At 36.3% G+C, this 71,553-nt stretch overlaps 7 protein-coding genes, 1 non-coding gene and 1 pseudogene across 9 annotated transcripts; 6 read left to right on the top strand and 3 right to left on the bottom strand.

Moving 5' to 3' along the window:
* Positions 1-12,649: 12,649 nt before the first annotated feature.
* On the bottom strand, positions 12,650-14,627 carry LOC143635715 (small ribosomal subunit protein eS4x-like). Its single transcript, XM_077103473.1, has 5 exons — positions 14,548-14,627; positions 14,079-14,156; positions 13,815-13,995; positions 13,589-13,686; positions 12,650-13,104 (listed from the first exon to the last, which is right to left on the bottom strand). Exons 1-5 carry the CDS (start codon positions 14,548-14,550, stop codon positions 12,673-12,675), a joined length of 792 nt encoding a protein of 263 aa, XP_076959588.1. The 5' UTR covers positions 14,551-14,627; the 3' UTR covers positions 12,650-12,672.
* Positions 14,628-18,129: 3,502 nt separating this feature from the next.
* On the top strand, positions 18,130-18,211 carry TRNAS-CGA (transfer RNA serine (anticodon CGA)). The gene has a single exon. It is a non-coding gene; the product is annotated as a tRNA-Ser (tRNA).
* Positions 18,212-19,494: 1,283 nt separating this feature from the next.
* LOC143635714 (uncharacterized) lies at positions 19,495-21,077 on the top strand. Its single transcript, XM_077103471.1, has 3 exons — positions 19,495-19,566; positions 20,023-20,538; positions 20,634-21,077. Exons 1-3 carry the CDS (start codon positions 19,495-19,497, stop codon positions 21,042-21,044), a joined length of 999 nt encoding a protein of 332 aa, XP_076959586.1. The 3' UTR covers positions 21,045-21,077.
* A 1,516-nt stretch (positions 21,078-22,593) lies between these two features.
* On the top strand, positions 22,594-24,033 carry LOC143635761 (protein NODULATION SIGNALING PATHWAY 2-like). The gene has a single exon (XM_077103513.1). It carries the CDS (start codon positions 22,663-22,665, stop codon positions 24,031-24,033), a length of 1,371 nt encoding a protein of 456 aa, XP_076959628.1. The 5' UTR covers positions 22,594-22,662.
* An 818-nt stretch (positions 24,034-24,851) lies between these two features.
* On the top strand, positions 24,852-27,465 carry LOC143635738 (septin and tuftelin-interacting protein 1 homolog 1-like). The gene has a single exon (XM_077103493.1). The coding sequence runs from the start codon at positions 24,904-24,906 to the stop codon at positions 27,442-27,444; it is 2,541 nt and encodes an 846-aa protein (XP_076959608.1). The 5' UTR covers positions 24,852-24,903; the 3' UTR covers positions 27,445-27,465.
* A 2,783-nt stretch (positions 27,466-30,248) lies between these two features.
* LOC143635737 (receptor-like protein 7) lies at positions 30,249-33,676 on the bottom strand. The gene has a single exon (XM_077103492.1). It carries the CDS (start codon positions 33,674-33,676, stop codon positions 30,254-30,256), a length of 3,423 nt encoding a protein of 1,140 aa, XP_076959607.1. The 3' UTR covers positions 30,249-30,253.
* Positions 33,677-41,651: 7,975 nt separating this feature from the next.
* Positions 41,652-44,829, top strand: LOC143635736 (receptor-like protein 7). The gene has a single exon (XM_077103491.1). The coding sequence runs from the start codon at positions 41,710-41,712 to the stop codon at positions 44,827-44,829; it is 3,120 nt and encodes a 1,039-aa protein (XP_076959606.1). The 5' UTR covers positions 41,652-41,709.
* A 6,993-nt stretch (positions 44,830-51,822) lies between these two features.
* On the top strand, positions 51,823-59,069 carry LOC143635713 (putative anion transporter 3, chloroplastic). The gene is made up of 8 exons (XM_077103470.1): positions 51,823-52,339; positions 55,716-55,942; positions 56,408-56,759; positions 57,139-57,183; positions 57,375-57,521; positions 57,838-57,975; positions 58,666-58,699; positions 58,813-59,069. The coding sequence occupies exons 1-8, from the start codon at positions 51,902-51,904 to the stop codon at positions 58,980-58,982; spliced, it is 1,551 nt and encodes a 516-aa protein (XP_076959585.1). The 5' UTR covers positions 51,823-51,901; the 3' UTR covers positions 58,983-59,069.
* A 632-nt stretch (positions 59,070-59,701) lies between these two features.
* Positions 59,702-65,128, bottom strand: LOC143635735 (acetyl-coenzyme A carboxylase carboxyl transferase subunit alpha, chloroplastic-like; annotated as a pseudogene). Its single transcript, XR_013154119.1, has 10 exons — positions 64,768-65,128; positions 64,607-64,681; positions 63,833-63,940; positions 63,590-63,750; positions 62,989-63,103; positions 62,389-62,543; positions 61,852-61,903; positions 61,695-61,763; positions 61,215-61,291; positions 59,702-60,889 (listed from the first exon to the last, which is right to left on the bottom strand). The product of XR_013154119.1 is annotated as an acetyl-coenzyme A carboxylase carboxyl transferase subunit alpha, chloroplastic-like (transcript).
* Between the last annotated feature and the right edge of the window lie 6,425 nt (positions 65,129-71,553).

The following is a 71,553-nucleotide window of genomic DNA, read 5'->3' as shown; positions in this document are numbered from 1 at the left end:
CTTCTTTACGCAGGCGTGGATGTTGGCGCATTCCAGGGTGAAGGGCCGAGTAGTACCTCTCCGCCAATGACGGTAGGCTTGTTCAGCCTACCTGAGGCGTCAACCCAGGCGCCTGCACCTGCTTCCGCTGGATCAGTTGCTCACTCCTTTGAGCCGACTGTTCCAGCCGAGATGACATCACCGCCGGCTGTGAGTGCGATTTTTACAGCATCATTCACCGAGCCGGCGGTTACCATTGCTGCGGATTCCGCGGCAGCAACCGCGGCGGCGACCACGGCGGCTGCTACCATGCCCCCGCCATCGGCCACGACGGCCGGTCCCTCAGGTACGCATGGGGCTTCCCGCCAATCTTTGCCACCTTCCCATCTGCCTGACCTCTTGGATGGATTTCCTTTGGGTTCAGGTGATGGGTTCGGCGGCTACCGGCCTGTTATTGACCCTACAGGTGCGTAGGGTTCTTCTGGCCCATTTTATACATATATATTTTATCATCTTTTCCTAACTGCTTTGTGTTTTTTGCAGTGTCGGATTCCAATGAAGTGTATGTTCCACGATGGAACATTCGCCGAGGAACAACCCTTCGCACCCCTGTGGAGTGCGTGGAATGGGTTCGTCACGCTGCTCCCAGTGGTGCGTTGGGGGAAGCCATGGTTAGCTACCAGGAGGGTAGACTAACCAATGAGCTTCGGGTTCTCCTGGCCCGGATGCAGCCGCGCGTCGAGCTGCTTTGTCGTGAAAACGACAAGTTAAAAGCAGCTCGCCTCAAGGAAGTAGCTCAGGCGCAGGCTGTCCGGGAGGAGAACCAAAAACTTGCCGCAGTGGCTGCGGAGAAGGAGAAGGCCTTCAAGGCCCTCGAGGTTGAGGTTCAGGCTCGACTCGAGGCCCGTTCCAAGGCCGCCCAAGCTGTTAATGAACAGCTTCGGTTGGCTAAGGAAACTGCGAGGAACGCAACCGAGAGGGCCACCAAGGCTGAAGCTGTTGCTGAGCCTCTGCGCGTGGAGAATGAAGAACTTAAAGCCAAATTAGAGGCTCTCCAGCAGGCTCATGATGCCTTGGCGATGGAAGACGCCAAAAAGCTCCAGGAGATCTTGGACCAGAGGGGGGTGCTTGACCATACTGAGCGGAAGCTAAAGGGCGTCGAAGAGGCTGCGGCTAAAGAAGTGTTGCTTGCCAACCTTAACAAGAGTGAAGCCGAACGCGCCCGTAACGAAGCTCAAGCTGCCCTCCAAGAAGCTCTGGCTGCCAAGGAATGGCTTCTTTGAGAAGCGTTGTCTCAGGTAAACTTTCATGTCTTTACGCTCTTCTTTGTAAATAGAAAGGGTGTTGACACTTGTATATTTTCTTATGTAGGTTGTGCATCGGGTCTTCTCAGAGACATCTTACGACGATGCTATGAGCGCAGCCCTCAACGCTTCTCACGAGGATGGGGAACGGGCCGGCTTCCTGCTTGGTCTAGGGTTCGTTGAGAAAGGCGTCCCGCCTTCCAACTTCCCTTTGTATAATGTGGATACTGAAGCTGCTTATGACCAAGCAGTGAACCAGTATGCTGCCTTCCCGCATCCGGTGGTGGAGAAGGTGAATGAAGTTGCTGCTGCTGATGATGGGCTAGCTATCCTTAAGGCTTTCCTTGAACAGCCACGCTCTACTGACGGCGCTGGTCCAAGTGGAAGTGGCCCTGAAGCCTGATCCTGAAGATCCCTTCCCGCTGCTAGGATAGATTTAGTTTGTATAGATTTACTTTCTTGTAGGCGGGTAGTTACCCGGCCATTCTTGTAACAAATATTTATGAAATACAAATCTTTGTGCGGCTAAGACCGCTTCTTTCATTGGATTCCTTGCTTTATAAACGTTGTGACTTGCATACTTTAGTTTAAATTAGCAATTTTCCAAGTGTTTAGAATAAGTTAACCTTTGAACGTGGTAGATAGGTGTGAAGTTTTGCTTCCTCTTCCGTGATTGTGCTGGTAGAACCGTCACTTGCACGTAGTAGGATGGCTAAACTTTACCATCTGACCTGCGTGTAGGTTTTCCTCATCTTTTGAGGATAAGTTAACCTTTGAACGTGGTAGATAATAGGTGTGAAGTTTTGCTTCCTCTTTCGTGATTGTGCGGGTATGACCGTCACTTGCACTTAGTAGGATGACTAAACTTTACCCATATCTGACCTGCGTGTAGGTTTTCCTTATCCTTTTTAGGATAACCTTTGAACGTGGTAGATGATAGGTTGAAGTTTTGCTTCCTTGTTCGTGATTGTGCGGGTAAGACCGTCACTTGCACTTACAAGGATGGCTAAACTTTACTTACATCTGACCTGCGTGTAGGTTTTCCTTATTTTTAGCGTTGTGTTTATGCGGGTTTTGCCGCCTTTCACACGTAACGACTTACTTCTTCCCCATTTATGCGGTGAATACCGGCACCAATGTGGGAAGTTCATAAGTATAAAGGTAAAGTTAACACATTATGAAAGGAGAATCATTTCCATTAGAAGTGGCTCTAGGCCTTTTCTTTACAAGTTTGGAATTGATCTACATATAACATTTGCGTAATTGAGCTCCATTCCATGTTCTTGGGATAGGAGTGCCATCGAGCCTTTCGAGCCGGTATGCGCCCTTTCCCAGGACTTCTTTGACAATGTATGGCCCTTCCCAGACCGGGGCCAGCTTTCCTGGGCGTTCTTGGTTCGAAGCCTCGTTGTTACGCAGTATGTAGTCTCCTTCATTGAAGTTGCAGATTTTTACCCGCGTGTTGTAGTACTTTTGCATTTGTTCGCTTGTAGTTCTCTTCACGCACTGCGGCTAAGTCTCTGCGTTCCTCGGTCAGCATAAGATCCAACCGTCTTTCCGCATCATTGTCTTCTGGCTGAATCAAGACCCTTTGTGAGGGTAAACCAATCTCGACTGGGACCATGGCTTCAGTGCCATAAGTGAGGCTGAACGGGGTTTCTCCCGTACTGGCTTTCTTCAGCGTTCTGTTTGCCCAAAGGACGTGCGGAAGCTCGTCCACCCAGCCGGATCTGTGTTCCAAGAGTCTTTTCTTGATGCCTTCGACGATGCTCTTGTTTGCTCTTTCCACCTCACCATTACCTTGCGGGTGTGCCACTGAGGTAAAGGTGTGGGTGATTTGAAGTTCTTTCAGCCATTGTTGTAGCTTCTTGTCAGCAAAGTTGGTGCCGTTATCGCTCACCAAATTCTGTGGAAGTCCAAAACGACAAATAATAAATTCCCAAATAAATTTTTTGATATGTTTTGCGGTTGTTTGGGCTAGAGGTTTTGCTTCTATCCACTTGGTGAAGTAGTCGATGGCTACCACAAGGAACTGAACATTTCCTGCTGCTGTAGGAAATGGGCCTGTCACATCGATGGCCCACTTCTGAAATGGCCATGAAGAAGTGACTGGAACAAGTTCATTCTTCGGGCGGTGCGTGTTGGGTGCGTAAAGCTGGCAAGACCTGCATTTTCTGATGTATGCCAGTGCATCCGTATGCATCCCCGGCCAAAAGTATCCCGCGTTGTTTAGCTTGGCTACAACAGCGCGGGGACCTGCGTGTACTCCACAGATGCCTTCGTGTACTTCCCTTAGGAGGTAGTCAGCATCTTGGTTGTCCACGCATCTTAAGAGTGGGCCAAGAAAGTTACGTCTGTAAAGGATGTCATCGATGAGTTGATAATTCAGTGCTTTACAGCGTAGTTTTCTTGCCTGTGTTTTGGACTCCGGTAGTGTACCTGCCGCAAGGTATTTTATTATTGGTGTCATCCACGTTTCCGTGCCTGTTTGGATGACACAAATTTCCTTGTGCGGGACCGATGGTGTCTCGAGGAGTTCAATACGGATATCCTTTCCTAAGTGGGTGAAGGCTAATGATGCAAGCTTGCTTAACGCATCCGCAGATTTGTTTTCACTTCGCTTGACGTGTATGACTTTGCAGTCATTGAAATCGCGCATAAGGGATTTTGCTTGTGCGAGGTACAGGGCCATTGTGTCGTTCACGGCCGTGTACGTCCCGTTGATTTGATTGGCTACCAACATGGAATCCACGTGGGCTTCCAAGTTTTTCACCCCCATCTTACGCGCAATTCTCAGCCCAGCCAAGAATGCTTCATACTCGGCTTCGTTATTCGTACTTGGAAAATCCAGTCGAATAGCGTAAGTGTATTCTTGGCCTGCTGGGTTGGTTAGCTTTAGCCCTGCGCCTGAACCCTCGTTACTGGCTGCTCCATCAGTGTAGAGTCGCCAGACATCATTGATGTCTTGTGCTGGAGAGGGTTGAGCCTCTTCCTGGCACTCTTTTTCCCGCGATGCAGGCACTTCTGCAATAAAGTCGGCCAGAACCTGGCCTTTTATGGCTGGTCTTGGCTTATACTTTATCGCGTATTCCCCCAACTCAATTGCCCATTTGGCTAGGCGTCCCGATAACTCGGGTTTGCCTAGAACGTTTGCAAGTTTGAAGTTTGAGAGAATGGTGATTGGGTGACCCTGGAAATATCGTCTTAGCTTGCGTGAAGCGTGTATTAGTGCTAAGCCTATAATATTTTTTTCACTTAATAGTCTCCATTACATATATCAAATTAAAAACTATTAAGCCATTATTACTAATTTATTTTTGACAGAATTACAAATTTTGTCCTTTAAAATAAGACGAATTACGGTTCGTGTCCTTTTCTAAGTTTCCTTGCAGGCGGTGTACTTTAAACTTTTTTTTCCTACAAGTTTTGTCCTTTACGCTAACTGGGTTAGAAAAAGTCAGTTAAATCCCATCACGTGAGGCGCATGTGAGGGTACTTTTGTCCTTTCATATATCTCTGCAACTAAGCCCTCTGTATCACTCTTCCCCCTCCCTCTCAATCGAATCAATTCCCGGCGATTAAAAACCTTAAACCCTCGTGTCCGACGCGACTCAATTAGGGCTTCAATCAATTGCACATCATTCTCAGAACTTAAACACGTAAGATGGATGATCCTCCTCATCCTCGATTCTACATTCGTGAAGCTGATGAACAATCAAATGCTGATGCGTTTTATGGTAAGTTAAAACTTTAGGGTTTATAATTGGGTTTATTTAACTAACAGCTGTTTAATCTTGTTTGTATAGTAAATAATCCACATTTGTTCACGATCAAGATGCACCATGGTGGCAGTTTCACTAAATTTCCTGGACGGGTTTATAACAGAGCCGTTGTCCATTTTGTTGACATGCTAGATATTGACAAGTTTTCAGTTCACGAGCTTGATCGAATCTTGCTTGAATTATCCTATCCTACAGATAAGGTTAGATTCTACCATTATGTAGTACCGGGTTCAGAATTGGATTGGGGGCTTAGAGCTTTGGGAAGTGATGATGATGTTAGGGGATTTGCTAAGTATATTGGAGCTTTTAATCAGTTAATGAATGTGTATGTTGAGCATGAGTTCACCTCTGTACACACATACTTCTGCTCAACCTCAAAGTTTACCATTGAAGAGATAACAAATGAGGAGTTTCTTGCAAGCGAGGTCGTACTAGATAAAGCAAACTCAGTTAAGAAAATGTTGTTGTTGGAATGGCAAGATAGCACAAATGAGGTAGCTGTGGAACAAGACAAACATGATGCAAATGTGAATGTTCAAGAAGAGAATAATGTTGGTGTTGTTGAACAACAAGACCAGATTGATATATGTCATGAGGATCCAGAATTTTACCCTATGTTTGGAGAGGATGCTTTTGGTGTGCAACCTACAAATGAGGTGGAGATTGATTACAATGGTGATGTAGATGGAGTTGGGGATGGAGGTGGATATGGTGTGCAGCCTACAAATGAGGTGGATATGGATTACAATGGAGGTGGGGATGGAGGTGGGGATGGAGGTGGGGATGAAGATAGTGAAGATTCTTCAATTTCAGATGAAGAAAGTGGAGATGAGTCTTCAAGTTCAGATGAAAGTGGAACTGATGATAGTAGGGATTCTAACTATGAAATGAGAGATGAGAGTTCTGATGATGATGAACATCTAGAGGGTTGTCCAGTTAAGAAACCAAAGAATGTGAAGAAATTTAAGAACAAAAAGAAATCTAAAAATGTTAAGAAAACTAGGGATGGTGATGAAGATTCAGAAAGTGATTCAGATAGTGACTTCAACTATGAAGATGGTGAAATACATGATGTAGATGTAGATATGAGGGATTTCAGACTGCATACTGATTTTGAAGTTGGACAGCAGGATGCAAATTGTAGTTTAGAGGTTTTGGACATAGAAATGGATGATGTGATGTTGGATAATGATAGGATGTATAATGAGAAACAAAGAAATGAGGGGGACATGGATTATCTTTTCCATGTGGGACAAGTTTTTGGTACAAAAGCAGAGGTGAAGGATATGATCAAGGCACATGCAGTTGAAACAAGAAGACAAATTAGGATAAGAAAAGATGATTTGGTAAGGGTCAGGGCTGTGTGTGAAGGAGATATGGAAGTGCAGGGGGTTGGATCTAGCAGTGCTAATAAAGATGAGGGACCAGTCCAGAAAAGTATTGGGGGTAGGGGAAAAAGGAAAGACCCACTTGCTATTAGATGCCCTTGGGTACTGTTGTTGTCATACCAAAAGAGAACAGCTTCATGGAAAATTACAAGGTTGATAAATGAACATAAATGCCTTCAATCTAGGGAAATTTATGCTTGCACAGCCGGGTTCCTCTCAAACCATTTGGTTACTGATCTTCAAGATGACCCAAAGCTGAAAGTTAAATCCATCAAAGAAAGGTTTCAAAGGAGGTTTGAAGTTGGTGTGTCTGAGATGAAAGCTTATAGGGCAAAGATGTTGGCCAGGGAACATATAATTGGAAATTTCAGAGGCCAATTTGGGTTATTGAGGGATTATATTGAAGAGTTTAAGAGGACTAATCCAGATACAACAGTGAAGCTTGAATTAGAAGAATGCTCAGATCCAACATCTGAGACAAGACAATTCAAGAGGATATACATCTGTTTGGGGTCTTTGAAAAAGGGGTTCAAAGCAATAGGTAGGGATCTGTTGGGACTGGATGGGGCTTTCCTTAAAAGTGCTTGGCCTGGTCAACTTTTAACAGCAGTTGCTCTAGATCCAAACAATGGATACTACCTTGTTGCATATGCTGTAGTTGAAGCTGAAACATTGAACTCTTGGGAATGGTTCTTGGAATGCCTTGGTGATGACTTGGATATAAACAACAGATCCAAGTTTACCTTTATGAGTGACAGGCAAAAGGGTCTTATACAGGCTGTAGATAAGTTGTTTCCTTCTGCAGAGCATAGGTTTTGTGTGAGGCACATTGAAGATAACCTAAGATCACTCTTCAAAGGAAAGCTTTTAAGGGATGCTCTTTGGAAGCTGGCTAGATGTACATCACCTACACAATATGAGAGAGAGATGAACAACCTAAAAAACTTGAACAAAAGGTGTCATCTTTGGGTATCTAAGATCCCACCAGAAACATGGTCAAGGTCACACTTCTCTGGTAAGTTTTTAATTTTGTATCCTTTATTCTCTCATAACTTTCAAGTTTTGTCCTTTATCTGTTGTGTTTTGTTATAATAGGTAGAGCAATGTCTGATGTGTTGACCAACAACATGTGTGAATGTTTCAATTCAAAGCTGGTAGATGGAAGGGACAAGCCTATTATCACATTGCTGGAATACATCAGAGAATATGTGATGAGGAAGATTGTTACTGTGTTGAAGGTAATTGATAGGTCATCAGGGTTACTAACACCATATGCTACACAAATTATGGAGTCAGTGAAGAAGGAAGCAAGCAGGTGAGTTGTATGTGAATATTTACTTGTCTTGTAAATGATGTGAATGGTTTACATATTTGGATGATAGGTACTCTGTGCATTGGAACGGTGAGGATCATTATCAGGTAACAGGTCCATATGGTGATCAGTGTGTAGTGAACATGAGCACAAGTACATGTGCATGTAGGAGATGGGAGATAACTGGGATACCTTGTAGACATGTTGTGGCATGTATTTGGGTGAAGGGTGCACATGACAGATCTGTTGGCAGGCTAGAAACATTTGTCAAACCAATTTACACAATGGTTAGGTAGAAGGCAGTGTATAGCTACAAGGTGTATCCCATCAATGGTATGAGTATGTGGCCCACATCACAAGTCCCAATCCAGATCACAGCTCCTAAATTAAAAAAGCAAACTGGAAGGCCAAAGAAATCAAGGAAAAAGTCAGCAGTGGAAAGGGAAGATGGTGGTTCAAGGAAAAAGTCAAAGGTTGATGCAAAGGGCAAGGGAAAGGCTGTGGAGGGTGAAGGCCAGAAAGTGAAGACAGTGAGAAAGACAAAGCCAAAAGGATCAAACACTTGTGGGACATGTGGTCAAAAGGGTCACAACAAGAGATCATGCATGAAAAATGTTGCAGATTAATGTGCCTACTGTTTGACTGTTTTTGTAGTTTTTATGACTTTATGGTATGGATATTTTTATGACTGTTTTTGCAGATTAAGTTGTTAGACTTTTTTTGAAGTTTTTCATGGTATGGATGTATTAAGTTGTTGTCTGGACTTATTTTAAGTTTTTCAAACACTTGTATGGATGTATTAAGTTGTTATGGATGTATTAAGTTTTTCATGTTTTTGAAGTTTTTCATGGTATGGTAATGGTTGTGCATAACTGCAGATGGATGGATCAGATGTTACTTATTTTAAGGGTTTGGACATATTTGCCCTTGGATCAGATTTTACTTAATTTAATGGTTTGGCAGTTTTTACTTATTTGCCCTTGGATCAGATTAGATTATATTATGCAGTATTCATCTCTTGGTTTATGGATGTTGTAGATGGATGTGTAGATAGTGCACAATGTGCAGATTGTGCATGATGTGCAGATTCTGCATAATGTGTAGATTGTGCATAATGTGTAGATAGTGCACAATGTGCAGATTGTGCATCATGTGTAGATAGTGCACAATGTGCAGATTGTGTATACAATCCATCCAAAAGTCCAAAATAAACTAACCAAAGATCCAAATTAAATCCAAAATAAACTGATGATACATTGCTTAAAAGGGATCCAAAATTACATCCAAAATAAAGTCAAAATACATAATACTTAAACTGCATAAAGTCCTAAATTAACTAATAAAGTCAAAATACAAATAGTCAACAACTTCAAATTCAGTCAACTAGTTACATTTTCATTGCAATTACAATTGCAATGAAAATGATCCAACTAATGACCAATCTGTTCTTCATCTTCCTTGCTTGTTCTTTATAACTCTCTAAACTTTGTTCAACCATGTTTTTCGATTTCAATAAGCCTGGGATAATCTCCAATGCCCGTTCACACATTGGTGGGTCACGCCATCCAAGAAAGGGGCAATCCGATGTCTGGAAAAGAGGAGAAACATGAAGTATAAACAATTGACTGGAACTTAAATCGAATTACACACTTACCATGTCCGGACAAGAGAAAAACCGACGACCTGGATTTCTATCAGTCCATGAAGTTCGAACAACTGCTACCTTGCCACAAACACAGTAAGCCATCATCAATTGAGCCCTGGTATTTGAATTTCGCATCGAGCCCTAATTGATTGAAGCCCTAATTGAGTCGCGTTGGACACGAGCCCTGATTGAAGCCCTAATTGAGTCGCGTCGCCGGGGAATTGAATCGATTGAAGGTGGGGTTGGGTTAAAAAGAGGGGGAAGAGTGATACAGAGGGCTTAGTTGCAGGTACATACGAAATGACAAAAATGCCCTCACATGCGTCTCACGTGAGGGTATTTAACTGACTTTTTCTAACTCAGTTAGCGTAAAGGACAAAACTTGTAGGAAAAAAAAGTTTAAAGTACACCGCCTGCAAGGAAACTTAGAAAAGGACACGAACCGTAATTCGTCTTATTTTAAAGGACAAAATTTGTAATTGGGCCTTTATTTTTTTAGTATTAATATTATAAATATCTATAATATCTTTTTTAAATTTGAATTATATATATATATATATATATATATATATATATTATTTTATAAATATAATAATACATCGATAATGATAATAATAAATATTATTATTATGATCAAGGACAATAACATAAAAAAGTAAGGAAAAAAACCATTTACAGTTTTTAATTTAATATTTTCTAAAGACTATAAAATACAAAACTACGTTGCATGAAAGTAATATGTAAAATGAAATTCTTAAAAGTAAACGTAAGTTTAGAGGAGATAAAAAAAATAAAATAACTTTATAGTTTTAAATTAATATTTCATGGATACCATAAAATGCAATAAATTGTTTAGGGTAGTAATATGTCAAATAAAATTCTTAAAAGAAATGAAAGTTCAGGGGAGGGTATATGACAAGTAGAGAAGGAGAGTACGTTTAGCCTAACCCCTTAAAGTAATGCTTGTCTTAACCTCATATATTATGTAAGGGTTAGGTTTAAATACAAAGTAAACAACAATGAAAATTGTGAGAAGTAATCTCGTTCATTAATCTTATATTTGAATGGTTGTTATTAATTTGAGAATAAAAAATAATGCAAAGAGCATATATGAAATAGTCTATACCGTTCACTTTCTTTTTTCACATAAAATTCACATGTCAATTCCCCATTTATTTTAAAATGTTCATAACTTTTTATACGATAATTTTTTTTTAAAAATCACTATAATAACAAGCGGGTTTTTATCTTTAATATGATTACCATGTTAATGTATAAAAATTTAAAAAAATTAATGGGTTTTTATACATTGTGTTATTGGTTTGTCATTGTGTTTTTTTAATTGAGTTTTCTACATAGTATTTGGACGAGTATAAACGTAGTATTTGGAAACCTTTTTTATTAAAACTCGACTTCGCCAAGGCTTACGATACAATTAATTGGGATTATTTGTATACTATATATCATGTTCAATTCTTTGGCTTTAGAAGCAAGTGGCTTACATGTGTTTGGGGTTGTTTGCTTTCAAAAGAGATTCAATTCTAATTAATGGTAGACCTACTGAAGAGTTTCGGCTTGAAAGAGGTCCTAGCCAGGGAGATTTTCTTTCTCCGATTTTGTTTATTTTAGTTGTAAGTATTAAATGTCGCAATTGAAGGTATTGAATATGCTGATTTTTTTAAAGGTGACACGGTTGGTAAAAGTAAGCTCGCTATTTGTCACCTTTTTTATGATGATGGTGTCATTATCTTTGGAGAGTGGTCTTTGAGGAACATTGAAAATGTGGGTATGATTCTCTATTGTTTTTATTTTGCCTCGGGTTGAAAGCTAAATACCCACAAATGTTTTTTGGTGTGAGTTTGGAGTAAAGGGAAGCGTTTGGCTTTAAGCTTTGGTTGTTGTCGTGCATTAGGGTTAGAAGGCCTTTGGCCTTTTGGAATTGGGCTTTAGCGTTTATGGTTCAGGGTTTAGGTTTAGGAGTTAAAGTTTCGGCTTTCGATGTTTGGACTTTTAAGATGTGAGCCATTAGCTTGTTGGTCTTAACATTAGGCGTTAAGCGTTATGTTATGAGATTTGGAGTTTGGACATTAGGCTTTGTGGGCTTTGTGGGCCTTGGGGTTTTAGCTTTTGTACCGTGGGCTTTGTGAGCTTTTAGCTTAATGGTTTAGGCTTTTGGATTGGCAGCTGGGCTTCGGGGTTTGAAGTTTCTACTTTGTGCTTTCTGATTTGGGGCTTGTGCTTTGCCAATTGCATGCGCGTTTTGAGATTTGGGCGCTATTGTAGCAACCTAAAATTCGAATCTAATTCAAACCTTTTCAAATTCCAACAACTTATTAAAAATTTTTCAAGAAAAAACAACATACAACATTTGAGGATACAACTTACAACAGATTGAGGCCCAATAGAATTGGCCCAACACCTTACTAAAGTCTTGGCCCAGTAAAGGTTCAACGGCATAAATAGACACAACCAAGGCCCAACACATAACGACAATCCAAAACTAACAACAAAAAATGGTGACGCAATCTAAAGGATTCGTCATGAAACCAAATAATACGGGCATACTGCAAAGTGCTAAGTGCAAACTATAATGTGCCAGCAATTGGCTCCCGACAGCTAGAATATGATCGCTTCAGGGGCCACCATGATGTGGCTGAATGTAGAGTAGCCCGCCCTTACTAACATTTTTAAACAATTAATTACTACCATAAGCCTGACATAACTTTTATTCGAGCCATAAAATATTAATACTTATTAATATTAGCCCCGAAAATGTATTTGGGAATTATATGAGACGATGGTTATATTATTTTGTGTTTTTATTTTGGAAATTTAGATTTTAAAAACCTTTAGTATGATTTATTATTTTTTATCCTATAATTAATCATACCTACAATTTGTTAACATTTCTATACTGACAATTTGATAACTGATACTTCTAGCAAGCACTCGATTTAGTCTCATTTTATGAATAGTAATTATTGAAGAAACCAATGAAATAAGTCTGTTATAGCTTGCTAACTGATGAATTATCAAAAAACTTATTTCAAGTAGACGATAACAAGTCATTATATAAGTTGCAAAAAATCAGACGTCAACTGGTTAAAAAACAAAGCTAGAAACTAAGATGAAAAAGTTTCACCATTTATAACAAAACTTAACCAACAAAATTCAACAGCATATCATAACCAATAATCATCAAAGCATAAAACAAAAACATCCCAGCAACTTAATTCAAATTAAAAACATCACAAAACACAATCTAAGCGGCAGCTTCTTGAGCAGCCTGCCTCTTTCGAGCCTCCTCAATAATAGTCAACTTAATACCCTTACCCTTTGGTAAGGAAACCCATGGTTTTGAACCCTTTCCAATTGTAAACACATTACCCAAGCGAGTGGCAAACTCATGACCAGTAGCATCTTGAATGTGAACGGTTTCAAAGCTGCCCTTATGTTTTTCCCTGTTTTTAAGGATTCCAACACGACCAGTGTTTCTTCCACCAGTTACCATGACAACATTACCTACGTCAAATTTGATGAAATCAACAATCTTGTTGGATTCTAGATCAAGCTTGATGGTGTCGTTAGCTTTGATGAGTGGGTCCGGGTAACGAATGGTTCGGCCATCATAGGTGTTGATATATGGAATGCCCTTTGAACCGAATTGAACAGAACGAACCTTGCATAACTTGAACTGTAACAAAGTTTCTAAGGTTAGCAAATTGACATCATGAAAGAAAAAAAACTGAGGTAAATGTGACAGTTTCAATACATTTATTTACAAAATGACTTTACATTTGTCAACAAGTTCATTTAAATTTGTTAGTTCATTAAAACTTATGAACTTAAGATAGTTTTAATCACCTTTTAGGCCCAACACATCTAACAAACATAACCGGTATCAGTTCATTTGTCAAAAACGTATACATCTGTTCACTTAAATTCATGCACCGTTTATTTACTACATAAGCAAGCACAAACATGTTCATTAACTTAACAAACAAACCCAAACAAAAAAAAACCATGTTCATGTTAGATTGTTTGCTTAGTTTAAGTTAAAAAACAAACAAGTCGTCAAAAAAAATGCTCCGTTTGTGTTTGTTCAATTTGTTTACAAGCCTAGCCGGTTGAGCTCAACCACTAAATCAATTAAAATAACTTTAGGCAGTTATACAAACCTTTGACTCCTCGCCTCTGATTGAGTGCAATCTGAATCTACCTTTTGTGTCATAAAGAAGACGGAAGCTTTCATTGGTTTTAGGAATAGAAACGACGTCTGTTAAAACAGAAACAAACACAACATAGCAAGCAAGTTAAGATACAAAAACAGCTTTTATGACAGTAATCTTTCTATATAAAAACAAAGACAAAACAATCATAAAGATGATCATCGAGAAGACTAACCCATGAAACCAGCAGGGTAAGTCTTGTCAGTCCTGACTTTGTTGTCAACGAGAACATGTCGTTGCATCAAGATCGATTGAACCTCACGGTACGTCAAGGCATACTTCAACCTGTTCCTAAGAATCAAAATCAATGGCAGGCATTCCCTTGATTTGTGTGGCCCAGATGATGGTTTTGGAGCCTAAAATAATAACCTAGAGAAACTAAAACTAAAAGAATATACACACATATAAAAAAAGTAGAAACAATAAAGATTTGACTTACGAAAGCACCGCCGAGTTTGTCAAGCATCCAATGCCTAGGGGCATTGAGCCTCTTCAAATGCTTCTTCAGACCTCTAGCCTATAATATAATAATAATGTACAACTTTTTGTCAACAAATGATATAAAATAAGCTTAACAAAAATATGTTAGCTACATAAATAATATATTTGCAGATTGAAGCTGTAAACTGACAAATAAAAATAATAATTGATAATTTGGCTTAATTAACAGTAAAACCTAGACTTGCTTAACACAATCATTACAATCAAATTCAAGTTTTGTAAGTAATCAACTAAAAGCCTAAGTAGAATCAATAGTATCACAATATCATTATAAGATTCAAATCAAAGGAAGAAACATGATCTGATGGCAAAACCCTAGAAACAAATCACAATCGAACAATAACATTATTATGAACCGAGCATTACAAATTAACGCTCAATTCGACTTAAAACTGACGAAATGGTACCATGTTTGCGGTCGCCGACGGGAGATCTGAATCTCCGGTGAAGTGCAAGGTGACTGCCGCAGCCCCAAAATGTTATAGTTACGACCAGTCTGATAAACCCTAGGTCAAGTGTTTATATACATACTTTGCAAACCTATTTGATCATCTCATGGGCAGATTAATTGGGCTGCCCATTCACTGAAGTTGGGCTTGCTTGGTCTAATGGTCTTTAGCTCTACTTTTTCTTTTTCTTCCTTTTTTTATATTTTTGTGTATGTGGGTCAAATTTATGGGGTTCAAAATAAAGTTAAACAGGTAGAATTAGAATTAGGGCATTGGGATATGGGTTTTTTAAATGATTATTAGAATTAGGGCATTGGTATATGATGGGGAAATAGTTGTTTAATCAATCTTAATGTTTTATAATGATTTAATTAAGACAGCGTGACATAAAATAGTTATAGTTCATCATTGACAATTACATGTCACACATGTCCTTGAAGACTTGATTAGTTATCATTAGGCACAATTAAGCAACATAAAACTTAATCATGACTACACACTTCCAAGATTATGATTATCAAGTATATGTCTATGAAGGTTAAGTCAAGATTTCTACACCAACATGAAGATGAAAAAACCACTAGACTAATTCATTGAAGATTAATTAACAATTTAATCAAGATAGATTGTTAGTTTTTATAAACTTAGGATAAGTTTATAAAATTATATATTCAAACACAATTGTTTAAATATGTCAAATATTTAAAAGACTTATTCCATCTCCTTCATGTTTGACAACCAAATCTACCAAAATGGCAAGTCAAACTCAAATGAGGAATGAGTTGAAGCGTTGGTTGAACATTATATAACATATTTAACCAAATGAGTGAAATACTTGGGTTGTGTTGTATGGAGAAGTGAGAAGTGATTGGGACATGTTCTCACATATGTTGGTTAACATTAGAAGCCAAAATACCAAGACAATGACCACACATAACGTTCATACTGGTAAAACCAATATGAACTGAATTGGGCGTCCACGATCGCTTGAAGCGAACTTCGGGCCATCAGTCCTTTAGACTTGTCTGTCACATACTTGGCTATAAATAAAAGACTTATTCAAACCAAGTCCTCACCCCTTTACTCTGCAACATTTACATACACACTTCAAGGTTAATCTTTTTCATTATTCAAATCTAATCAAGCTTCAATTATCTATATAATAGATTAAAAGTGTAGAGCAAAAAGAAGAGTTTTTTAAGCTATAATCCAACCATCTTACTTGCAATTTGAAGAGTTAACACTATAGATTGTTATAGTGTTTTGACAAGTGAGGAATCATCATTAGTTGATGATTTGAGAGGGGAACTCACTATCTTTACATTTTTGTATCAAGTTGGTAACTCTATCTTGATATAGAGTTAATTTAGTTGTTAGGAGAAGTCTCATTATCTTGATATAGTAAGATTAGAAGAAATTGTAAAGCTAACTACTTGGTGTGCTTGGTGAGTAAGGTGATCACTTCCTTTAAGAAGTGAAACGTTTGTATTGGTGATTCCTACCATTTAGGGAAATGACTAGTGAAGGAAATTCTCGATCGAGGATTGGGGAGAGGACGTAAAGGGAATTAGTTAGCATTCACTTGAATCTCTATAAATTCGGCTGTGTCATCTCTAACCCTTAACTCTTTACTTATTTATGTTTGTTATTTATACGTTGTGAAAAAAGTTTTGATAGTGACTAATTAACAAGTGTGACTTAAAATATTATCAAATATTATCAGTTCATCAATGATAATTATATGTCACATGCATGTACATAAAAATTTGATTAATCATATTATGCCATCTAACAAGTATGATTAAGGCATCAATGTGCTATTGAAAGAAATTGGTTGAATGGAGTGAATGACGCTACTAACCATCGTCAGTAGCCTCCAGTTAAGCGTGAAAGGTTTAGGGGTGGGGCGGTGTTCCAAGGAGACCCCTCGCGTGAGGGTTGCAAGCTGAGCTGTCACATCGGACTATTGGGGGTTGCCACTGATGTATACCGGCCAGGGAATGTTTTCCAATCTCAATGGTTAAGTCTATACATAAAAGGCATGCATAATGCTATTGATTTAATAAACCATAAAAGAAACAACCTTTTCTAGTGAAATACTTGAATTGTTACTGTAAGGTCAAAGCTTGTGGACCATGACATGTTAATACTTAAAAAGCAAATGCATACAAAGTGGATAAATGTAATAAAAAAATCTCACAACGTTTAAATCACAAAACACAATAATATGTGATCTAGTCGTCCACCGTTGATGGGATCAACTGCGTGAATCAACCGTTGGGCCACCAAATGCATAAACTTTGTGCATGTGTTTTGGGCTATAAATAGTTGTCACGTGTAACCTTTAACCTCACCCTTTTTGGTCTAACTAAACACTTATAAACTAAATATTTATTTTGATTCTAACATTATTTAAGCACCAAATTGAAGAAGAGTTCAAGATCAAAGAAGAGCAAAAAAAATGGTACCATCTTGGCATAGTTTGTTGAAGATGACCGCTATCTTTGCGTAGTAAGACGTTGTCATGGTGATGCCTACCGTTTAGAGAAACAATTAGTAAAGAAAACTCTCGATCGAATGATTGGAGAGCGAACCAATTGGATTAATCAATTGTACGTTTTTTATTCATTAACACTTTACTTTTGCATTTATTAAACCAACCCCCACCCCTACCCCACCCCCAACCCTTCCTGGTTTCTACACAACAATATATCTTTTTTCCCCTTTTGCGTGAGGCCATCAAGTAATCTTCATTATCTTTCAAAATTCCAAACCATAATTAAGTATCATCTAAGTAATTCACAAACTAACTTCACTTTTCAAGTGTAAACATATTTAATAAAAAAAAACAAACAACTTTGCCTCCACTAGCCATAAAGACAAGATCAAACTAGCGTATTGGAAACGTGAACTGATAGACAAATCAAAAGCAAGAATAAAAAAAGGTATTCATAATTAAAATCAAAATCAAAGTGCTAGTCCAATGAAGAAAGCACCACCATATTAAAACAAGTCAATGAAGAATTGAAGAATACGAAGACCAAACCAGAACCAAAATGAACGAAGGAAGTGAAGACCAATACAAATACCGATAAAGAATTTGATAAATAATCTAACGGTTCTAACGTCATGATGCTCCAAATTCGAGGTATCACACACTCATACAAAAGAGAGAGAACAAAATAAAGACTACATTGTAGTAGTGCCAAACTCGGGCTAAAGGAAAAGAGGATTAACAACTCAACTACTCAAGCCGCATTTCTAAATCTTATCACGTAATTATTTTATAGGGTCACCCTATAGCCTCACTCGGCTTTGCTCATACGTCTTTAAATGGTGGAAGTCCATGAACATAATCTGAACGACTTGAAAAGAGGTCTTCGTAGTTAGTACTCTCAAGAAACTACTCCAACTGCCAATTTGATTAATACATGTTTTGATCGTTCATACCATCCTATGTGTAGCATGGAATTATAATAGACGATGTTAAATATCATTCCTTCATATTAAAGGGAAATAGGATCAGAAACAAGCACAATTGTCGATATGTCCGAGTGGTTAAGGAGACAGACTCGAAATCTGTTGGGCTTCGCCTGCGCAGGTTCCAGTCCTGCTGTTGACGCATCGTTTTTACTTTTTCGCAAATCACATCTCATCATTTATACCAAACAGGCAAACATGAATTTTCTTTATCACATGCCACTTTAAAATTTCAATTTCAATTTTACAATAAAAAAGAAGAATTCTATTATCACAGTCACATTTTAGTAATTAAATTTTATGTTAATTTCTCTTTTTAGCATAAAAATTTTGAGTTAATATACCCAACTTAACCTAATAAAAAACAAATGATCACAAACGGTGGCATCCCAATCGTGGCGGGATAACTGTTATTATACGAAAACTCCACCAAGTCAACAAACGAACTTGTCAGGCTGACATGAACACACCGTGTTTAGCTAAACAAGGTCGACCTAAAACTGACCGACTCGTTTATACAAATCCAAGCTTGTGAATTTCGTGTTTGGTTCTTGTCTTATCAGAAAATCACACTCCTAAGTTATGACCCCTTTGTATTTCACTAAAACCCGTCATTGTCATATTTGGATGGCCAACCATGCAATTAAAGGCCATAAATTCGCCTCCTATTTTTCTTTGATCGATTTAGTTAATCTCTTGTATCTTCAAAGTTCAAATACATTTGACCAAAACTTCTTGCAAAGTTACAAAGATGATCAAAGATTTCTTCATTAGTGCTATGGCTTCCTTGACCAAGATCGAAGCCACTATGTTAACCGAATCCATACTTGTTTGAACTTGGAACCGCTTCAAGAAGGAAGCCTTTTATTTTCTTGATGATGAATTTAAGGCTAAATAAAGAGAATTCCCTGCCTTTGAATTTTGACGATTGTTGCTTCATATGTTTATGCGTCACTTTCGATGATACAAGTAAGCAGAAAAGTTAAAAAGTGTACATTACAAAATAGAATTTGGATGAATATAATATAACCACTTGCAGACCTCATTATTTGTTATATTATCTTTTTGTTGGAGTTTTCTTGAGTTTGGTAAGCTGTACCCATCAATCTTAATACTTTTTAACATCACAATCAATCATTTTTTCATAAAACTACAATTTACTCTTAGGGGGTGTTTGGTAGAGGGAATTGAGGGGTGAGAAATGGAATTGGAAAGAATTCTCTTGTTTGTTTATGAAAGAAAGATGTGAGAAATGGAAATAAACCATTTCCATTTCTCTGATTTTGTTTCTCTAAAAAAAGCGGAGAAATGGATTTCTAGGGTTTCATTTCTCCCATTTTCCTCCTTTTCTTTTCAAACTCTTTCTTTTCTCTCCGTGTATAGAACTCAGGAACACAGTGGTTGTTTTTTCATCTGCGTTTCGATATGGGAGAATCGACATGTCTTATGCATTCTGTATCCTTTCCTTCAGGCATGCCCAGTGAATCTAATAACCATGTAATAGCGTGTGGTGAGAATCGAAAGCAAATTTCAATAAGGCGAATACATGGAGACTACCATTTCGGGTCGACTCCGTCCTTCACCTAATCGGACTCTTCTTCATTCCAAATCATCAGGTAGTAGTATTATTATTATTATTAATTCATCGATCAAGTTTCCTCCGATCTAATTGTCATTAGGTTTTGTGATTAGAATAATTAGGCTTTTTTTGTTTAAAATGCTAATTTATTAATGAAATTGGCAAATTAGGGTTTGTAGGCTTGTAATTGGGGTTAATTAGTCAAAATAAACACAAGGTACTGATGCAAATTAAGCGTAGACAAATTATGGGTTTTTATTATTGCCCACTAACTGTTTGTTGAAATGCTCCAATGGGTTGTTTCTGTTTGAGTATTTGTGTGTTTCTGAGTTAATTGTTGCATTTTCTGGTGTTATTTGGGTCTAATTTTGCAGGGAAACCATGTGCATGATCTTGGGGATTCTGTGTCCTTTGGGAGGTTCGCATCTGAGTCATTAGCTTGGGATAAATGGTCAGCTTTTCCGCATAAGCGATACGTTGAAGAAGCCAAGAGCTATGCCCAACCTGGATCTGTTGCCCAGAAGAAGGCTTTCTTTGAAGCTCATTACAAGAAAGTTGCTGCTCAAAAGGCGGCTGCAGAAGCAGCGGCTGCTGCTGCTGCTGAACAAGAGAAAGCCAAATCCCAGATTGAAGAAAGAGTTTGTGATTCAAATCATGATGCCCATGATTCACAAGCAATTGAGGAACAGCAGATCATAACTCAACATGCTGCTGATTATAGTTCAACTGTCAATTTGGTTGAACCCCTAATCGAGAAGACTGTAGTTGCTGCTGATGTGAAGAACAAGGAATTGTTAAATAATACTCAGAATCTTGAAGATGATGTTTCTCCTTCGGTTTCTGTTTCAGAGGATAGTAGAACATCTCAAATGGGAAGACCATTGTTGAAGGTTATACTCATTTTCGTAACACATGTAATCATAACACACATAATTTGTTTCTTTATGAAACAATTAGTAAACTCATGTGTTTGATTCTGCTGCAGTCAAAATTAAACACAGACCAAGAAGTTTTGCAGCCGAAGATCAGAAGGAAACCCGCCGTGCCTTCATTTAGGTCAACATCAGTTGGCAAAAAACAGTCACCAGCAAAATATGCAGCTTCTATGCATTCCAGGAAGGAAAACATGGTCACTCCAAGAACCAAAAACTCAAACACAATCGAGTCTATTGATCAAAAGAAATCAGCCCCAAGATCTTTGTACACGTTGATGAAATCCGATTCAGTTAAAGAACCTTGCAAGTTAAACACCCCAGTGGTTCGAAAGACTGAAAGCACAAAACTTGGTCCAAATGCTCATTCCACGCCCAAACGCTCTGCAACGCCTATGAAAACGCCATCTAAGGTATTAGTATTAATCCTGAATAATATTGTTATGATTTCTTTATTTAGCTAAAAACTTATGTTAATTAATCTTGGGTTGCAGGTTACAAATGTTGTGAATAAGCAACAATTAGCAACACCTTCTGTAAACAAAGGTAAATGATTCAAATCATATTGTGAAATTCATTGTTTTTATAAAAGTTAACCTTTTTGGTTTTTATACGTTTTGAAGGATGGAAACACCTGTTCATCCATCAGCTGCTGGAAGCAAAACACCTGGTCAAAAATGGCCCTTTTTATCAGCTGTGTAAGTTGTTATATTATTCAATAATCATCCTTCAGTTCTTGCCTCATATGGGCTATCAAAGTATCTAATTTTTGTAATTTTTTTGCTTATTTGTGTACCTATAGTTCAAAGTCCTTGAGTGCGTATAGAAACAAGCTACAGTCGCCAACTGTGTCATCCCCGTTCACCTTGCGAACAGAGGAACGAGCCGCACGAAGAAAGAAGGTATGGAGGCTCGTGAAATCTATGAAAAGGTTAGTGATGAGTTGAAAGCTTTACCAGGTATCACTACGAAAAAACGGTTCAAAGCAGCTCATTTGATTGGTAAAAGATGTGGATTTAGGACGTTCTTTTCTTGCGTTGACAATAGAAGAGAAAATTGAGATGGTCGAGTTGTATACCGATGGTTCAATGGGATAGTTGTGTATGGTTGAAGTATGTTTTGTATGTGAATTGGTTTTAACTATGGTTGATGTTTTTTGCTTAAAAACTATGTTTTGTATGTGAATTGGTTTGATCAATGCCTATTTTGGTTGGAATTTATGCATCTTTTTATATGTTTTTTATTTTTTAATAAATATTTGTTATGAAAAAAATACTTGTGCTAATGATAAAGTTGATATAATTCTCTGTTTATTTTCTATGTACCAAACAAGAGAAATGATTCTCAGCTATATTTCTCTACTGAAATCTCTGTACTACCAAACAGAACAGTCAATTCTCATTCTCCAGACCAATTCCCTTTCTCTGCAATTCCATTTCTCTATTCCATTTCTCTACAATTCCATTCTCTGTACCAAACACCCCCTTAGTTTATATGGTTAGAAGTTGTGTTAGACTAAAAAATCAATTCTTATTGATATCCAACCATAAAAGTAACTGGTTATTAACTTGTTGGTTGAATGATATTGTGTCCGCTTGATGTTTATCGGGTCCCCATTAATCCCATTTGTTTTTTGTAATTTTCATTTTGCGTATAGAATGTTACATATATTGCTAACATTGATGAAAAAGGTAAGATAAAGGTTTAGAATAATTAAGCAAGTAAACCAAGACAACCCGAATAAAACACATCTTGATTGTGATTTTAATCATGCTATTTATTGTTATTGATCAACGTATCGAGCCGTGCGGCCCACCTTGAAGAAAACTCCAAATGTGACGGAAGCCCGAAAATGACTAACTTGCTTTAAATTCCAGTTTTGTAACGCCACTTTTAACTTTATGTTTTGACATTTTTCAATCAATAATCAAGATGTATAAACAAGTCAAGAAACACCCAAACTCATCATATATGCAACTCAACCCCACACAGCTCTCTCTGATCATAACTTTGAAATCATCATTGATCACAATGATATAATCATGGTGTTATAAGCTTCTACTTCACCAATACAATCCAAAAATGAAAGTTTATCAAACTTATGACCATGAAGTGTTTTCTACACTCACCACCACTCCTGAAAACTCACCGCTTTCATCAGTCACTCGCGATCATGTTGATATGGAGGGGCTTGATGATGTATGTAGATGGTTATGCGATGATGATGATGATCTAGGTGGTGGTTATGTACAAGAAGAGTCTACGGAACTTGATTCCCAAGCAGGAATCAAGAATCTACTCATGGCTTATGCAGAAGCCATTGAAATGGAACAACATGAACTTGCTAAAGTGATTGTGAAATGCATAAGTGAAAAGGCGAGCCCGAATGGATCACCACTCGAACGCATAGCCCTCAGCTTGTTCGGGTCTGAAAATCAAGAAAAAACATATCTTTTTCAAGAATCTTTAACAAACTTCAATCTAGCATTTAGAGCCTTCTATGACATCTTTCCTTACTCACGGTTCGCTCATTTCACCACGAGTTCAGCCATCATTGAAGCTGTCCCGGCCCATGTGGACTCGGTTCACATAATCGACTTTGACATATGTGAAGGGATTCAATGGCCTCCGGTTATAGAAGCCATGGCGAGAATCACGAAATCTTTGATCATCACAAGCATCAAACTTGATCAAGATCAAGATTCTAATTTTGATAAAATAAGGTGGCATCTTTGTAACTTTGCAAGCAGTGTAGGTCTAGATTTGAAGGTACAAGAGATGGGCATGTCACAAATGTTGAAAAAGATGGATGAAAGAAATATAGAGAGTGAATTTAATCAATTTGTGGTGTTTAATTGTATGATTGGCCTTCTACATATGAGAACAAGAAAGACAACTCAAGTTATAGACTTTATAAAACTAGCAAGAAACTTTTTAACAAAACACCAAGGGATCATAACGTTTGGAGGTGGTTTAGAAGTCGAAAGAACGAAATATCATTCAAACTTTTCGTCATTTTTTAACATGAATTTGGCATACAACAAAGCTTTATATGAATCAATGGAATGGGGCATTCCTAGTTATCTCAATGAAGCAAGAATAGCTATGGAGACCCTTTTTCTTGCACCTTGTGTGTCATCAAAATCTTGGTTTGGAAAGTGGGACGAACGACAACGAGAAAACTCGGTTTTTGAGATGAATTTTGAAAAGGGTTTTGGGTTAAAAGGTGAAAGAATGAGCATGGAAAGCTGGAATGAAGCAATGGAAATGGTGAAGGAAGGAGAAAGTCCGTACAGGATTAGAATTGAAGGAGGGAATGGGAATGAAATGGTGTTGGAATGGAAAGAGACTCCATTGCTGGCCGTTGGGTTAGAATTCTTTGCTCTAAGATCGTCTAGTTTGTCAACGAGGCCCTGCACACGACGCACCTGGTGCAAAAATTCAAAATCTTAAGAAACAAAACTAACAATATTGGGATAAGTATTTCATTACCTGATCTGAGGGTGTGCATAAAGCCAAAATAACCTACCCCTAACAAAACTAACTGAAACTATAGATTTAAGTGGGTGCCAACGCTCTCCCTGACTAAACACTGAATCCGCCCTTGGGTAAATGCAAGACATAAGGTAATCTTTATTATGTTTTAAAGTATGTTACGATCTCTCTTTAATCTCCTTAACTAATAATTTAGTGGTGGTAACAAAGTTACCCCTTTAGGTTTTTCACATTCGATAAAAAAAATCAAATAAAATAAAAACGATAAAAATAAAAGTCGGTCAATATAATCAGATTATAATACAACTTTGGTTTATTAACCAAACCCAACCTAGGGCTGATTTCTTCGGATCAACATCATCTGCTCTTGTTCATTAGGGTATGATATCCGTTGCTTCTGTAATTTCTAATTATACGCTTTATTTTACTTATCTCATATATGTTTCACGCGAGGGTTTATTATGTATTCAATTTGGAGTATAGGGTTTCGTAATTAGTTTGGGCGGATACCTCACTGCTTGTAATTCAGCAACTGACCTAAAAATTATTAATATTGTTTTATTCGGTTACCGGTTCCAGTTCCACCCAAATTAAACTCCCCTAGATCCTAGATTTATTTTTAACTTTTAAGCATGGTTGCAGAAGTCGCTAGGCACTGCCCACCCTGCAACCATGCTTTTAAGTATTGTATACGTGTCTTGCCCTAAGAAACATTAATTATTTGATGTTAAAATTCAATTAATCTTTGAACAAGATCACTAAATTCTGAACTATTGAATTTTAACGTTAGTTATTTGATTATATTGCAGGTTTGTTTATCGAGTAACCATGGATGAAGACCAAGAAATGGAGCGATTTGGGATGGAGAATGATTATGAAGACGGTAAATGGATCGATGGGGAATTTTATTACGGGAAACGCAAAGAAAAGAAACGCCACCAAACCAAAGATGACGCGCTGTACGGTGTTTTTGATTACAGCGACAGTGATTCGGAAGGTGGGTCCTGCAAGAATAAACGAAAGAAAGACTTTTCTAAAACACAAGATTATTCCAAGCCGTTAAATTTTGTATCTAAAGGCGTTGTGATGCCAACTGAAGAAATCAACCAAAACTCCAAAGAAAACAATGAGAAGGATGATCAAGTCGATGGGGGCATGCCTGGTTTGGGTTTCGGTGCCTCGGGTTCGGCCCATTCTGGTCTCGGGCTTGGTTTCGGGTCAAAGAATGCCAGCAGTGCTAAAGAAGAAGCCAATGACACAAGTGAAGACTTTCTTCCTACTGCATTTGGGAAGCAGTTCAAAGAGCGGGTGCGTCAAAGGCGTGAGGAGATGAGTATAGCAAAAGTAAACGAGAGTTCATCTTGGGCGCGGTCGGAAAAGCGAGAACCGAAAAGTGGTGGCAATATTGGTGGTTTTGAGAACCACACGAAAGGGATCGGGGCTAAGCTACTTGAAAAAATGGGGTATAAAGGAGGCGGGCTTGGGAAAAACGCCCAAGGTATTGTTGCTCCGATTGAAGCGAAATTACGCCCCAAGAATATGGGAATGGGGTACAACGAATACAAAGAAGCGGCTAATGTGCCTATATTACAAGAATCACTAGATCAGAATAAGGGTTTACCTCAGCCTATTTCTGAAAGTCAACCAAAAGAGAAGATGTGGTTAAAGCAAGGTCGGTTAAAGAAGAAGAAGAAAGATTATGTAACCGCGGAGGAATTGCTGATTAAGAAACAAGAACAGGGGTTGGATGTGGTGCAGAAAGTGTTTGATATGCGGGGCCCGCAAGTTCGAGTGTTGTCAAATTTGGAGAATCTGAATGCTGAAGAGAAATCACGGGAGAATGATGTCCCGATGCCCGAACTCCAACATAATGTGAGGCTAATTGTTGATCTAGCTGAGCTGGATATTCAAAAAATTGACCGCAATTTAAGAATTGAACGCGAGACAGTTGTCACGTTGCAAAAAGAAAAAGAACAGTTGAAAGCTGATGCTAACCGACAAAAGAAACAACTCGATAACATGGAAGAGATTGTTGAGGTGGTGGAATGGTTAGGTCTTGAGAGTCAAGCGGGCACGTTGACTTTAGACTTACTCGCTAAATCGGTTGGTAATTTACAAAAACGGTTTCCTGACGAGTACAAACTCGCTAGCTTATCAACAATCGCATGCTCTTATGCTTTACCTTTGTTCTTTAGAGAGTTTCAAGGGTGGGACCCGTTAACCAACCCAGAAGGCCATTTAAATGTGGTATCAGTTTGGAAAGATCTGTTACAAGGAGACGAGATATTCGACTCGCCATACACTCAGCTTTTTATGGAAGTCGTTTTTCCGGCAGTAAGAATATCGAGCACGAACACGTGGCAAGCGCGGGACCCGGAACCATTGTTAAAGTTTCTTGATTCGTGGGAACAGTTAATGCCGCATCAGGCGCTGCAAACAATACTGGATAATATAGTTATGCCTAAACTGTCGGCTGCGGTGAACTCGTGGGACCCTACTCGCGAACAAATCGCCATACATAAATGGGTTCATCCGTGGCTACCATTATTAGGGCAAAAACTCGATACGTTTTATCCGACTATACGAAACCGGTTGGAAAGCGTTCTTCATGTTTGGCACCCGAGTGACGTGTCGGCTTACACGATTTTATCACCGTGGAAGCCGGTTTTTGATCCGGTAAGCTGGGAACAGATAATGGTTCGGTTTATTATTCCCAAACTGGTGGCTGTTATGCACGAGTTTCAAGTCAACCCGGCTGACCAAAAGCTTGACCCGTTTTACTGGGTGTTGACTTGGGTCAACGCCATTCCGGTTCATCACATGCTCCATATTATGGATATCTTTTTTAACAAATGGCAGGAGGTTTTATACCAATGGCTATGTTCAAAACCCGATTTTCAAGAGGTGTATAACTGGTTTATGGGTTGGAGAAATCTTATACCCGCTGAGCTGGCATCTAATGAGCATATACGGGCCCGGTTACACACGGGTCTGGATATGATGAACCAGGCAGCTGAAGGGTTGGATGTGGTTCAACCGGGCTTGAGAGAGAATATTGGCTACTTGAGGGCACGTGAACAACGGCGGTTTCCGGTGGCGGCACAGGCGGCAAAGGTGGTGGATGATGGCGGTGTTGATTTAAGCCTGAAAGAGGTTATTGAGGTCCATGCGCAGGAAAATAATGTGTTGTTTAAACCGAAACCTGGGCGAATGCAAGACGGGCATCAAGTTTATGGGTTTGGGAATATTAGTATTATTATAGATTCGCTTAATCAAAAGGTGTTTGCCCAAGTTGAAGATCGATGGTCGCTTGTGTCACTTGAGCAGCTGGTGAAGTTGGAGAAGAATAATGTGGTGAGAAGACGGTGAGTTTTGAAGATTCTGAGAAGTTATTATGGAATGTTATTTGGTTGACTTGTTACTTTGTAGTTTGCTTTGTATGGAGTTTTTGTTTAGTTTGTTTAAAAAGAACTTTTTAACATGTACTTGTTACTTGTAGACTGCTAAGTAGAGGATAATACCGGGTTGAACCCGGATTGAAACAAAAAACATGCCAAAAGCAAACCTGATAGCATTGGAGTTAAGCTGCTAGCCGGTTTTGGGTAGGACTAAAACTGTTTTGGTGCCCAAAATTGCGTCGAGCCGGTGGTGCTTATGGGTTGGGATGAAATTTTTATAGTTATTGAAAAAAATTATTTACTGTTTGGTTTTGAGCAGATGGACAATGATGATGCAATGTTGGTGTGACTAGATACAATGTTCATACAAGTGTGTTAAACATGCTTTCTTTTTAAAATCAAGGCAACAAGCCAAACAATAAACCAACGACTATCATTGTCTTAATGGTTTCATTTGACACTGCAAATTATTTTTAAGTTCCTTACATTGTTTCCACGGCACACATTGCACTTTCTATTTATTTTTTAAATTCTTTTATATTATTATTTAGTTTTTTTATTATTTCATTCTTTGTTTTTCTCTTACAACTTTCAAATATTCTGTTGCTATTTTTTTATCTGCGTTTCACTACCCTTTCTTTCACGGTTTAATGCATTGTAACGGTGTCTTTAAGGCTAATTCATGTTTTAATTACCATAAAATTATGTTGATCTTGGTTTTAAAAAGCGTGTTTAAGGTTGCAACCATAATGCTTAAGAAGCATGTGGCGTGAGGCAATAGAGCCGGCACTTCGTGCACATAAAGTGTATCATTGAATTTATAGATTTTGGCTGGTTTTGTGCTTTGGGTTGCTTTTGGCAAATTTTATGTGTGGATTAAAGTTTCGTGACTTTTTATGCTATAATAGTGGTTATTAATAAATTAAGTTCCATGTATTTTTATTATATATATTTTGAGAGCTAATTAAAATTAAAATTGCAGATTGTAGTAAATACTATATGAATACACGCATCTAGTAACTAAGAGCCCCTAGAACATTTAAAAACCAAGTTCAGGCTATTATTTGAATTCTTTGGATTTGAAGATTCTTTCTTGATAAAATTGATCAAGATTTCTGCTCCAGCAAGGAAAATAATATAAGGATTAATTTCATATACCGAAGTTTTTGGTTTTGATTTTGATCAACTTTCTCTCATCTTTAACAACAACTAAATAATCTATCGTCACTTCTTTAGAATCGCAAACCCTTCGAAGGTTCATCGCAATAGATATCTACAAAGTAAACCGTTTCACATCTAATCGAACCAAGTAAATAACATTAAATGATCGCTTCTATGAAAAACTAAGGGGTATTGACTATTTTCTTACTTGCGTTTTCCTTGGTATTTGTTATAAGTGAAATATTTATCCAATCTTATATGATGTATTTGAAACTTAGTCATCTTTCCTCTATAAAGTATATATAATATTTTGAGAAAACTAAAGAGAACAATAAAGTTAAATTTAATATTTTAAGAAAACTATTTATGAAGTTCGAAAGGAGTAAAAAAATGTTACCTAAAATTGAATAAGCAAAATATTTAAAGTTAAAAATGTTCATATGAAAAATCTTATTATATAGATTTAAGATAATATGATAATATATTACATTTTTCAGTGAACTATGTATATATAATATTTTAATTACTTTGTAAGGAAAATATTATAACATTTTTAGTTTTGTAAGGATATATACTGGGCTTTAAACTAAGCGAATTCAACCGAACAAGGCATTACTCATGTTAGTCCATTAAGCTTTTATCGGACAAACGAACGGTTCACGAGCGCCTAACCGAACAAAATATCTTGTTCGTTAACGATTCACGAACACAATGAACACAAACAATGTCTTATTTGATTTGACTAACCGATAATAATAGTGACAATGGTTTGGACAGGATACCTTGTGTTTTTTTTTCTAACATTCATTTTCATATGCTAATTTACATAATACTTATATATAATTTTATTTTATAGTTAATAATTTTTCTTAAATCTATATAATAAGATTAGAAAAGTCATTAGAAAAATATACAAACCTTTAATGAGCATACATAAACAAACATTAACGAGCATAAATGGACTTTAACAAATACCTTATCGAACATGAACACAATCTCCGTTCGTTGATTTAGTTAATCGAACGAATTTCCTTGTTCGTGTTTGTTCATTTATTAAACGAACGAGCATAAATATACTTCCCACCGAACATTCGACAACCCAAGGTATATATATATGACCCTTTAGAGAAAAAAAATGAAAACTGAAGGGCCGTAAATGTCTCTCAAAAGTAATTTGATCTTGGCGCCTGATTTCAATTTGGGCTGGAAGTCGCAAATGCCACAGTGATGATCTTATCGTTTCTGGTACGCATACATACATGATACATATACATGCTTTCTAATCGAATTTCAATAGTGGTGGAATGTGGTTTTATTGAAATCGAACCCCGTTGTATGAGTGTTTCTCATGGTTGCCCACCAACTGTTCGATGAAATTCCTGAATGAAGCTAACAGTTGTTTTTTTTGTAATATTAAGTTAAATTTAACTCAAGAATCATAAATAAAGATGTTACATCATGTAAAGCTGATTACTTTGAACAAACTCACCTTCAAATATTTGATTAGAAAAGATAAAAAAAAATCGCATCTCCAGTTTTACTATGATTCCTCATTTTCTTGCTTCAAGATTTCACATATATATATATACATTGAGAAATCTAAACAATAAATTTAAATATTAAAACTCACGGTTTGGTGAATGAGAGTCTGCTTCTGATGAACGGATCGATGAAAAAGTAGATAATGGTTTACTTTGATCAAAACATGTGCATTTCGTATCATGAATGGCTTTCTTTCTATAGTAATCAAGTTTGGTACAGAACACGCAGTACCTTCCTTTTGACTGATCGACTTCTGATTCAAATTCGCTTTCGTCTGAGCTTTCATCGCTGTCTAGAATTTGTTTTTCATCATCTTCATCTTCTTCAAATAAACCACATGGCGCATAATGGATATCGAGAGGCAAACATATCAGGTTTACGAGTTCATTAGTGTACTTATCCCAAAAGTGTCTCCATTTCTTGGACAGCACAAGAGTTCCTAAAACAATGGCTGCACCTGACCCAAATCCCACCCCGGTGAATATGAACTGCCAGTCATATTTACTCTTTGATTTTTGATCTTCTGGCGCATTTTCTGCTCCAGGAATGTTTGAACCAGAGCAGGTTCTGCTCAATGGTAAACCACACAATCCCGTGTTTCCTAAATAGGAATTATTTTCAAAAGTCTGAAGTTGGTTGCCTGTTGGGATGCTTCCTCTTAATTGATTGTATGACAAATTTAAGGTAGAAAGAAATGTAAGATTTGCGAGTGAATATGGGATCCTTCCTGTTAAGTTGTTCCATGACATATCTAATGATCCTAACTGACTCAAATTTCCAATAGATGACGGGATGGAGCCTGTGAACTCGTTATGTGATACATTGAGAACATACAATGCTTTGAGTCGGCCAACCGTGCTTGGTATTTCCCCTGAAAAGTGATTCTTTGAGATATCAATGGATGTGAACACCGTCAAGATTTTCACTAATTCCAACTCTAGTCCTTTGGCTGTGACTGTAACTGTATCTTGATAGTAGATACCGGTAAGCCCTAACACTTTGAAGGCAATGTGCTTCTTAGTTTGTGGATCTCCGTTCTCATCGCTCATCATGGCACCCCATTGCAAGAAACAGTTTTTTGGGACGACCCCACTTAATTTATTGAAAGCTATATCAAGAATCTGAAGCTTTGACCAATTACTTTGTTGGTTTTGATTGCAACCCACAGATCCATGGAGCTTGTTGGATCTCAGAACAAGGACACGCAAGTTAGTATTGTTACCCAAAGAACATGGATACGTGTCGTTTATGTTGTTTTTTCCGAGGTTTAACACCTCTAGCATCTTGCAGTTGACTAATGATTCTGGAATCTTCCCTTCTATACCATTTCCATGCAGATCTAGAGTGTTCAAACCACAGCTTCTAGAAAAATTATCCTTGATTTGACCACTCAGACTATTGTTTCCCAGGTTTAGTACACCAAGACTGCTACTTGATTCAATCAAACAATTTGGTATGCTTCCGTTTAACCTGTTGTTTGACAAATCAAGAACCCTTAGGTAGGAAGCATTGCATATGCTTTTGGGGATCACTCCAGTGAGTAAACTGTTAGAAACCGAGAAGTAATATGCTCGGGTGAGATTTCTTCCAATGCTTTCTGGGAGTGAGGAGTTGAAAAGATTGTTTGAATAGTCGATGATTGTGGCAGATTGTGGCGGAATTGGAATCACCCCACTGAGATGATTGGAATGTAAGTCAAGTACATTAAGTCTGGGAAAATTATAGGGCTCTTCGAGACCGGTTAAGCGGTTATCAGAAAGGTTCATATAAGAAAGATTTCCATTTCCAGCTTTCCATATCCATGTTGGTATCTTTCCTTCAATCATGTTGCTTGAAAGATCAAGAGTTTGCAATCTTGTTTGGTTACTTAAATTAGGAAACTTATGAAGTTTGCAAGAAGCCAACTTTAAAGTTGAGAACTTGGGGAGGCGAGAAACAAGATTGATATCATCATTTATTATAATCGACAAATTATTGAACGAAAGATCAAGAGTTCTTAGGTTTTTCAAACGATCTTGAAGTTCTATGGTTCTTATGGTCCCATTTAGTTTATTTGATGATAATAAAAGAACACTAAGCTTTCCAAGTTCAATGAAAGATCTCGGAATTTCTCCTTCCAGTTTGTTACTACTCAAATCAAGTGTATCCACTGAGGATACCGCAGGATTAGTGAAGTTAGCAAGTAAACCATCAAAATTATTATTGGAAAGCTTTATTTGTTGCACTTTTTGCAAGGAGAACAAAGATGAAGGTATAGGTCCATTAAAGTCATTAAACCCTAAATCCACAAAAACAAGATTATGAAGACCTTGAAAGCGAGCTGAAGGAATGATACCCGATAAACGGTTCCATGACAAATCAACATGGGCAAGATTCTTGCAGTTTTGAAATGATGGAAATTGCCCAATAAACTTGTTTGAAGACAAATCTAGGTACACCAATTGGGTGAGGTTTTCCATGGATTCAGGTATATTCCCACTGAAATTACTTCCCATAAGATCAATTATTGATAAATCTTTCAGATTTCCAATAGATTCTGGTACTCCACCTGAAAAGTTTGTGTGGCTGAGCACTAATCTTTGAAGCGATCCGTTGGTAGGAAAATCTGGTAAAGAACCTTTAAGATTTATGTTAGTTGCTAAATCAAGAATCTTTAAACTCTGCAACTGGAGGACCTTTTCAGGAAATGTTCCAATCAAGTTACATGAACCGAGATTCACAACTGTCAGATTCTTGAAATTGGCAAAGAAATACGGAACTGAAGAACTTAAGTTGTTGAGAGTCAAATGAATTACAGAAAGTGACTCTAGTTTCTCAAGGGAATTATCTAAAGGGCCTGAGAGTTGACAGTTTGACAAGCTTAAAACTTCTAAATCAGGTAAAGATGAGGACAAACTCTGGCACCAATCAATTTTTTGTGATGAAATATTCACACTATCTAGATAAAGACATCTTAACTTTGTGAGGCTTTGAACAAGCATGTTTAGATTCGGGTTTTCAAGTTTTAATGAACGAATTCCGTATGAGAAAAATGAAGAAAGATCAAGAACTTCTAGACTATTGAGTTGCGATAGTTCTCCAGGAATCTGACCTGAAAAACCTGAATTCGATAGATTTAAATACGATAAACTTTCTAAACTGCCAAATCTTGAAGGAATCTGTGTGAAATTGAATTTATTCGCAGCAAGATTCACACTTTCAAGATTTTTTAAATCGAAAAGAACGCTGGAATCGTCAATTCCAGCTGATATCATTTCATTACTTATATCTAGACCAATAATCTGACCGCTTTGGCTGCAAGTGACACCTTCCCAATTGCAACAATCAGTAGCATTCGGGTCCCAAAATACCAGTTTTGTTGAATCTGAAGTATCGAACTGCAGAGTGTTCTTCAACTGTATCAAGATCGATTGCTGGTCGTTTTGACATATACCATAAACTGGTATCAAGATTAGGTAAAAGGGTATGAAGAAAATGTGAAAACAGAGGTGGGTGTTCATTGGAAATCTTGTATGAAGTGTTTTTGCGGTTGATAATTAGGACCAGAGAACATAGAGATAGAATACAAAAGTCCCAGGTTTTTGCAGCGTATTTATTGGGTGTGGTTGAGTGTTGACATATACCTGTTTTGTTTACCAAGTCTTTGAGTTGACTACACTATTCTTGATATGTTCTCTTTATTATAGATACTTTTCTTTAGGAAAAAATGTGAAAATTCAATGCCAAGGGATATGGATATTTAGATGACTATTCCAAAAGATATCCTTCAGCTCTGATAACAAATAGTCAAGTATTAATGAGAAGATTCATGATGGAAAAAGTGTCAAGATTGAATACATTATCGGTGATATGAAGTCCTTAGGGTTCTTGTGGTTTAAAATAGATCGAGGCGTAACTCTACCTTTGGTCTAATTGGTGTCAGTTCCATATGATGTGGTTAAGAGTTTTGCCCCTTCGGTTTGGAGGGGCTGTTGTGTTTGGTGGTTTTGTGTGAATAAGGTTTACGGGTTGAAAAAAAAAGTATTGTCGGGTAATTCCTACACACAGCAACACCGAATAGCCTAGTCATACAGAGGGTGGTCTCTTTGCGACAAAACTCCAACGTGATAATAATATTTGCGTTTGTGTAGAGATGACTAAATATCCCGACTAAGTTCACAAATAGTTAGTTTGTTATTGATGGTCTTTAGTTTGTTGAGCGCATCGGTTCGCTTAATATGATAATCATTAGACCTTTGATGTTTATCATTGATTTTATGTATCTATATACTTGTATTTGAAACAATTTAATATTTAATATAGTAAAACTGAGTTAGTGGCAATCTTGTGTTCTTCAAAAGAATTGGTCTTATATTTCAGGTGTATAGAAGCGTGGACTGTTTTTTTATTATATGATTTGAAACGTAAACTACAGTTATTATTATTATTATTATTATTATTATTATTATGCGCGTATTTTGACCTTTTGGAATTAAAAGGATCTGCTTCTGTTTATACTGAATATATTATTCCGGTTTTCAATACAGCAGAAACTCTATAAAATAATACACTTGGGACCACCAAAATTTATTAATTAAAAGAGTTATTAATTAATCAATAAATTAATAATTATTAATTTATATATTAATTAATATTTTATTAATTTATAGTAGAATGTTCTGACTCACCCAAAAGAAAATGTAGTTGCACAGTTGTTGACTGATGAAGAAATTATTGAAAGCGTTATTGGAATTAATAAAGATGATATCGATGAAGAAGATGATGAAAGTTCTACAATGGAGCCCCCTTCGCGAAACGAAGCTATTAAAGCGGCAATCACATTGAACAATTTTTTGTTGAGCTATGAGAAAACAACACCAGAAGTTCTTACCATGCTAAGGAAAATTAGAGACGAGATTCAAGGGGAAATTGATTTCAACAAAAAACAAAAGACAATTAAGTCATTTTTCAAGAAACCTTCATAAATCATTCATGTAATATGCTATATATAAGGAATTATTAATTTATATTTTATATGGGGTCTAAATAAATTATCAAAAATGTATTATCTTATAATTTTAGCGAATTATTAATTTAGCACTCTATCCCCGAGTCGGGACCGGCAAAAAATATTATCTTAGAGAGTTTATTAAATAATCGAGTATTAATTTATCGAGTTTCTACTTTAATAAATATTACTTAATAATTCCGAGAATAAATCTGTGGTTAAATTAAGGATTAAATAAGGGTCTTCAAAAAATTAAAAAGAAAAGCAGCACCGTTAGTTTTACAGAACACGAAATTTGATACTCGAAATCAAATCAGGACAAATAATAACAAACAGAAAGGGAATGCATAAAAAAATACGCACGATTTTATTATGTTTCATTTTTTTAGGTAATATTAAGGTTTTAATATTTATTTTCGTCTCCACTTGTTTTGTCAAGAAAAAGAAAGTTCAAATAAAACGTTTTCAAGTACTTCAATGCCTTTAGTCAAGCTTGCCGAATATTATTTGAGTTATTCGAGCTCAATATTTATGTCCAGGTGGCTTGTATAGAAAAACTTGTCAAAGTTAATGAATAGAATTTTGATAGCCATGTAATGATGTAGGATGGCTTAAAGAGGAGTGAAATAAAGCAATAGTTTCCGCCACTTCTTTAAAGCCATCATAAAAAAAACATTTACATGTATCGTCTTTTTAAGTTTTCTCGTCACATATTTACACAACTTTTAAAAATCAATTACATATATCCTATCCTTAACCCCATATATCACATATCTCTCAATTTCATTAAAATTAACCAATTAAATAACTATTTTACCCTTAATGAACTAATTGAAGAACTATTTATATCTATCCCCTTTCTAAAATCATCAATTACATATCTTCTCAATTTAAACTCAAGCCGAGTCGGTGTTAAGATGAACATATCGAAGCTAATAAATTCAATTGAGGTCAATTTTTTTAATCATTAGCAAATAAAAGTATTTTTAACATAGTTTTATAGGTTAAATATTTTTAACACGGTCCCATATGAACATTTGATCACATAATATTTGATAAAAAAATATTACTCTGACAAAACTACAAAGTAACATGCATGCGCTAGATTAAGAGAACAAAACTAAAAAAAATGTTAAATGTTTACATCATCCCTATATGAATCATACAATTATTGTACCGAACACCCTTAGTTGTGTTGCAACACAAAATGAAACTGATATTACACTAGTACAAAAACGAGTTTCGATCGGGTCGGTGAAATGGGGCTTTAGAGGCTGTTTTAGACCACCCTAGCAAATGGTGTTGCAAAAAATAATATTTGCTAAGGGTTACCAAATATTATTCTCCTCTCTGTAGTTTGATTTCAAATCCCGCTCCCTTGTGATCCATAATCCCACTTCCTTTTCCAATTTTGCAACCCGTTGATTGGGAATTCATCCATCTAGCGTAACATATAACATTACATGACATTAAGAAAATACAACTTAATAGATATCACACGAGCAAACAATATGAAAGTAGTTATTTTGCTCAGAACCTATAACCCACCCAAACCGAACCAGTTTTGATCCGTTCTGAAATGTAGCATGTTAACCCGTAACTAATTTGCTTAGAATTCGTAACCCATTCTGTCCCGAAACCTATAGCCAATATGTACCATTAAACCCGTTAAATCGTTAGGAATGGCAACTCAATAGTAACTAATATAGTGAACCGAAACAAAGTAAACACTTAAAATTAAAGTAAAAGAGAATGGACAATAAAAACTAGTAGCATGTTTGTAACAAGAAGGCCCCATCAGTTGAATTTCTTTATTGGTTCTTATAGTACTACTTCCTGCCATTATTAACCAACAAGAATATTAAAATATGTTTTAACACTCACAAGAGTATAAAAACGAAATAAAAATAAACTAAATAAAAATGACCATATACTTCTTAATCATGAGAAAATTGACAATAACAGATACATGCAGAGAAACATATATGTTAAATGCTCGAATAATTAAAAATTCTGATAAGCATGTATTTTTGTTTGTGCTCCAAGTTACAGATTAACTAATGTAGAATTAATTTCACTATGTGTATGAATAATGAAATATATATTCCAAGTAATTGTCTAAAGGAGAATACAAACAAGTATGTTAACAATTAACAAAAACATACCTAAAGGCCACAAATGTCGGACTTTGCTGAGATTGAACGCCAGACATTGCTCGTTGTTGCTGCTACTCTATTCGTTGCTTTCAATCGTGAATGAAAAAGAACGGCGCTTGGTTTTCACTAGGGTATTGCAAATTGAAAAGGGGCAAAAAAAAAAAAGGTAATTGGATGATAGAAGAGGAAAATATGTAATTACAATTTGATCATTGGGGAAATATGTAATTTAGAAGTTTAAGGAGAAGATACATGTAAAAATCTCTAAAATAAAAAGAAGAAAAAGAAAAGAAACTTATTTAGATAATTTTGCAATTTGAGATTGTTGGTTGTGGGATTTGTGACCAGCATATATGCATATACACAGATGATATATTAATCATAGGATCGAAATCATGTTTTTTTTTACGAAGAGGGCCATGAGTTTATCAGTTGTTTTGGGTCTCAAAAAGCTTGAGCCGACCCTGCAATGATAGGCCCAACTAGACGTGTCAATGTGACATGTCAAATAAGTAAAAACAAATGTGCATACACGCGTGAGTTTTTATTAGCGTCCCCCGGCAATTAAGTAAAAACAAATGCTAGAAATAGTTACAAGTCTCCACACCCCAATTGTTAGAAGTTGGAGCTACTCCTCTAGTGAGTCCAAAATACAGCAAATCATTCAATCTCAATCTACATAGGATAAAAGATTCGTAGGGATTCAAGAACATTGATCCATGACACCCACCAAACGCTTATCATTGCAAGATTACAAACATGAATTCTTATTAATGACATATGGGATGTTTTTAAGTCTGTCTCAATTTCTTGAAAGAGATGGAGCGATTAATAAGTCAAAGAGTTCCATATGCTTTCTGCAATAAGCTCAATCATGCATGCCATGTTATGCACTAGGCCTGACGTCGCCTATGCTTTGATCATGACGAGCATATATACCCTGGTGAAGGCATTGGACAAAAGTTAAGAACATCATGATGTACCTGCAAATGACTAGTTATATGCTCTTAATTTATGTGTGAGTGGAAGTAGAGCTCACTATAAATGCGTGTTATGCTGATGCTAGCTCCTAGAGAGATCAAGATGATTACCGATCATTGACGAGATGCGTTTTCACACTTAATGGTGAAGTGGACGAGTTTTGGGTAGAGTGAGTTGCACATTCCACTATAGAGTCTGAATATATTGCAAAATTTGAATTAGCAAAGGAGGCAACTTAGATTAAGAAATCCAATTACAAAACACACTATCATAAATGAAAAGTTCACATCATATCCTAAATACAATAAATATGGCATCTAATTTGCCTACGTATTCCAATTTTTATCAGCCTTTTTTATGTGTGATCCATTTTGTTTCATGCGCGGACTAAGAGCCCGACCCAAAAATCCTAATTTTGAATTTCATCAATCTCGCGCTTGATCTTATCAGGCTTTGCTTATGCAAAGATGTTTAGCCATAATTTGTGATGCCTCTCATTCAATCTTTATTTTGGTTTGATACCACATTCATTACCCTCCATTCTCAGAATCACAATCTTCAACAGGTAAATCATCGTCAAATCTGTTTCATGGTTTGAAATCACCGCCAATCTCTGCTTCGTTTGGTTATATTAGTTGATTTGTTACATTTTTGTTTATTTGGTGGAATTAGGCTACTAAGCCATACTATGAAGCTATGGGAAACAATTATTGATGTTAGAATTAGACGAGAAACTCATGTTAGGGTGAACCAATTTGGTTTCACGCTTGGGTGGTCCACTACAAAGGCAATACACCTCCTAAGAAGACTGATAGAAAAGTATAGGGTGAAGAAGCATGATCTATATATGGTGTTCATTGACCTGGAAAAGGCGTCCGGCAGCGTGTCACGTCGACTGCTTTGGGATAGCCGGCCTTGAGGGCAGAGGGGTCCCGTGGAAATATATAGAGATGATTAGGATATGTATGCCAACACTATAACAAGCACCCTTGCGCCTGTGGGGGATACTAATTTAAATCCTCGTGGAGGTATTCATCAGGGTTAGCGTTGAGTCTGTTTTTTTTTTTGCAGTAGTCTTGGTCAAGTTGTCAAAGTCGATTCAGGAAAGTCCCGTGGTGCAAGATGTTTGCCGATGATATTGTGTTAGTGGTTGAGAGAAAACAAGATATGAATATGGGCTAGAGGAGTGGCGAGTAGCTTTAAAGAGAAAAGGTTTTAAGGATTAATCGCTCTAAGACCGAGTATCTCCACTATGACTTTGGTGGGGTAATGGCGATGAGGAGGTCTAGATCACCATTGAAGGTCAAGTGTTTCTGCATGTAACGAAGTCAAGTATTTAGGATCGTTTGTCAAGAGCAATAGAGAAATAGATAGTGACGTAGCCCACCGCATCTTGGTAGGATGGTGTAGATGGAGAGCAGCAACATGAGTTTTATGCGACACGAGATTCCCAACTAATTTAAAGGGCAAATTTTATAGGGTTGCAGTTAGACATGTGATGCTATATGGAACAGACAACTACTGGGCCATCAAGAAGTCACACGCGTGTAAACTGGAAGTAGCAGAGATGAGAATGCTAAGTTGGATGTGCCAGCACACAAGGTTAGACCGAATAAGAAATGATGTTTTTTGTGAGAGATTAAACATATCAGGTTAGATAAGAAATGGGAGATTCAGATGGTTTGAACATGTGAAGAGAACACATATGACGGCTCATGTTAGATCCATAGAAAACATTAATATAGAGGGTTGGGGGGGGGGGGGGGGTAGAGGTTGACTTAAATTGACCTGGAATGAGAGGATTAGACATGATTTGCTAGGCCTGCACTTTTCCGAGGACATGGTTGAGGATATGAATTCTTGAAGACGTAGGATTAAGGTTAAGGGCTTTTATGACGAATATTGAGGTTTTTGGTTAGAAATGTGTCTTAGGGGCCATACTGAAGCCAAAAGCTCATCAGATGTCGTCTCCTACAGAAGCAATCACACTTCTTGCTCGTTCTTCTTCTCAAACAAATTGGGAGAGTACTCTTAACAGCCTCGTAATGGTGAATACTTTGATCGAGGACGTGGCAGGGGGCGTGGCGAGAAATTGGAAACAATTCTTCCATAGAATTAGAGAGTACTTTCATGTTCTGTTCTATCTTTTCATATATCAAGAATACCATCAAGCCCAATGCTTTTTTGGGTGCGAATTGAATTTTCTTGATTTAAGGGCTGCTCTTCCGTGGTGTGTGACACCCCTCCTGTTATATATACGCCTCTTTTACGGGGGTTTATGATGATGACCCATTAGTAGCCCATGAACAAACCATCTCTTGATCCATCATCCTGTTCCTGTACGTGAATTCCCGTAAATATAAGTAATTAAATTAATGGCATCATTTCTAAGATTAAATGCACTAATAAACGAATAACTGTTTCGAGACTGCTTTTTTTTTTTTTTGAATCAACTGTCTCATTGATTGCAAGTAACTTATTTTCAAATTGTAAGGTCTTATGTTTCGTTTCTTTTTATTATAAGTTATTCCTTTTAAGCTTATCATCTCTGTAACGTACCAAATACCGAAACAATTTAAAGTAATATGTTTATTAATAATATCGATGCATTTTATAAATAATTAGCAGGTGCATACTAGTATTTAAAGTAAACATATCAAGGCCCAGACATTTTGTGAGCTATGATTTTTAATTATGCCAATTTTTTAAATCAACCGTTCTGACCTGAACCCATTTTGACCTGAATCAGAATAACCTTTTTTGGATCGGCTCCTGACCCAACCCGTTTGCCAGGCGTATCGATATAAGCAGTCATATTAATGATTTGGATCAATAAGATTCAGGTTTATAGATACACAAGTCTCCTGCTTAAATGCATAATTCCTATCTAATCTAATCTTTGTGAAACCATACGACTCCAAAATGTAATGAACAAGTGGTTGTGTAAAAAGTTAATAACCCAGCAACTATGAGTTTTACCTTCTTTAAATTCAAGAACATAACATGAGTGAATCTAGAATCACTAAAGATTTATAAATGAATCAGTAATTGGTTTTCATGAGGCATAAAGACAAACATGTTGCATGCATCAAAATCTTCAAATTTAATTTAAAAAAATATGAAGGTAAGTAGGCAATTCCCATGGGTTTAACAGGTACAACAGGCCAACTTCAAGACTTCAAATCACAATAAAAGCTAAGCTAGGCTGTAATGAAAGGTACCGGCCCGGTCAACTTCAAGACTTCAAAGTAAACGGCAAAGTCAATATTTCAAATCAGTTATTGCACATGACCTAGTGAAACTACTTGGCCAAGCATCAATGTTGACTTACTAGTCATACTTAGTAGAAAATATAAACATTTTGAATTTTACAATTGCTAAGGTTTTAATTTCATAAGCTCAGTTCATAATGAAAATCCAACCCTGCGTTCAGATTTATTTTCTACCCTTTTGTTTAATCCTTTTCGGGGTTGATGCGCTTTTGGTTTCTGGCCAATGTCAAAACGACCAGCAATCGATCTTGATACAGTTGAAGAACACTCTACAGTTCCATCCTTTAGTTTCAACAAAACTGGTATTTTGGGACCTGAATGCTACAGATTGTTGCAATTGGGAAGGTGTCACTTGCAGCCAAAGCGGACAGATTATCGGTCTAGATTTAAGCAACGAAGCGATATCAGCTGGAATCGATGACTCAAGCGTTCTTTACAATTTAACGAATCTTCAAAGTGTGATTCTTGCTGGGAATAACTTCAATTCCATACAGATTCCTTCAAGATTTGGCAGCTTAGCAAGTTTATCGTATTTAAACTTATCTAATTCAGGTTTTTCGGGTCAGATTCCTATAGAATTATCACAGCTCAGAAGTCTAGAAGTTCTTGATCTTTCTTCATTTTTCTCATACGGAATTCGTTCATTAAAACTTGAAAACCCGAATCTAAACATGCTTGTTCAAAGCCTCACAAAGTTAAGATGTCTTTATCTAGATAGTGTGAATATTTCATCACAAAAAATTGATTGGTGCCAGAGTTTGTCCTCATCTTTACCTGATTTAGAAGTTTTAAGCTTGTCAAACTGTCAACTCTCAGGCCCTTTAGATAATTCCCTTGAGAAACTAGAGTCACTTTCTGTAATTCATTTGACTCTCAACAACTTAAGTTCTTCAGTTCCGTATTTCTTTGCCAATTTCAAGAATCTGACAGTTGTGAATCTCGGTTCATGTAACTTGATTGGAACATTTCCTGAAAAGGTCCTCCAGTTGCAGAGTTTAAAGATTCTTGATTTAACAACTAACATAAATCTTAAAGGTTCTTTACCAGATTTTCCTACCAACGGATCGCTTCAAAGATTAGTGCTCAGCCACACAAACTTTTCAGGTGGAGTACCAGAATCTATTGGAAATCTGAAAGATTTATCAATAATTGATCTTATGGGAAGTAATTTCAGTGGGAATATACCTGAATCCATGGAAAACCTCACCCAATTGGTGTACCTAGATTTGTCTTCAAACAAGTTTATTGGGCAATTTCCATCATTTCAAAACTGCAAGAATCTTGCCCATGTTGATTTGTCATGGAACCGTTTATCGGGTATCATTCCTTCAGCTCGCTTTCAAGGTCTTCATAATCTTGTTTTTGTGGATTTAGGGTTTAATGACTTTAATGGACCTATACCTTCATCTTTGTTCTCCTTGCAAAAAGTGCAACAAATAAAGCTTTCCAATAATAATTTTGATGGTTTACTTGCTAACTTCACTAATCCTGCAGTATCCTCAGTGGATACACTTGATTTGAGTAGTAACAAACTGGAAGGAGAAATTCCGAGATCTTTCATTGAACTTGCAAAGCTTAGTGTTCTTTTATTATCATCAAATAAACTAAATGGGACCATAAGAACCATAGAACTTCAAGATCGTTTGAAAAACCTAAGAACTCTTGATCTTTCGTTCAATAATTTGTCGATTATAATAAATGATGATATCAATCTTGTTTCTCGCCTCCCCAAGTTCTCAACTTTAAAGTTGGCTTCTTGCAAACTTCATAAGTTTCCTAATTTAAGTAACCAAACAAGATTGCAAACTCTTGATCTTTCAAGCAACATGATTGAAGGAAAGATACCAACATGGATATGGAAAGCTGGAAATGGAAGTCTTTCTTATATGAACCTTTCTGATAACCGCTTAACCGGTCTCGAAGAGCCCTATAATTTTCCCAGACTTAATGTACTTGACTTACATTCCAATCATCTCAGTGGGGTGATTCCAATTCCGCCACAATCTGCCACAATCATCGACTATTCAAACAATCTTTTCAACTCCTCACTCCCAGAAAGCATTGGAAGAAATCTCACCCGAGCATGTTACTTCTCGGTTTCTAACAGTTTACTCACTGGAGTGATCCCCAAAAGCATATGCAATGCTTCCTACCTAAGGGTTCTTGATTTGTCAAACAACAGGTTAAACGGAAGCATACCAAATTGTTTGATTGAATCAAGTAGCAGTCTTGGTGTACTAAACCTGGGAAACAATAGTCTGAGTGGTCAAATCAAGGATAATTTTTCTAGAAGCTGTGGTTTGAACACTCTAGATCTGCATGGAAATGGTATAGAAGGGAAGATTCCAGAATCATTAGTCAACTGCAAGATGCTAGAGGTGTTAAACCTCGGAAAAAACAACATAAACGACACGTATCCATGTTCTTTGGGTAACAATACTAACTTGCGTGTCCTTGTTCTGAGATCCAACAAGCTCCATGGATCTGTGGGTTGCAATCAAAACCAACAAAGTAATTGGTCAAAGCTTCAGATTCTTGATATAGCTTTCAATAAATTAAGTGGGGTCGTCCCAAAAAACTGTTTCTTGCAATGGGGTGCCATGATGAGCGATGAGAACGGACATCCACCAACTAAGAAGCACATTGCCTTCAAAGTGTTAGGGCTTACCGGTATCTACTATCAAGATACAGTTACAGTCACAGCCAAAGGACTAGAGTTGGAATTAGTGAAAATCTTGACGGTGTTCACATCCATTGATATCTCAAAGAATCACTTTTCAGGGGAAATACCAAGCACGGTTGGCCGACTCAAAGCATTGTATGTTCTCAATGTATCACATAACGAGTTCACAGGCTCCATCCCGTCATCTATTGGAAATTTGAGTCAGTTAGGATCATTAGATATGTCATGGAACAACTTAACAGGAAGGATCCCATATTCACTCGCAAATCTTACATTTCTTTCTACCTTAAATTTGTCATACAATCAATTAAGAGGAAGCATCCCAACAGGCAACCAACTTCAGACTTTTGAAAATAATTCCTATTTAGGAAACACGGGATTGTGTGGGTTTCCGTTGAGCAGAAACTGCTCTAGTTCAACTGAAAAAATAGCAAATTCCCAAGAAACTGAAAACGGAAATGATTGGCAGTCCATATTCTATGGGATGGGAGTTGGGGCAGGATCATTAATTGTTATATCAGTCTTATATACTATATGGAAGGGTTATCATCCTGGTACAAGTAGACAAGCATGAAACAAAAGTTTTCAAGATGATAACTTTGGTTCTATGCATTCATTTTGTGTGTTAAGGTATGTATAATAAAGAAGACAGTAATACAAAAGAAACATTAGAAATGAATACTGTAGGAAGCAAGCCATTAATGGTATAGTAGTCACTTTCTTTGACGCAAGACAAGTATCTCTTAGTGTATATCATTGAATATTATTTGTATAATATTTAGTTTAAAATAGAAGATTGTATAGGATTATATTTCCTTATTTATCTTGTAATGTAAATATATATTCAAGGGTTTGGAATGAGAACGGGGCACAATTCAGTCCATTACATGGTATCATTAGCCACAAAACCCCAGCCGTTCAACCTACTTTTTCCGCTGCTCCAGTAGCCGCCACCACTCCCCAGCTGTCTTCTATATTCTACCACCTTTTTACGCTCATCATGACTGATGCTAACACGTCGTCAGACAAAACCGGTGCTCTACACCCGGTCTACACCGTCACTAATATCCAGTCTCGTGTTCGCACCCTGGATAACTCTAAGGTAACATATTCTGCTTGGGTTAAACTGTTTAAACTACATGCTCATGGGTATGAATGTCTAAACCACATCGATGGTACTGACGCCCCAGCAAAGACAGATCCATCTTATGACACATGGATCAAAATTGATTCCATTGTTCTCCAATGGATCTATGCTACTGTTTCTGATGAAATACTTGGATGTATCCTTCAAGACGAGTCCACTGCTCACCAAGCCTGGAATCGCCTTCAAGATATCTTTCTCAATAACAAGGGTCCTAGGGCTGCCGTTCTAGAAACTGAGTTCTCAAATCTAAGGCTTCAAAATTTCCCATCTATAGAGGCCTACTGTCAAAGAATCAGAGATGTCGGAAATCAATTGGCTGATGTCGGGATACCTATGAGTGATGAAAGAATGGTAATTCAGCTTGTTAATGGTTTACCCATTGAATATGATGCCACCGGCTCTTACATTAATTAAGCCATGCCGACATGGGAAAGAGCGTGTAGCATGCTTGATTCAGACCATCGCTGTAAAGTGGCCCGCGACCAATCTGCTCCGGGTATTGCTGCTGCTGTTGACACACCATCCACTTACCCAAACCAAAACACTCACCGGTTCAACTCTAGAGGAGGTTCGGGTCGTAACCAACACCCAGGTCCAAATCCTAGACATCCAGATGATTCCAGAACTCGTAACATGTCAAGAGGTGACACTCAAAACGCGGCCCAAACTATCATTACAACAATAACTCGAGGAACCAAACTCAATACTCCAGACCTAGTACCCCGGCCCAATGGCCACCGGCTTCTCAGCCCACCACTTGGCCTAATAATTCGGCCCCATGGCCAAACTGGTATAACACCCCACCACCACCACCGTGCCCCTTCCCAACCCAACCTGGTTGGGTTCATCAAAATTTGTGGGCAGCACCAACCCAAAGCACACCCTCCTCTTCAACATTCAAACCCGAGCAGCAGATAAACTCACCCTATTTTCCCGGCTCAATACCGCAAGCTCATGTGACAGATTATAATGCGTTGCATCCGACTGATCTTCGTGATGCATTCTCAGCGTTGAACATGAATAATGATGCTCATGATGACCCTTGGCACATGGACACGGGTGCCTCCTCTCACATTACGGGTGATCCAGGTAAAATTACTAACCCATGTGCTATTAATGTAATTAATACTATAAGAGTCGGAAATGGTCAGCTAATCCCAGTTATTGGATCTGGTAACACTACCCTACCCTCCCAAACCAAACCTCTCGAACTTAAAAATATCCTATATACCCCTGACATAATTAAAAACCTCGTATCTGTACGTCAGTTTAATATTGATAATTGGACATCTGTTGAATTTGACCCGTTTGGCTTTTCTGTGAAGGACTTCATGAATGGGAAGATTCTTGAGAGGCATGATAGCACGGGCCATCTCTACCCTTTCACCAACAATGCTTCCGCGTTTTTCGTTTCCAAGGCACCGGATTTTTGGTACAGTCGGTTAGGGCACCCCGGTCAACCTGTTTTTGATTTTCTTTCTTCAAATAAGCTTATTGCATGTAATAAGCGTGAACATGATTTATAAGCATGTACAATATTATTAATTTACCCTATCATTTCTTTACTATCTAACTCAAGAATGAGGACATAATTGTAAAATTACAATTTTTTCCCTATCTTTTCCTTTCTATCTAACTCAAGAATGTAATTAGTACTTTCTTTTTTTTTTCTTCTTTTTTTTAACTCGAGAATACAATTTAAGTATATAATTTATTTTTCTTTCTTCCCCTATCCAATCTTATCATTTCTTTTCCTTATATTTTAAACCCGAGAATGCCGTGTCAAATGCAACAAGAAAACACCTTTGAAAAGTGAAACATTAATTATTTTATATATTTAAGTTGCTAAATCACTTTAAATATATTCATAATGAAAGTATACTTTTATTAGATTTTAAAGTTTTAGTATATAGTAAGTCAACATTGGTGTTTAGGAAAGTAATTTCACTAGGTCCGTTTGCGATGAATGATTCAAACTATTTGACTTTGTTGTTTACTTTGAAGTCTTGAAGGGGCCCTCGGTATTAATGATTATAAACACTAGAGTTTATCTATAACTTTATATTGGTTTGTTTTAAATTTAATTGTTAGGCCACGGGGTATGCATTCATACGCTTTAACTTTATATAGACATCACATCACCCACTTTACCGTTTTTACTCTATCTCACTTAAAGGAAATTGTTTAACTCTGCTTAACCCCACTTAATATAATTTAAAAGCAATTCTTAGATTATTGTGTGTGAGTGTAGAGGATCTTATCGGCTTGCCTTTAACACTCCTTAACCAATGAAAGGAGTGGTGTCCCACTTGTCAACCTTTGCAAATCATCTTTAACGCCAAGGGCGTTAATGTATACCATAGGGCTTTAGTATTTAAATTGGAGTCAAATAAGTTTAGTAGTTTCCATATGGGTTAAGGACGGGTATTCCTATATAACCCTAGTCGATGCCTTTGTTTCTTTGTAAGTTTTCGTTCGTGAGTTTGATTAGTAAGAAAAGAGTCGCACTAGTTCGTTCAGACATGTGTGTGATTGTTTGTATCTGTTCTTAATTTACAGCCTAGCTTAGTTTTGCCAGGTGTGTTAACTAAACGAGAAAAAAGGTGAAGACTACAAACAACATTATTAGTTTATCAGTTTTTAGTTTTTAACACCTTTTGGTTTAATGTCACACGAAGTTATAACAAACGTGCTTATCATAATTAACCACACAATAAAAACATGTAACCAATCTAAGCACGCCATCCAACATCAAGTTCCTCAGTCGATAATGACCTCTAATCATATGTAGAGCAAGATAATCTTTACTCGTAAATGAATTATTCTATCAATGACAGTTGATTTTTGTTCTTCACAAAACTCATTGTAGACGTAACTTGCTGATACATGCCCATTACGTAAGTCGGGTCGATTTATATGGTCAACCCGCTGTGAGCACAACTAGATAATCAACCACCTCTACTATTATCAACTTGTTTTAATGGATTTGTTTTTAATTTAGTGGTTAGTTTATTATGTTGGTGGGTAAGTGCATAGATCCGTGCTCTCCTAATATAGTTAGCTGCATCAGTTTATATTTTGCATCTTTGTATGCTTTGTATGCCTATTTAGGGGTTTTATCACTGAGTAATGAAGGTAGAAGAAATGTTTAGCAAAGTCTCATTCTTTTATCTTACCATTATTATAGGAGTGTTGCATCTTTGGATCGTGGGTTTATCAATACTACATAATTTGCAAAAAAAAAAGTGTATTTCACCTGTTTTTACTTACGCTTATTTAAACCTGTTAACACACCAACTCTAGTAGTTAACCGTTTTGTTTAAAACCATTTTTTCAAGTCATGAAAACTAGTAAGTAGATTCGTCCTTGTTTAAGATGTTATTCTGGAAGATTTGAAGACTTAGTGTTTTGTTACGTTTATGTTGTAAAAGTGGCCAAGAGCCCGATCAAGATGTACTTGTTTAAATTAATGAATGAAATAATAGTTTAAACTCTTGTACCATGTGTTATGAGACCAAACTTTGTTACATCTTGTGTTTCGGCTTTATCGGGGCGTGACATTGTATGCCTATGTAAAGGCTTTATCATTGATTAACGATGGTAGAAGAAAAGTTTAGCGGAGTTTCATTCATTTATCTTATTATTCTATGGGAGTGTTGTCTGCTAAAAAGGCCTTATCATTTGCCATGAGAAAGGTGGTGTTTATTTTTTTACAAAAGATCTTTCTGGTCTCTTTTGTCTGCAGCGCGCAGACCACGCGCAGACATTGCCCTCTGCAGATTGTTTGTTTTTTTGAAGACGTTTCATTAAAAAGCGTATGCGCGCCCTCTTCTTGGTGCAGATTTGGACCACAGTCTTCCAACCTCTTCTAAACTCATTATTTTCATCAGATATCAATTAAGTTATTAAGTTTCTTAATTGAATTCTTGTTAATTGATTAATTTTTTTTTGTTCAATTATAATTTTACATAATTGTTCAAGTATTATTAGTTTTTAGTTGAAAAAAGTTCGTAGAAAGTTTAGGATTATAAAAAGTCTATAGAAAGTTTTTAGTTGAAAAAGGTTTGTAGAAAGTTTAGGTTTATGTCATCAGCTTGTGAGTTGTTTTAAGCTCGAGTTTTGGCTCGTTTCATTCATTATGTAGGAACTATCTACTTTCGAAAACTTTTGGAGGAAAAAACATTCACGTGGAAAATTGTTAATGCAAGTTTTATAATTTGCTAGTTAAGATGTATAAAATTTGGATTTATATATTTTTAATTGTTGCTGGATAATTTGTGTTTTTGGTATAGAGCTTATATTGAAAGTTTTAACAGCCTGCAGACGTTAAAAAACAAACAGTCTTGTTCTTGCGGAGTGCAGAAGTTTGGTCCACCTCTTCTGCTACAGATGTAGTCCGCAGACTGTAGATATTTTACCTCTGAAAAACAAACAGCACCTAAGAAAGTGAGGAATTCTTACATAGGGTGATCTTGACATAGTCAAAACCTTTTAATACTAACTCGAATACTGAAAGTAGAAGCTCTATCACCATGCACCAAGAACTTCAGTCTTAGCGATAATGAATAATCAGATTTTTAAAAAAACTCTAACCGAACACCAATGAATCCTTGCCCAAGAGATATTACAAGACCCAAGATCTCAGTCTAAAAAGACTCCTAGATTTAGAAGAACCTTTAAATCCTAACTTAAAAAAAATTAAATTAGGTAATAGACATAGTAACCAAAACTCTAATTTGTCTACTCATGAAACTAAGGGTGTTGAAAATGCCTTAACCTGATTAACCTGGCCTGAACCAAATCTGAATAAGCTAATTAGGATCAGGCTAATAGGGTAAAAAGTGATGGAACAATACGTACTCAAGAGAGACTAAAAATTCGAGAATGCGTGCGTTAAAAAACTAATAATATCAAAGCTCCCACTCTTCTTTTATAGTCTTTTAAGTTTGACGGTCTCACAAGTCACAACTAGTCCTCCAGCTTTCAAGCATGTGTATTCCAACCCTTGTGCTATATGCAATATACAAGCCAGCCATTCAACTATCTACAATTGCCAACCTTTTATATCCTTAAATTACAAAACAAACCAAATTATTAAACATATAACAACTATTTGTGTTTATACATTGAATTGATCACTTTAGGAGGAGGCGACATTGACAATACGGAGTTAGTACTCCAATGATATCGACAAAAGGGTTGCGCAACGAGGTGGGCAGCCTACGATAATTTGACAAGTTGGGTTTTTGTTGATCCAAATGTGTTGTTCCGGACACGCAAACCAACCCACGCCAGACCATCCCAGGTCCATCACGTGAAAGGTAAATCAGCCTAACTCAGCGGCAAGACGATTGACGCTTAGGATCGGTTTCAAACACACGACCTCTAGGTTATTGATCCAAGTCTTACAGTCTTACACCCCCTTAACCAAGTGAGCTACACGACGGGGACGACAAGTTGGGTTTTGAGATGTGGAACTGATGGAAAGAGGACTAGGATACAAGGGAAGGTCTTTGTCAAGGGACGATGGTTTGACGAATAATGATGATTGTGTGATTAAGGTTGGGAACTTGGGATCATGGGATGTTTGGTAGTGATGATGGCATCTACGTAAAGAGGTTATGTCATTCACACATCTCATATCTAATTGTCGTGTTACATTGTGCATCATTGATAGTTTATGGGATTTTAATATACTATAATTTGGTTATTTACTTTAATCACTAATAATAACATAATCTTAAACGGCTAAACCCATAATCTCTTATCCAAATAAAAGATTCATATATATATTTTTTCATGATTTCATAAAACCCAACTTGAGGATATGTAGATTAGAAGTAATACTATATGAAATATATATTTGCTTTAAAATGAGTATATTAGGTAAAATTGTTTTATTTCTATATTTAAAGACTATCTAACTCCAACTTACCAAAGAAATAGGTAGCTAACTTTCAAACAAATCGTTCAATAATCAATCATCCAACAAATCTATAGGCTATTCAATACTATATTTAATAGCTGGCAAATAAGCGTGTTTTTTGCAGTATCTAAGCAACTCGTTTTTTTTTTCCATTCAAACTTCATTGTTGACATTTCTAATTTCCAAAAAAAAAATTAATAATAATAAAAATAAAAATATGGTGTGTATGAAATATGCATCCGGTTGCCCCTACCAATAATTACCGGCTGTAACCGGTAACCCCCACGGGAGTAGTTGGCTTGGGTGAGTTTGGTTTGGTTTGGTTTGGTTGGTACCACTCGACGGCCCCTTCTCGCCACGTCGGAGTCGTGTTGGATACAGATGTACACTCCACAAAATGACCAAAATACCCTCCACTTCAAAACTCCTATTTTATGCCACCACCACCATTCACCAACCCCATTCAAACTCTTTCTTCCATAAATGGCCATCACATTTAACCATTTAGTAGCCGCATTTGATCGGTGCAACACTAATTAACCAATCAATTTGTTAAATTTCAAAGCTTCCGCCATGGCAGCTGCCGCCGTGGGTTCTAAATCCGCCGTATTGAGTGGACGATCTTCAAATCCGACGGATACCCATTTGAATTCGACCCGTTTTAGGAAAACCCTTTTCGGGTTTGGGTCTAATTCTGACCGGAAATGGGGTAATTTGAATTTGTCGTCGGTCGGCGTGAAGAACAGAGAGGCGGTTGTGGTTGTGGGTGGTGGAATAAGAAGAAGGGTAAGTGGGTTGGTGGTGAAGTGTACGGCGGAGGGAATAGAGAGAGGGTTACTGGGGAGACGAGGGCATGAGGGTAGTTTTGCTTTGCCTGAAAGATTAAAGGTGGTGGCTTTGATGGCTTGTGTCATGTGTTTGTGTAATGCTGATAGAGTTGTCATGTCTGTGGCTATTGTTCCTCTTGCTGCCAAGCATGGATGGACCAGTTCTTTCTTGGGTATAGTACAGGTAATAATAATATTCATATTCTTTCTTTTTATTACTATTACTAGCTTTGACTTGTTGAGTTGTTAATGTAAGGTTAAACCAGCAAGATCCGGTAAATCGTAGTTTGTGCTGATAGGTGATTTGTTTCTAAATTTGCATAATCTTTCAAAATTTAAGTGTACTTGATGATTTATGTTAAAGTTTAAAAGCAATGATATTGACTTGCTGACTTGGTTTTAAGATGCACGCATCACATGATATGGTGATGAGATCGCATCGCATTGCACGATGCGAATTGCGATGACATCTTATGCAGAATTTGACAGGAGATGACAAAAAGTTCTTATATTTTTTAAAGTTGTTAAGTTAAAATAGTATTCATAAATATATTTTTTATGCTTTTTTTTAATAATGAGCGTCTCGCTACGTGATGCATGTACTTCGCGCATTGCACATCGTGCATCGGATTTTGGGATTAAACCCCATCGGAGTGTGACACGCTTTTGAAATTTCGTGGTTTAAAATACCCTAGTGTTAGGATTTACATTTTAGGTTGTCCCTTCATATAGATTTGGGGTGTTTAGATTTAGATTAATAAGATTGAACATGTGAATTTGGGTCCTTTTTGATGAGTTGGAATCTGCCACAAATTTTAACTTTTTTTGATAAAAATATTGGCAATATGCTTGGTGAATTGTTTGTACAATTGTATGGTGAGACCAAGTAAGATTCAATCTTTTGTGGTTGTTGGGACTTGAAAAGGTTGCTGCATCCACTTGAGGAATATGCCAAGATCTGAAAGATATGGGTCCATTCATCCTAGTAAAATACTAGCATTTATTAAAGTTTGATTGCTAGTCAATTGACTAAGATTAATTTTTTAGATTTTATTAATCCCATCATGAATATTCAAACCAAAATATTATTTTAGTATAAATTTGAAAATAAAAATCATTAGCAGCCATGTTTAGTGGCATCACCAAACATATTTACCTACCCTTCTGGCCTTATATATGGGGAAAAAAGGATTGCAAGTTGAAATCAAGGTTTGATGACATCACCAATACTTTATATATGTATACTTTTTAAGGACCTATAAATTAGGAGAAAATTCTCAAAATAGTCTAAAGTTAGAGAGAGAGTCTGAAAATAGTCCATGAAATTTCATTATTTCAGAAATAGTCAAAGTAAATCTATCGGCGCCGATAGATTTGAAAAAAGTTGAAAAAATCCGATGGTTTTCAAAGATCCAATACCAAGCTGCCAAGTGTCCCACTACCCACGATGGTTTTCCAATGAAATCCGTCTGGACCGATATTTTTGGAATGAAAATCATCTCCCATGAAAACCATCTTCAAAAATCATGTTTTTTTGAAATTCATCTGAGCCGATTAATTTCAAATGAATTTCGTCTTCGAAGATAATTTTCAAAAAAACATGCACCACCACCCACCGCCACCATGATCTCCACTTTCCGGCCACCACCCCACCCACCGCCGCCACCACCACCACCACTCCCACTTTTCCGGCAAACATCACCTACATTACCCGCCCATCATCATCACACCTTTCCGACCACCACCCCACCCACCACCATTAAGATTGATGAGGATGATGACGTGGAGTTCCGGCTTGAAGACGAGGAAGCAACGGCGGCATTGGCTGATTGATGATCCAAAACAGTGAGACGTTCGCAGAGGCATGACGGACAGAATCCGGTGAAGGTTTCGTCGGGATGACGGTCGCAGCTGAATGACAAATGCGGTGGCTGGACCGCCGGTGGTGGCGGTGGCTCGGTGGCCGGATTCATAACAGGTGGTGGTGGTTGTGAACGGTTAAAACAGTGCGCATGTTAGCAAAGTGAAAGGTGAGTGGTTAACGTGAGCGTGAAAACGGTGCGCATGTTAGCAAGGACTTGCCGGATTCATGACAGGTGGTGGTGGTTGTTGACGGTTAAAGCAGTGCGTATGTTAACAAAGTGAAAGGTGGGTAGTGGGTGGGGTGGTGGCCGGAAAGGTGTGATGATGATGGGCGGGTAATGGAGGTGATGTTTGCCGGAAAAGTGGGAGTGGTGGTGGTGGTGGCGGTGGGTGGGGTGGTGGCCGGAGAGTGGAGATCATAGTGGTGGTGTGTGGTGGTGCATGTTTTTTTTAAAATTATCTTCGAAGACGAAATTCATTTGAAATTAATCGGCTCAGATGAATTTAAAAAAAAACATGATTTTTGAAGATGGTTTTCATGGGAGATGATTTTCATTCCAAAAATATCGGTCCAGACGGATTTCATTGGAAAACCATCGTGGGTAGTGAACGGTTAAAACAGTGCGCATGTTAGCAAAGTGAAAGGTGAGTGGTTAACGTGAGCGTGAAAACGGTGCGCATGTTAGCAAGGACTTGCCGGATTCATGACAGGTGGTGGTGGTTGTTGACGGTTAAAGCAGTGCGTATGTTAACAAAGTGAAAGGTGGGTAGTGGGTGGGGTGGTGGCCATGATGGGCGGGTAATGGAGGTGATGTTTGCCGGAAAAGTGGGAGTGGTGGTGGTGGTGGCGGTGGGTGGGGTGGTGGCCGGAGAGTGGAGATCATAGTGGTGGTGTGTGGTGGTGCATGTTTTTTTGAAAATTATCTTCGAAGACGAAATTCATTTGAAATTAATCGGCTCAGATGAATTTAAAAAAAAACATGATTTTTGAAGATGGTTTTCATGGGAGATGATTTTCATTCCAAAAATATCGGTCCAGACGGATTTCATTGGAAAACCATCGTGGGTAGTGGGACACTTGGCAGCTTGGTATTGGATCTTTGAAAACCATCGGATTTTTTTAACTTTTTTCAAACCTATCGGCGCCGATAGATTTACTTGGACTATTTTTAGAATAATGAAATTTCATGGACTATTTTCAGACTCTCCCTCTAGCCGATAGATTTACTTGGACTATTTTTAGAATAATGAAATTTCATGGACTATTTTCAGACTCTCCCTCTAACTTTGGACTATTTTGGGAATTTTCCCATAAATTAGAATGCCTCTTTACCTACCCTTACTTTTTGTTGTATATGAAAATCTTGAAAAGTCAAGGTTCCATATAATATCATTACTTACTTTATCATTTCAACAAATACAATTCTGTTTTCCAGTAAGGACACCCAAATATATAGTTATAGCCCCCAAAGTATGTATTTGTTTCATAAGTACCAGTTTTCGTCCAAAAATACATCGGACGACGAAAATTCAAATGAATATGAAAGTACGACTAACTTGACCTATAGCGTGTTGACACCTCATTAAAGAGATAAAGAGACCAAAAAATATCAATAGTTATAGTAAACTTTTTTGATGCAAGTTTTACTTAATGTTTTAAGGCTTAAGCATCCAAAACTAACACTGTTTTATGACAGTCATCTTTTTTATGGGGATACATTTTTTCATCCGTAATTGGTGGAGCATTAGTCGACAAATATGGTGGGAAACGAGTGATAGGTTGGGGTGTATTCTTGTGGTCTTTAGCCACACTTATTACTCCATGGGCTGCAAATCATTCGACGATAGGCCTTTTAGGTGTCCGTGCTTTCTTTGGTCTTGCCGAAGGTGTTGCTATGCCTTCAATGAGCATCATTTTATCGAGGTAAATATCGCTTACTACTTTCATCCACTCCTGTCAGTGATCATTTATCAATTTTTGCTTTCACAAGCATTTCTTTTTAGTTAATAATGTCACAATCCAAGAAAGTGATGTTTTGGTAAACAAAGAAATATATTATTTCTAAAGGTATTAAGGCGGTAGAAGATCCAAGATAGTATGACAAACTTTTTTTAATGTTTTTACGCTACAAAACACTACTCCATGTTTTTATCTTAATGACGAAATTTTAAAAAATAAAATAAATAAACTTACTTCAAAAGAAACAAGTTAAATAGGTTGAACTAGCTGAAAGTTGGTGAAGTTGTATTTTTTATTGCATAGATCATTTTATTTAAAGTAATTACACTTTTTGTCCTTCAGGTATACAACAAGTTTTAGGTTTCATTTTTAAACTAAGGAAATAACAGAAATTGTCCTCTACGTTCAAATTAATAACACTTATTTTAGGTGGTTTCCATGTAACGAGCGAGCTACCGCGGTTGGTTTATCTATGGGTGGATTTCACCTTGGTAATGTTGTGGGATTGATGCTAACACCTATAATGATGTCATCAATTGGGCTTTCTGGCCCGTTTTATCTTTTCTCGTCTCTCGGGCTTCTATGGCTAACGACGTGGACCGTTCGGGTCACAAATGACCCGCAAGAAAGTAATTCAATAAGCAACTCGGAATTGAGGTTAATTCAAGAGGGGAAGTCAAATGCTCCTCCTTTAAAGAAAGGAGAGCTCCCGCCATTACGCTTATTGTTATCGAAAATGCCCACATGGGCCATCATTTTTGCTAATGTTACTAACAATTGGGTGAGTTTATTTTTATTATTTTAATGGGGTAACTTCTTTTATATTCCTTTAAAGGTTCCACATTTCACAATATCGTATTTATCGTTTTAAAATACTAAAATATCACATCTATGTGTTCCGTGGTAAATACACTGAAATTATTTACAGTAAAATGGTATATATAGTGTTCTGAAAGGGTAAAATCAACATTATTAGTGTTTTGAAAGGGTAAAATTGATTATAGTAGTGTTTTGAAAGGGTAAAAATGGTATTATTAGTGTTTTGACAGGGTAATACTGATATTATGAAATGTTGAACTTATATATATTAAATTAATCTTAGTTGTTTATAATGGTTTTGTTTATTCTTATTGCTTCAAATGTTTCTGATGCATTTTCAGGGATACTTTGTTCTCCTCTCATGGATGCCTATTTATTTTAAAACTGTAAGTGTTGATTCCTTTAGTATTTTATTTTCTTCTTGAGATACATTTCATAATGTAAGATGCCTGCACAATGGGCGGGTCAACATACGGGATGAGTAGGGGTCAAAACACATTTTCTGTTCTTGATTTGAACTTAGTTATTAATTTATGAACATTCTATATTAATTTATTTTTGTGTTTGTGATAAATAGGTGTTTAATGTAAACTTGAAGCAAGCAGCTTGGTTCAGTGCAGTTCCATGGGGAACAATGGCTTTCTCAGGGTATGTTGCAGGTGCTGCTTCTGATTATTTATTGAAAGCAGGCTACTCATTGACTTTTGTCAGAAAAGTCATGCAGGTAATTTTCATTTATTAATATACACCAATTTAATTCTTTTATTTTGGACCAGAAAAATGTATCCAAGAGGGTGAAATGATCAGACTATTAATGTTTTGAGAAACAGTTTGTGCTTATATTGATCAGATAAATTAAGTAATTTGTTACACTGAAGCTGCTACCAAAAAAACATATTTTAGTAATTTTAGCCAATGGCTTGTTAAATAATCAAATATTAGCCGAACATGTAAAATAATCAGAATTTATCACACTCCAAATATCTGATTATTACAATTCTCATTATCTGACATAATTATTGACTAATTGAATTTTGCAGTCAATTGGTTTCATTGGACCTGGATTGGCTCTGCTTTGCTTAAATTATGCCACGTCAGCAACGGTTGCATCCGTGTTCATCACAGTGGCACTCAGCTTGAGCTCTTTCAGCCAAGCTGGATTCCTTTTAAATATGCAAGTAAGATTAATCTCCCTTTAATATTTACCTTTTCTTTATTATCATTATCTTTTTCGCTACTCTAAAATCTTTCAAAGAAAAGTCAATATTTGAACTTTAAAATGTCAAACCGTTTCATTCGTAAGTCCAAATTGGACCCTTTTCAGATGAAGCGTCTTTCGTCGTGTGGTTTATTAAAAATAGCCATTTTAGTCCAATAGTTTTTTGTTTGGCTTTCTTGGTTTGTTAGTTTTGTTCTAGTTTCTATCAACTCTGTGCGTTTAACACTGTATATTTTGATTAGAGAAGGGTATTAGGTGCAACTAGAAAAGGTAAAAAAGTAACTATTGGATTAAAAGGGTTATTTTACGAACCACATGGAATGATACCGTAGTTTACTCTTTTCTTTATTCAGAAGATATTCCGCTTTTGAATATCAAATACTTTTGATGTTTCTTGCCCAAACACACAATTTTTACAAAGGGATTTTTTTTATTAATTTTTACTAGAATGGCAATACTAAGGGTGTTCACGGTTCGGCTTTTAGGTCAAACTGTGAGTCAAACCATCAGTAGCGATTTTTATCATCGAAATCGAAACCGAACTGTTGAAACTTGAAACTAAACCAAACCATTACCAATAGTTTGGCTTCAGTATGTATTGGCATCTTTCTGAAACTTATTTCTTCCTTCTTTTTCCTTATTTTACTAGGATATTGCACCGCAATACGCAGGATTTCTCCACGGTATGTATTTTTAAAATATTATATCGTATGCGTATATGTGTTTGCGTGTATTGTATTCAAGTATTTCATAAATTGATATTATCTTTCATTGCAAAAAAAATTTGTATAAACAGGAATTTCAAACTCTGCTGGAACATTGGCTGCAATAATAAGCACAATAGGGACAGGCTACTTTGTTCAGTGGCTGGGATCATTTCAAGCTTTCTTAACCGTTACAGCGGGCCTGTATTTCGTCACAGCTATATTTTGGAACATTTTTGCGACGGGTGAACGAGTCTTTTAGATTCTTTAAAATTTTATTTATACTAGAAAAAGAAAAGGATCAAAATGAATCCAAAATTTGTTGTTGCAACAACTGTATTTATATTTATTGATATTGATAGGGAGGTCAAGTTTAGTGATTCTTTTGTGTAAATTGTGTTAAGATCAAGGTTGGAGCCTTTTATAATATACAGATATTTGTTTGATTTTTGTATTGTTTTGTAAAATATTTCTGATAGTTATACATAGAAGTTTTTTTTTGTTATGCTGAATCAAAAATGAAATAATATATTAAAAAATGTCGAAATAATGAAACTAATTGAGAAATGATGGTTAGATTATAACTTTAGCTGTCTTATATGGTTCTGTTATGATTTTTTGATAGCTGATTTATATAATGCGTTACGTAACTAAATTAACTATATCGAACCAACACTAAAACCAATATTTTTGTATTCTTAACTTTTTATACATATAGCATTTTATTTATGAATAAGATATAATTAAGCTTGGTTAATTGAAATTAGTTTTAATAATAAAATTAGAGCATGCTTAACTTTTTATAATAGAACCTTAAAAACATTTAACTATAACTGACTATACATGCTATTATCAGTACCACTTTTCAATACATGGTTAGCATTTCTCTTACATGATCATGTTCAACCAGATATCAAAAATTTATTATTACAAACTTTAGTACATTCCCCAAAACAAAAATGAAGCAAAAGTGTTATGTTATTTATAACAATTTCTTCCCCTATTAAATTGTTGAAATAAAATTGACACCGAATTTAAACTTAAAATTAACAACAAATTTGACCTCTAAAGTCAAAGTCAACCTCAAATTCAAAAAGGGTATGAAAAACTCGGTTCTTTAATCAAACTTCCATTTGATCCACCCGTAAGCTCAGAAAGTTCAGCCTGCAATATTTCATATTCATCTTTAACCGCTGCAGAACTCATAATATCAGCAACACTTTGTTTAATCTGCAACTGTAAACCCTCAATCTTTCCCTTTGATTCCTTACTAGGGGCATATTTGTCTTTTGCCATCTCCAACTTTAAAATCGCAATTTTGCCCATCAAATCCGGTGTTGATTCGATCACATTTTGAATTATCTGATTGATTTCTGCATTAAGTTCATCCACTTTAGCCTTAATTTCCGACATTGTAGTTTGACCAACTTTTGAAGCAACATATACGCCCGAAGACTCGAGGGCGTTTATGAATTCGGATTCAACTTGTTCTGTAACTTCTAGAACCCTCTCTTTAAGTTCTTGATCAAACTCTTCAATGGAAGACATCCCAGATTTGTCGATTTCATCCTTTAAAGAATCAATCTTTTGCTTCAGGGTTGACTTGTTCAAAACCTCTTTGAACTTCTCGTTGACTTTCGCCTTTAAAGGAAGGGTCTTTTTGTAATTTTCGGCAAAGGTTTTCGCTTCGGTTATTTCGTTTAACAAGTTTACCTTATACTTCAACCTTGCAAAATTAGGAGCCTTTTCTACAATACCATTTAACTCGTTCTTCAAATTTTCAATATGCTCGATTTCAACAGAAGTTAACTGTTCCTTCCCGGATTTTTCAAATTCTTCACGCATCTTATTTAATTTTTCTTCGATTCCTAATGCTTTAGCTGCCACTACAAATTCATGAGTGATTTCTCGTTGCAGTTTTCCAATTAAACCATTCGGATCCATTTTTGCTGAAGATATTTCTTTTGCTTTCAAGATTTGTTCTTTTAGTTTATTAACTTCATCCTGTAACATTTTGTCTGAAATACGCCCAGGTCTTGGTTCTTCTTTTCGTTTCATGTTGACTTTTTTTTCTGGGTCAACGGGTAGTCCTTCTTGGAATCCGCCAATCTTGCGGAATTTGAGCATTCTGTGTTTTAATAATTCTTCAGTTCCCATCTTTGCAAGCTCCTGTATAATTAGAAACATATATAATTATAGTGCATGGATCAAATACAAATGAGTTTTATCGTGAGAAGTGAGCAAATAACTAGAGTAATTATTTTAATACAGTGTAAGTATATTACTCTATAACTTTTGAAGGAGAGTATTATTACACTATTTTATCTTTTATAGCATAATTACTCTAGTTCAAAACTGTAATTACACTAGTTATTTGTATGTTTAATAGGTTAATTTTATCTGTACTGGATCCCACCCCTATAACTATAATAATTATAATAATAATAATAATAAAAGACTTTATTTAATTACAAAACCAAGCTAATATACTCACATCCATTGATTCAAGAATTGCATTTTTACTTGCATCGAGGTCCATTGTGGATCCGCATGTGCACCACCAAGTGGTTCCTGCAATAATGGTTTAAAAGATTGTTAGGGGTGTGCATGAAACTAAAATAACCAGACCATAACCGGAATAACCAACGTAAGCAAACTGAAATAACCGATAGAAATGGGACGTTTGATTTTAATCATTTGAATTGGATCCTTAATAGTCACGTGTTTATGAAAATTACTGAAAGAACATAGTTTATAACTATATATTTAAAAATAAATTAAAAAAATATATCAAATTCTTCTTTACTCAAAAGTCAAAATTCCTAATTAACTAATTCGTAAAATATCATATTAATACTAATTTATTCTTCCTTTTATTTGGTTCAAATATAATAATAAGAGTTTACGATAATAGATCATATATCCGAATCAAATTAAGTAAACCCATACGCATGAAAAAAAATAAGAATCTTACAGGGATGATCCCATCAGCAATTTGTAGCTTGCAAAGCTCGTTAGCTGTGATCTTGAGCTTCTCAGCTGCCTATACAAGTAAAGGAAAAAAAAACAATATAACTTTCATTCATTTAATAACATATATAAATAATAACAAAAAATAATTGTTTCACCACCTTTGGAGAGGCCTTTGCAGTCTTCCAAAGAATAGCTGCACATGCTTCTGGGCTATACCATTGAAAAAAAATATATTAAAGACAATAAATAGCAAGTAACAAAAGTTTGAAAAACGATTAAGAAACGATAAAAGCTTCCTACTTTAATAAAGACTATCTTGATTGCTTGATTTTAAAGGTTAATCATGGTGGTAACATAAATTTTAAGTGCAGTTAAAAAGATAACCAATTAGACTTTGGGTGAATTACAATTTGTGTCCGTTAACTATAGGTTAGCCTGTAGTTGTGTCCTATAACTTCAGATTTGAAAAGTTGTTGCAAAATACATCCTTTCCACTAACAGAAGTTATATTTTAAGTTAACCTTTTTTATTGGTATAATTAGAAACATTGCAAAAGATCGACCAAATTACATAAAATATCATGGTATCCAAATTGACTCTACGATTCAAGAAAGAATAAAGATAATCCTCAAGACTTCAACAGTTCAACATCAAACAAACCTCAACTTTTATAAAAATTTAAAAACTTTATTCACCTTGCGACATAAAAAACTGCATTTTCAAGCATTAGCAACTTATTAGCACACCCGATGGCCAAAGCACCACCAGAGCCACCTTCACCCATCACAATTGAAACAATCGGCACCTTAAGACCGAACATAGTCCTTAAATTGTGTGCAATCGCTTCACCCTGCATGCAAATGTATTAACCACTAAGATGCTTAACAACAATAAATTAATATTATGGTTCCTATGGTTTGAACAAAACTAACTTTGAAACGTTGCATGTTTCGGGTTGAGGGTTTTAATTTTGTCACGAGTTTGGGTATTAACACTAACTCCTGTTATTATTATTATTATTTTTGCCAAGTCTAGAAAAAATTACCAAAATGCCCCTGAGCTTTTCTGTTGATGTTCAAGGTTGTTTTTTTTTTCATTTTATCTAGACTCAACTTAAAAGTTAAATAGAAGTTAGCGTTAATACGCAAACTCATGACAAAATTATAGCCGGGAACCCAAACATAAAACTTTTCGAAGTTAGTACCCAAACCTGTTACTTTGCCCAAGCCACATGGACCATCAATGTAATTAACTCTTAACAACTATAATAGTAATTACATGTGGTTCATACATACTTGGCCTAATTCTTCTGATTTAAGGTCAGCAAATGCCCCTGGAGTGTCAATAAATGTGACAATAGGGAACCCGTGGTGGTCTGCATAGTACATCATTCTAAGCGCTTTACGGTACCTACAAGAAACATATTAACATTTAAGGTCAACACATTTTTATGATTTTGGGATGCATGTGCATTTCAAAACTGATAATATGATATTTAATAATCATAACTAGATAACCATTTGTTGTATAACGTGTTGCATGGGCTAGTGTATGGATGTGGCGATGTGCTTACGCTACTTGAACTTGCCAATTAACTATAAAATAAATTGACCACAATGGGCATCCTTATACTTATTCATATATTCAAGCTTAAAGTATAAAAACTTATTTATTATCCATTATATATAGGATCAAGATTACTTCAGAACATCCAAATAATTTAAGAACTTTAAGAACTCTTAATATAAATCATTTTATACTATTTAGTTTATATAATAAATATCATTTGAGGTAGTTTTGTCATTTATAATATGTAATTCTATGATTACATATACGTAAAATGGTTATTACACATATGTAATTTGGCTGTTACTCAAATAATATTAAATATCTTACCCGTGCGGCGTAGGCATTCCAAAGTTTCTTTGAATATTCTCTTTGGTATTTCTACCCTTTTGATGACCCATAAACATGAACCGCCTTCCATCAATTAATCCAATACCTGCCACTACAGCAGGATCATCATATCCGGCTCGGTCACCATGAAGCTCCACAAACTGTAAATTTCATAATACATAGAGGGTACTTCTGTCATGTAAAGTTATTTAAGGTTTTAACATTGTGTTTTCAAAACCTTACCTTATCGGCAATGTTAAACACATGATCAAGAAAAGTTGGTCTATTTGGGTGTCGTGCAATATTGACTCGTTGTATTGGAGTCAAATGTGTATATAGATCTTTAAGAGCCTGCAAAAGATACACATAAAAGTTAGAATAAATGATAGATTTGATAACTCGTTTATGTTCCTTTGTTTAATAAGCGAACGAGCGAACTTGAACTCATGTCTGTTCATTTATGTTCGTGAGCGTTCGTTAAAATTTGTTCATTTATAAACGTTTATGTGCGAATTGATTTTCATTAGTTTGCGTTTGTCTAAGTTCGTTCCTTTGCATTCGTTAATATATTCAATTATATTTTTTAGCTCCATTACAGCATAGTCTAGTTATAATAACTTTTTAAGCCCCACATATTGTTCTCACAATTTATTGGTTTAAGTTCAGTTATGTTCATTCGTCTATGTTCAGTTGCACTCGTACGTTTACGTTCGTGAACCTTTCGTTTCTATTGTTCACGGACAGACACAAACAAACACAAACACGTTCATTTTCTTAACGAACGAACATGAACAAGAAGACCTCGTTCGTTTAATTGTTTGAGTTCGATCATTTTTTCCGTTAAAGTTAAACGAACAAACACCAACGGTTGGTTTACGAGCATACAATCTTATATTTTACTTGAATAATAAAATATTCCTTGTCTAGTTGTCTTCCAAAAGATATACTTATATTTAACAAAAGGGTCTATAATTCCCTCAAAATAGGTTTAATGAAAGGGTAATTAGGTAATTTCACCTGCTGATACTTGTTCTCTAAAGAGATTATTTGATCAGTGAAATCCAGACCAGTTTCATTAGCCATCTTTTGCACCTGAAAACATCAAAATTCAAAAACAAAATTTTAAAACCATATTCAACATGTCACACTTGAAACTGATCACATTTAAAAATGATTACATGAATAATTTTCTTCTGCAAATCCAGAAGTGGTTTCTCAAATTCCAAAGTAACGGGCTTCGGTTTCTCCTTCAAAGGCTTAAAAGGTGAAAGATGACTAAGAACTCCACCCTTAACATTCGGATCCGGATCTTGAGGCCAGGGGTATTCGTGTCTTTTCACTTTTCTTACCTTTGCAATTATGTTTAAGTTTAACCCTGTTCTCCTGGTGGAATCCACATGCCCTCTTCCTAATGTTTTTAATGGTACACTGTTAACGCCGTTAATTGAGCTTCGAAGAAGTTCAGAAGCTGATGTGGCAGACGACAAACTCCCGGAAAACGCAACCAAAGAATGAGATACTGAAGCCATTTCAAGAGTCAAAATCTTGCCCTATTCAACCAAATAGATTAGCAAAAGTCAGCATTTTTGTTGACCTCACACCAAATTATGGGTTTGGGTTTGGGTTTGGGTTTGGGTTTGGTATAAATGGCTTTGGGTCAGTTTTGGGTCAAACCCACGAACCTGTTTAGCTAAACCGGTCGTGTTCGTGTCAAAACCTAACCCGTTTTTAAAAATGTTTTCATGCAATAAATTGTGTTGGCTGAGTATCTATGCCAAAATTAAAAACTAAAAAGGAAATTGACAAAAGATTTTATAATTAAAATGTAATTGACTTATATAAATTTGTATTTTTTTTTTTGGTAAAAATATAAGTTAAAAGTGTTAATATGTGAAAACAATAAAATAAAATTAAAGTTTTTGGTCAAACAGGTCGTGTCCGTGTCAACCCGCGAATATGCATGTCATGTGTGTGTTCGCGTGTCTGATACTATTTTTAAGTTCGGGTCAGTTTTCGAGTTCATTTCGTGTTGGACCCGTCAAACCACAAACACGACCCGTTTAGCACCCCTACACCAAATCCTAGATTTATATGTTCCCGTAAAATTCACCAAACTACCTTTGTTAGTAGAAATTTGTGTTTTATGTCTGATATTAAATTGAGAGTGTTTTATGTCAAAATTTAAAAGTTAAAATAAGAAGTTTGCATAATACTTATGATTAAAATATAATTTTTTCGTATAAGTTTGCCTTTTTTTGTTGCAAAATGCTAATTTATAGTCTTAATATGCAAAAAATAAAAATAAATTAAAAAAAGTTTGGGTTAAACAGCGTGTTTTTGTGTCAACCCACGAATATGTGTCGTCTAGGCATGTAAACGAATCGAACGGACACGGAAGAAGCATGTTCTTGTCTGTGCGTTTAACTTTAACCGAACAAACAATCGCACAGTTAAACACACTAGTTTTGTTGTTTGTGTTTGTCCATTAAGAAAATAAACATGTTCGTGTCCATTTATGCTTGTTCCTTTAGCAGTATAATTACTCTACACAAACTTTAACAAACGAGCATAACTAAGCTAAAACCAATTAGCAATAAACTGAAACAACAATATGCGGGGTCTAAAAAGCGCTATTAAAACTAGACCAAATTGTAATAATCCTACAATCGTTAAAATGAAAATACTAACACGCGTAAACGAACAAACTTAAACAAAAGTAAACTAACAAACATAAATGAACGTATATGAACAAACATAAACGAACATTCACAAACATAAAAGAAACGCACAAGACATGTGTTCATGATCGTTCATTTTACTAAATGAACAAAAGGTTTTATTCATGCTCGTTCATTTATTAAATAAACTACATAAACGAACTTTCCACCGAACGGTTCACTGAACATCCGGTTCGTTTGCAATCCTAGTGCCGTGTTCGGGTTCAACCATATTCACAACACTAACATTTTAATAGCAAATGAAAGCAGATACACACCAGGCAGACCTTAATTAAATCTTCAAAAGCCAAAAGAAATGAAAGTAACTTAATAAACAAGTTTAAAAAATCCAAACTTTTTGCATCTATGCTCAATTTCTAACAAATCAAAGAGCACAATCATGAACATTATAGTACCAAATGTCTGTGATCAATGAAAAACCCATCAAGCATTCATCGATTGAGAGTTCAAGAAAGTAATAAAAAAGTAAACCCAGATGAATTTGCTTACCTCTCTGTATAAAGACCTGCAATTGGGAAAATGGGTGACGAAGAAGGAGAGAAAATGAGGGATTTATGAAGCAAGAAATGAGGAGCATAGAGAAGATCGTCAGTGGGTTTATGTTCGTTAATTCTTATGATCCGTTTGGCTGGCATTTTGTCAAATCCATTTAAAGGATTCAACAAATTTGGATTTTGTGGATTTTAATTAATTTTTTTAAATAAAGACCGGTAGCGTGTGGTTGAGATGGGAGCACACCCGAGATTCACACGTCGAGTTTAATCTGGTCGGCCATCATGAGGTAGCCACTTGATGAAAAACTCATCTTTAGGGAGAAACCCATGACTCTTTTTTCTTTCTTGTGTCACTTTTCAAAAATTGTGTGGTTAATCGGTTTAAAAAGGAAACCTAAGAAGGTTGAGAACTGTTTCTGATGTTGAAAGTGGAGCCGATGAGCTACTATGTCATTTAACAAGGTAAATTTTAAAGCATAAACATTGTTGATTTGTGTATTCCCGTAAGACCAGACAACTAGTTGCGTAAGTATGGTAAGATAGAATGTATTTTAGGGAAGAGTGAATTTTATTCTTTTGGCATTAATCGAAAACTCCTGGTTTCGTCATTGATGAGATATTAAACTCATAAGTATGACTATTTCTTTTATTTCCACAATTAACATTAAAATATTTTGTGAAAAACATTTAAATTTTAGTTATTATGTTACAAAGTGCCTAAAATGGTTCACCTAGACAGTTAGACGTATGGTAGTTTTCTTTTATACAATAAACATAATACATAGTTTAGGATAAAGAGTTGAATTATTCTATAATAGGTTACAACAATGAGAACGGTTAGAAACCATAAATTTATAATTGATTGTCATGTGCCAAGTGAGGATCAAAGGGGGTCTCTTTTCACATGCAATGCACATTTTAATTCCTTATCATTTTAAATCATCTATAACTTTTTCATACGACATTTTTTTTACAAAAAAAATTCACCATAATAGCAAGCGTTTTTTTATCTTTAATATGAGTATGACTTTATTTTGTAAAAACTGAAAGAAAAAAAATTACGTCATTTTGTTTTTCTGTTTGTCATTGTGTCTTTTATTCGTCATTGTGTCTCTAAATTTATCACTATGACTTTATGCTCATCATTGTGTGTGTGTGTGTTTTCTTTTTCAAAAATAAAAAAATTTGAAAATTATAATAGTGAAGTAGCGTCGTTGTGTAATTTTGATATGTAAATATAACGATAAAATAACAATGCATTTATCTAATAAATAAAACACAATGAATGCGTATTATACAATAACCTGATACGTAAAACACAATAGTTAATACATATTATGGAATAACATAAAACATAATGGTAAATACAAAATACACAATGACCTGAACATAATACACAATAAATATACTACACAATGACCAAAACATAATGATGAGTAGAAATACGTAATGAAGAAAAAGAGACAAAATGACGAGCATAAAACCACACTCTTGTAATTTTTGTTTTTAAATTTTATCTTTAATATGGATACAATTGAAAAACACAATTACCAAAACCTATAACACAATGTATATAAAACCCAATTGAAAAACACAATAACCAACCAATATCAAAATGATAAAAACCCACTCAAAATTTTTTATAGTCATATGATACTTTTATTAAAGATAAAAAAATATTTATTATGGTGGCATTTAAAAAAAAAATTATTGTATGAAAAAGTTATAGACCTTTTAAAATGATGGGAGAATTGGTATATGATTTGCATGCGAAAAGTTAACAAATATGGATTATTTTATTTATGTCATTTCCATCATTTTTTTTCTCTCTCAAATTAATCACAACAATTCTCATTTAAGATCAATGGACTAAATTGTTACTCACACTTCTTATTATTTGTATACTTTGTATATTAACAGGAATAAATTCAAATTACACTACTTCCTTCTATGCTTTTGTGGCCTCGGGGCCCAATCGTGGTGTTTGAGGACCACATCCTACGACTACGAGTAGGGCTGTGCAACGGTTTAGAACCGTGAGAACCGAACCGCAACCGGAACCGTTAAATGCTAATTATAAGAACCGGAACCGAACCGTATTTTAACGGTTCCGGTTCGGTTCTGAACCGAGTTAAACGGTTCTTGCCAGAACCAGTTTTCAATTAAAATTCTAAATATGAAATATTAGAATGTGCAAGAAACAAGCGACAACGCATAAAATAAAACATTATCATATCAACATATTATATTTTAATGAAGGGGATTGAAAATAAATTAGAATAACTCAAAATATTTCAGAAAACAATTATTTCTTAAAACAGATTTAGGGCCATGGAAGATGATTATTGTTTATGATATTGTAAGGGGTTCAATGTAACCGGGAAAGTGAGAACGCGGATGGTTACTCGTACATGGAAATATGAAAGCCTACTAAATAAATAGGATTTTAAATATAATCTTCAAAGTTTAAACCTAACCCGGTTCTAGCGGTTCTATAACCGGAACCGTCGGTTCTAACCGGAACCGAACCGGGAACCGTTTTCAGCCAAATTTAAGAACCGGAACCGGACCCGAAATACAATAATACGGTTCGGATCTAGCGGTTCGGTTCCGGTTCCTCGGTTCTAGCGGTTCGGAACCGCGAATTGCTTACCCCTACCTGCGAGACAGTGGTATATGTGGTATGAACTTTGATTATTCTTGTGCTTCCGTTTGTCTTCGTGATATGATTCCAAGCTTTGATTTTAGCACTTTTACTAACAAGGAAACCGCCCACCCTAAAGCCTAACATGCATCGGTTAGTTTTCTTTTTAGTAAAAATTGTTCATGACTTGGAATGTAACATCTAGGAAAAACCCATATTTATTTTGGACCAAATATGTCAACTTTGAAAGTTGAAGGATTTAAAAATAATTACAAAGACAAGTAATGGGAAAAATAAGATAAGAAAAAGAAAGCATCTTATCTTAAGGAAATAAGGAAAAAAAATCCATCCCACATGGAAACAAGAAAATAAATGGAAGCTCTTTATAAGGAAGCAAGTTTCCATATAAATGTTTAATGTGGCTAAGCACTCTCCATAGTCCTAGCGGAGGGTGCGAAGCACCCGACGCGCACGGACTCGGACTCGGGCGATGGGCGTAATGTGGCGTTTTGATGGCGCACTTCGCACGCTCGCATCGCCGCGAGCCGCTTAAGTATTTCTGGACAAGTACAAGGACTGGAAATGAAAATATGAAAATTTCGTTCTTCGCGATACGCGAAAGACAAAAGACTTGGACCGACTTTGGAGCATCTTCGCGATACGCGAAGTTGCGGATCAAGGCATCTTCGCGATACGCGAAGTGGCAATTCTGCATGCGTGACACGTGGAGACACGTGGCAGCACCTGACGACACATGGCAACCCTACTAATGACTCAGCAAAGCTAGTGCACCTTCGCGTTACGCGAAAATGCACGATTTCAGCTATAAATAGAAGGATGTTCGGCACATTCCAACTCACACCAACCACTTCACTTTTTGCATCGTTTTGCGTGCCGACCTCAAAAAGCGTGCCAAGCTCCGAAGCTCTGACGGTGTAAGCTCTGTTACGTGATATGGAGTAGAAGTGCCGCTCGATCAATCATAGGCATATAACTCCAAATACCCGGATGAGGTAGGGATTCTGTTTAATATTATTATATTATTATAATAGCTTAGACTATAGTCAGGGGTATAGCCCGAACCTTGATTACTGATAAGCATAATATAACTTTTCATAAGCAAGGGTTATAGTTTAATTATTGTTTTTTCACTATTAAGAAACGTAATCATTTTCATGCAAAGGTAATAGTTAAATAGTATTTCTTACTGATTAAGAAAGATACTATTCATTCACACAGATTATAGTTAAAGTAATGTTTCTTCTTGAAGAAGAAACCTGGTATAAATGTTTCTTCCTGAAAAAGAAACCTGATAAACAAACAAAAGGACTAAAGGTCCACATGTTTTATAAAAACAAATAAATTATCAAGTTTACAGCTATACAAAACAGACTACGGGGTCTGAAGCTAGATCGTAGATCTAGATATTTATACAAATGTTATACTCGTACTATAGGTCCGAGATAACAGCCAATCAATCAATCTGAAAGCTGAAAACAGAAACAGGAATCAGTAACAGAAACTGATTTACAGACAGGGGTCAGTAACCGAAACTGATCAATATACAGGAATCAGTGTCAGAAACTGATTTACAATCATATAAGGTGAATACGCCATAAACTTTTACAACTCTTTTAGAGTCTGAATTTTTACATAGGATTTACGAATCATTAAAACTTTGTGTTGCAATAATAAGAAACGGGCATACTCAAATTAAGAGTATACATGTGTCTGGATCCATACATACATGGTGACTCGGAGTTCCCCGAGGCCATGCATATCATCAAACATGCCTCTGGTAGTCTACAGGACTGATCAGAGAAATGATATTGTGTATATGATTAATTGTACATGTACTTAGGGTAATTGTAACCCAATTGAGTTGGGTGCCTAATGAGTATTGTCACAAAAGTATTATTATTGATTTACACACTGGTATTATTGAGTCAGCGTCATTCACCGGCTGTGTGCTGACGTATTTTTTCCCCTACATTTCAGGGAAACTGTAAAAGAATAGAACTGACAGGCAGGACTGATAGAAGATTGGAGATATAGTCATTAGAGGTGATCTGATGGCTCAGATATTTA

The sequence above is a fragment of the Bidens hawaiensis genome, unplaced genomic scaffold (genome assembly GCF_021521415.1).
Source record: "Bidens hawaiensis isolate Kalapana, Puna unplaced genomic scaffold, B.hawaiensis_p1.1 tig00007678_1, whole genome shotgun sequence".
NCBI lineage: Eukaryota > Viridiplantae > Streptophyta > Magnoliopsida > Asterales > Asteraceae > Bidens > Bidens hawaiensis.
The sequence above is the reverse complement of the archived record's forward strand: the minus strand, read 5'-3'. Positions and strand labels throughout refer to the sequence as shown.

Excerpts from the sequence above, each read along its gene's own strand:
- LOC143635715 (XM_077103473.1), bottom strand. Across the intron at positions 13,996-14,078 it reads ACAAACTCGGCGGTGCTTTC|GCTCCAAAACCATCATCTGG; the intron begins GTAAGTCAAATC and ends TTATTATTTTAG. Across the intron at positions 13,687-13,814 it reads TTACCCTGCTGGTTTCATGG|ACGTCGTTTCTATTCCTAAA; the intron begins GTTAGTCTTCTC and ends CTGTTTTAACAG.
- LOC143635714 (XM_077103471.1), top strand. The coding sequence starts at position 19,495 with ATGGGAGAATCGACATGTCTTATGCATTCTGTATCCTTTCCTTCAGGC. Across the intron at positions 19,567-20,022 it reads CCAGTGAATCTAATAACCAT|GGAAACCATGTGCATGATCT; the intron begins GTAATAGCGTGT and ends CTAATTTTGCAG. Across the intron at positions 20,539-20,633 it reads TGGGAAGACCATTGTTGAAG|TCAAAATTAAACACAGACCA; the intron begins GTTATACTCATT and ends ATTCTGCTGCAG.
- LOC143635761 (XM_077103513.1), top strand. The coding sequence starts at position 22,663 with ATGAAAGTTTATCAAACTTATGACCATGAAGTGTTTTCTACACTCACC.
- LOC143635738 (XM_077103493.1), top strand. The coding sequence starts at position 24,904 with ATGGATGAAGACCAAGAAATGGAGCGATTTGGGATGGAGAATGATTAT.
- LOC143635737 (XM_077103492.1), bottom strand. The coding sequence starts at position 33,676 with ATGAACACCCACCTCTGTTTTCACATTTTCTTCATACCCTTTTACCTA.
- LOC143635736 (XM_077103491.1), top strand. The coding sequence starts at position 41,710 with ATGAAAATCCAACCCTGCGTTCAGATTTATTTTCTACCCTTTTGTTTA.
- LOC143635713 (XM_077103470.1), top strand. The coding sequence starts at position 51,902 with ATGGCAGCTGCCGCCGTGGGTTCTAAATCCGCCGTATTGAGTGGACGA. Across the intron at positions 55,943-56,407 it reads ATGAGCATCATTTTATCGAG|GTGGTTTCCATGTAACGAGC; the intron begins GTAAATATCGCT and ends CACTTATTTTAG. Across the intron at positions 58,700-58,812 it reads ATACGCAGGATTTCTCCACG|GAATTTCAAACTCTGCTGGA; the intron begins GTATGTATTTTT and ends TTGTATAAACAG.